Source organism: Lissotriton helveticus, chromosome 7 (assembly GCF_964261635.1).
Source record: "Lissotriton helveticus chromosome 7, aLisHel1.1, whole genome shotgun sequence".
Lineage (NCBI taxonomy): Eukaryota > Metazoa > Chordata > Amphibia > Caudata > Salamandridae > Lissotriton > Lissotriton helveticus.
In genome coordinates, this window is record NC_136068.1 from 491,837,056 (window position 1) to 491,909,144 (window position 72,089).

Here is a 72,089-nt window from a genome sequence, read left to right on the forward strand (position 1 = left end):
TGAGATACTGTCCCATTGCCCCTGGTATCCCACTCTGGTTCCGTCCTTGTCCTGTTACTCGGGGATACTATGGACCCGTCCCATTCCCTCAAATCAGCTCTTAATTCTGAATAGGGTCTTGGCCGTGGTCCCCTTAGATCCATTGGTCCTCTCGGACCTCCCAGTTCTGAATTGGGACCGACAGTTGTGTCTAATGGGGTATTCCATGTTACTGATCCTGGCAATTGTTTCCATGCATTTGTCACATTATTCCTCCTTTCCATCTCGATCCTTTCTCTATCCAATTGCCTTTGTTGTTCCCCCCTATCTCTCTCAGAATTATAGATCGAAACTATGGGTCCTATGGTAACAGGCACTTGAAGAGCGTCTGGCAATCCCACAGACTCAACCCTTTCTGTGGTTGGCGTTTTCTGCACCACAAACCTTCCCACTACACTCTGTACAGTGTCGTTTGGAGGTGTTTCTCCACTTTTGATAGGTGTCCATTCCGATATAGGGAGTGGTGTATATCCTTCTATGTCATTCCCATCTTCCCTTGCGAGCCCTCTATCTTCTATCATCCCCACTCTCGGAGGTGGTCTATCCATTAACAATCTGTTTATTAGATTGTCCTCCGACTCGCTTTCCTCGTCTTCTTCCATGAGATTTCCTCCTCCTGACACCTCCCTCATCGGATACATTTTCTCCACCTCAATAGTCTGTACCCTCCAACGCTTTTCCTCCTCATCCCATTTGGAATCTCGCACTGCCCTTACCGATCGCGTCAGTCTTTGTTGACGCCTGTTCAAATTTCGGTCGTGTGCAGCCTTAATCCATGCATTAAGAGCCTCAAACTGTGTTGGTCTGGGCGAGGGTTTCAATGAGGACATGGTTGCCTTTAGCCGATGTAACACCTCTAACTTAAACGTCCCGTACCTCGGGAACTGCATTTCCTCATTCCCTTCCGTAAGCTTATTCCAAGCCCCAATCCATAATATCGTATGCAGCCCCACATTCGTTGCCATATAATGAGCTGGCGTACCCTCCGGCGGAGCCTCCTCCCCGTAATAATGTTCACTTCGTTTACGTTTAAAAATCCCTTTCAAACACTTAAAACACTTCATGATTTCTCTTTTCTCTGCGTTTGTTTACTTCCTGATGACACTCCACCAATCTCGGCGCCGTTCTCACTAACTGGCCTATCCGTACACGACTTTTCTCCGACGTCACGCTAGCCGCCCAACCAGAGCGCGGCTTTAGCTAACGTCACACCAACCGCTTAATCACAGCGCGGCTCTAGCCGACGTCACCCGTCCCCCTTCGCAGCAGTTCCCCTCCTTTCTCAGCTCGTCTCCTCGGTCATGCACGCGTCCCATTCATACTCTGAAAAATGATTACTTCCGTCCAAGCGATCACCTTTCTTGACTGTACGCCCACAGTCTTTCTGTAGTTGTCACCTTAACCTGGCGAAATATCTTTCCGTTTACTTCCAGACAATCGCCTTCTCCGATAGGTTACTCACACACAGTAACTTTCGACCAGCGTCCGTTACTCATACACTCACTCTTACACTCCCCCTATCTTGGATCCACGGCGGTCAATGGTACCTCGTGACCTCCGTACTATGGTCGACAACTACCCTGGATGTTCGATACACCCAAAACCACTTAAGCTCTGGCCTGAACTTAAGATTTCACTAGTTCACCCGTTTACCAGGTTACCAGTTTACCAGGTTGCGCGCGCTCACAACCTTCTCTCATTCACACTACAGGCATTCAACTCCGCAAGACATTACAATACAAATACAACACAAAACACCGCAATCTGTTCACGGATGACCCTTTTTATACTCACTCTCCGATACTGCTGCTTTTCTCGCACCGTCTGCACCTTTCGGCACACGATTCTTCCGCTGCTCGTCTCTCGGCGTCTCGGGCCTTGGGGTAAACTAACCTCTCTAGATTACCTTCCTCAAGAAGATAACCATCCTCACTCTGCTACCAACTGCTAACGCGGGATTACTGGTTACTAATTATCTTACCAAATCCCAAACTATGTCGACTGAATCGTTGGTACCTGTCTTTGAGTAAAAGGTAATCTCGCAATAAGTCAATCAATTTAAGAACTTACACCACTCTAAATGACCACTGACCAAATTTAAGTTTTAAAGATTTAATATAAAGTCAAAGATAACTGAAGATACAAACTTCTCAAAATGAGAATCAAGAGGTAAATTGCTATCACTATAAACATGAACTTCTTGAATAATCTAAGTCTGAAGAACAAAATAATAAGTACAAGCTCAAAAACCATCAGGGTTGTCAAAATAGATATAAGTTGCAATCTCAAAGTCATTACAGAAAAGAAAATTTAGGTTAGTCTGTCCCTACACTATTTTAAATGACATCCCTACTTAGCAAGATCTTAACCCTCTAGGTGTCAGCCGTGGTGACTTCCTAAGAAGATCACGCACTTCTCTTTGTCTCTTCTCTTTAATGGGTCTCTCCTGATCAGCCTATCTGCCTACCCATCCGCTTCCTTAGGCTCCCAAAATCATCTGCTCTGCTCTCCTCCCGGGTCTCTTTCCCTAATACCAAATCACATTTCTGATAGGAACGCCCCTTGGGACGCCCCTCACGTGGTACATCTTTGCGCGGTAAACTCCATGATGGTACTCTTGAAGACCCTCGTTATAGTTGACCTTGGTTCCCAGGCTTCTTCTTCAGTGCGCTGATACCCCCTGAAATTCCTGGAAACTCCTACAGGCCTGCGCAAGGCGCCACTGAACAAAGTCCCTTTCATTCGAGCTGATTAGGACCCTCGCACCTGCATACAGCTCGTCCTGCAGTGGGCCTCAAATTCCAGACTCCACCATATCTTTAGTCATTAAACACTCTCAAAGCTCAGTGCTGGACACCTCGCGACCTCTTCTCTAACGAGCTCATGACGATTTACACGACATGACATTATCTCCTCTGGCCTACTTGATTTACATGCAGCAGGTCCCTGCACTCTTAAAACGTTAACTTGATTTAAACAGCACACATTCTTAACTAGCATACGTTTCTAAAATAACACATCTATAAAGCATATACTTTTAACCCTAAGTTCAATAGTACATTTGGAAGAACCATGTCAACCTTATCTCACATTAATTTAGCAGCACGTTCAGGTTTGCTGTGAATTGCCCTAAGGCCTACACATAATACTGGATTTTCAAAGTTACATTTAATTCGGACATGATTCTTTTAACATGAGAACATGAGGTTTTCACATATATTCCAACATTTCTACATTAATCTCACACCGTTATAATTATAGTTACTCTACTTAACATTCTATACATTTCACTACTGAATATAAACCACTCTGTATATTTCACTCCTGGATATAAAACACTCGTGTGCAAAACATGTTTAAACTAACTACGTGCTTGTAAATATGGCGTACTTATACATTTTTTTCAAACTTGTGCTCTCTCAGGTTCTATCAGCCGGTAATTACTCAAGTAAAACAACGCATCATAGGTAGTAATCTGTGCAAATAGGTGCGCCCTTTTTTCAATTTATTTGCGCCCATATGTAAATGTAGCTCAACTATAACCCAAGTAATAGAACAGCTGTTACTTGTACTCCAGTGTATGTGCTCTCACAATTTCTACATACATTTAAAGAGAGACGGCAGCTGAGGGTAGGGTGTAGCAGCAGATAACGAAATGTGAGTCCGATGGCCTTATCTTCTCGCTATTAATGTGTGGTTGATGTGTTGGGTTCTATACGAGGAAGTACTTTTAGGACGAAATGCACCCGACACGTGACACTTATTTTTCAGCCTTATGAGGAATGGTCATCTACAGCTGCTTAGTTCACTCACAGTACCTCACAAAGAGCAGACCACAGCTTGGCTTGAAGAACTGGAGAGTCCAGTACAAACGGAAAGAAGCACCAGCGAGAGAGACACAGGAACGGTAAGATTAATGGCGGTGGTTATTTAAGCTTCTATAAGGTAAAACAAAGGGGGTTTGAAGTTCATATCATTTCCTTTTGCATATTTATGAAAACAATCAGAAACGTTATGTGAAATTAATGTGAAATTAAGCAAAAATGAAAATCTGGCATTTTTCACTATCTTTTAGCGTGAATCACGTGATTGTGTCCATTTTGGATGTGAGGATGCATTTCTCACCAAAAAAAGCTCATAAAACACATTTGTTGTGAACAACAGCCACTCACATTCTGTTCATGTGTGTTGCTCCCATGACAGTTTTTACCCAAACATACTCAAAATTATTCAGTGTGGCATATTGAAGTCATTTTGGGAATCGTGCATTACGAGAGTAGAACGAAATGGTAGAAGTGAAACAAAAATAAGCCAGTGATGGAAAATTATGCCCAGAGGTAAAAGGTAAGGTTTCTAAACTGCAATGTTTGTGAAAACAATGTTTACAAAAATGTCTTGTCGGTAAACCACTGCAATGTTGGGCAACTAAGTATGTTCTCCCTTTAAAGGTGATGGCAGCATTCAGGGTCTGGCAGCATAGATTGGTAATATTACATTTTATTCCAATTCACTGTCCATCTTTCTAGTGGTGGTCAATGATGTCAAGTGTAAGCCTTGTCCTAACACTGGGTGCTGTTGAGACCTTCTTTTTCTCCTACTTCCCCAAAAGAGGTGCCAGAAACTGCACTTATAGAATCCAAGTATCAGTAAGAGGAGCTTATTCCACCTTTGTGTGGGCAACAGGGTGGAGGAAATACGGGTGAGTAGCAATCGCTTCTGATGATATTGGCAAAGATCAGACTAACAAGGATGTCCTATTCAAAATCTGCAATGCCTGTGGTACACTTGGTCTAATAGAGTGTTGAACATCAAGAAGGGATATTGTTATACTTTAATATTATAGACAAAACATAGAGGTAAAAAATGTCAACAGGTAAATATGTATAGATGTTTTATACCCAACTCCACCTTCATATACCTTAATAATATATGTGTAGCAAGGTACATGGATTTGGAGTTAAGAATTGTAAATATGCACTTCTCTATCTACACTCACTTTTCGATATATTGTCTTCAATATATATGTTGACTATGATATTAACCCATTGACTGTTGGGCTTCCCCACTTAGTGCTGAGCACTTTTTTGGCTATTTGGGTGTAGTTGAGTTTAGTCCTCCATATCGTTTTGTCCACATAAGGTATCCATGCCAAATGTGTGGCCTTTTTTCCTGCAACCTGGGATTCTAAAGGTACCCAGGGTATGTGGATTTCCTGGAGGAAACCGAGAAAATAGCCAAAATATCGGTACATTTTGAGCATTTGTGAGAAAAATTGTAAAAAAGTGCTCTGGATAAATGTATCTATTTCTTTCCTAATAATGGCATCAACAGTTTGCTGTGCTAAAGTCGCCAACTTTCCGGCTTTCAAGAAGTTGCAAAGCAGAATCAAAAAACTTTTTTCAAGCAATAGTCAATTGTCCTATTTTTGTGTGATTTCCACCATACTTCCAGTATGTGGTGGAAAAGAGTGTGACACCCATGCGTGAGCCATGGAAGCTACATATTCAGAAAAGTAGACCTATTCAGCAAGGGGTCATAAGTGTAGATTCCTCAAGCTTTCCCAAAGAAACTAACTATTGAAATAAAGAAAGATTGAAAAGAAGTACAGTAAAAAGTCATTTGTGACAATTTTTTCATTTGTAAAGTTTTGCCACAATAGCTGCTTTACAAAAGCAATGTACCATTACGTTTGCTGGACCCTCTTGGTTGCAGGGATATATAGGGTTTTTAGGTTCTCCAAGGACCTGAGGTGTCCAGAGCCAACAACCGAGCTGCACCATATAATGGTTTTTCATTGTATATGGAGTATAGACCAATTCATATGGTGAAATATGTTGAGTGAAAAATGGGTATCAAGGAAACCTATGTAGTTCTGAAATGGGTACAAGTAATGGAATTTGTACATCTCTAAATTTGTGGGTACCCGTACAAGCATATGATTTAGAGATACATTCTAATTCTCTATGCTTTCACATGTCTTCCGATAAAAATGGTGCCTCGTTTGTGTTGGTAGACCTAATGCCAGCATCAAGAAACGTCCAAAACTGTGCAACATGAATTAATCAAATTTTTCCTCTGAAATGTGACCTTTTCTTTTGCAAAGCGGGTAGCTGTGGATTTTGTGCCCTAGCCCAGCCAGCACCTAGGGAAACCTAGCAGAACTGTACACTGTTTTAAACTAGACACCTAAGGCAATTCAGGATAGGGTGTCTTTTGTGTCTCTTATGAAGTTAATTTACCCTGAATCTCTTGCAAACGTCAAACTTTGACTAAAAAAACACATTTTCCTCATATTTCTGTGACAGAAAGTTCTAGAATCTGTGGGAAGCCACACATTTTCTTCAACTCAGCATTTCCTTAACTCTTCTGATAAGAATGGTACCTCACTTGTATGGGTAGGCATAGTGCCTGGAACAGGAAACGGCCCAAAATGCAACATGGATACATCACATTTTACCACTCAAAACTGACCTGTTTTTTGGCAAAGTGGGTAAATGTGAATTTTGGGGTTACCTCAGGTGGCATATAGGGGAACCTAGAAAACATGAATATTTTTATAAACTAGAAACCTGGGGGAATCCAAGATGGGGTGACTTGTGTGGCTCTTATGAAATTGTTTTGATCAGAATCCCTTGCAAACCTCAAACATTGACTAAAAAACATTTATTCCTCATATTTCTGTGATGGAAGGTTCTGGAGTCTGCAGAGAGCCACAAACTTCTTTCCACCCAGAATTCCCCTATGTCTTCTGATAAAAGTGATACCGTACTTGTGTGGCAGGGCTAGTGCCCGCGGCAGGAAATGGCCCAAAACGCAATATGGATTTATCACATTTCTCCACTGAAAAAGGACCCTTTTCTTCCAGTGTTGGTGGCTGTGGATTTTGGGCCCTAGCTCAGCCCACACCTAGGGAAACATAGTAAGTCTGTACCTTTTTGAGAGTTAGACACGTGGGTGTATCCAGGAAAGGGTGACGTGTGTGGCTCTCACCAGGTTATTTTACCTAAAATGCCTTGAAAACCTAAAAACTTTGACTAAAAAAACACATTTTCCTAACATTACTGTGAGGAAAAGTTTGGAATCCACAGGGAGTTACACATTTCCTTCCACCCTGCATTCCACTAAGTCTCTTAATAAAGATGATACCTCATTTCTGTGCAAATGGCCCAAAACGAAACATGGATACATCCCTTTTTTCCACTGAAAACTGACCCCTTTCTTCCAAGATTGGTGGCTGTGGATTGTTGACCTTTGCTCAGTGGCACCTAGAGAAACCAAGCAAACCTGCCTATTTTTTAAAACTAAACAACTAGGGGAGTCCAGGGTGGTGTGCCTTGCGTGGATTCCATGAGATTCTCTTACCCAGAATACCCTGAAAATCTTAAACTTTGCCTGAAACCACACATTTTCCTTACATTTCTGTGATGAAAACTTCCACAAGCCGCAGAAATCCACAAAAATCCTACCATGCAGCATCTAATGCCCACAACAGGGACAGATCAAACCAAGGTCAATGTGAACCCTTTCACGGAGAGTCCCATTGACCTCAGTGTTATCCATTCATGTCCGTAAAAAATTTCCCTCTTGTCAAGTGTTTTTCTTGTAATTACCCCATCTGCTTCCTCTGGAGGTTAGAAAGACTTCTGTCCCATTTACTTGGGGTCGGGGCAACCCCCACATCTATATTGGTCTTACAAATATTTCCTTGGTGTCTCCTACATTTTCAGTCCCCTTGGGGACAGATTGAGGGTAAATACTCCCATACCCCTTCCCAGGGGGACAGAAAGATTGTTGCCCCATTTACGCGCGGTAGGAGCATGGCCATACCCATGCTGGGCAGCCCCCACTCCCATATTTTTATTTTAAAAAGTCCCTGGTGTCTAGTAGGCTTTCTGCTCCTCCCCAGGGGCAGATCTTGGGAAATTGCCACCATCTGCCCCCGCCTCAGGAGTAATTTCCCCTATCTGCCACCGCTGGGGATGAAGAAAGACTGAAATATAAAAATTGACATGGGGGAGCTCAAGCCTTTGCCTGAAGGGCCGCTCCCCAATTCTTGGTGACTTGTTAGCGGATCCCTGTCCGGAGATCGCCCTTCTGTGGCAGTCCCCAATCAGAGATCCACTTGGCAGAGGCGCCATTGGAAAGGGGAAATTCTCCTGTGCCCAACAATACCTCTCCCAGGAGAATTAGTGCTCTGGGCTAACATATACCTCTGAGCACTGATTCATTAAAAGCAAAAAGAGCCCATCCTCTTGTTTTACTTTCACTTTTACTGCAATGATGTCAGTGCACCGTCCGCCCCAATAATCATTGCATTACATTAAAAAGACAACCAGGCTGCTCGGGAAGCTCTTCCTGGGTAGCCTGATGTAAAAATAAATAAAGTGCACCCGGATATAGCGCGTCCATCTGCCATTGACTGACGGCCTCACTTAAGAGGTATAATAATATTTCCTACTCAATAGTACAGACTGCAACCATCTAGTAGTATTTCCTGACTTTTATTGGCATGCAAGCATAGGTGTTCGAAGATGCCATGCAGTTAGTGTGCATCTAACAGTGACAGCACATCATATTGTTTTTACATGTACATGTACATATTCATATACATGTACATGTACATATTCAAGCAGCAAGTACTGGGAATTTAGATCTAGTTTGGCGGACTGTTATTTAACATTTTGTATCCTTTATAAATGATTGCCGCAGATGTAGCAATATTGTTGTTGTTCTATTTTTTGTTTAAATCAAAGATTACATGAGAATGACAGCTGGTAGTCTGCAATGTACAATTGCATTCTAAGAGAATATGCAGCTCTACATGCCTCCTACACAGCGCCTGGCAACATTTACATCACGCAGGTATAATCTCTCAATATTTCATGTTGCTCTTGTTTCAAGAAATTCCTGGAAAACACTTTTGCACCACGTTGCATAATTATGCGTTGTTCGCCGTAAACATTTACCAAAAGCACACAGAAACAACATGAATGACAGAAAGTGAGTGGCTGTTGTTCTTTGAGCTTGGGATGTTTTATGCTTTTTGCCCTTGCATCCAAAAATGGTAATGAGTAGGCATAACCACTAAAATACAGAGCTAAATTCTGGTTTTGCGTAATTTTTCAGAAATTTCATGTAACTACACAAATGCAAATTACACAAATTCCATACACCCCCCTACTCCTATATTGCCTCCAGTCCCCATAAATACAAGAGCACTGGAATTTACCCCCTGGTCCTCCCTAACATATCACAGATTGGATCTCTGTCTGCAACTTTTAGGCCAGAAGTATGAGTTGCAACATGTTTCTAGAATTCATGTTGTAAGACAATAGTCTTGTGGACCAGGAAAGTAGCTTTCATTGGTGCAGCAGGTGCAGTAGCACTGGAGCTTACAGAACCCGGATTACCGCTGTATTTCAAAGTTCAGTTTTTGGAGGCATTTTCTTCCTTCAACTGGGGCTCATGAGACACGGAAAAACCTTTTATGGACAATGGAAATCTCATGACGGCGAAATTCATAATGGTCTTTTGTGTCCCTGGTGGTCTTTCTGCGCTATGTTTCTGAGTCCTATTGCCAATCAATGAATGGCCCTTACCCAAGTTATCTTGATAGCCCTGTGATCAATCAGGATGGTCCTACAAGTTCAGTTTTGGCAGCGGAGATTCTGCCAAATAGCAACATTGAAAAATGTAAACCTCTCACCCAGAAACCCATCATCTCATGGGTGCACTGAACACCCCCCCCCAAAAAAAAAAATATCTTTAATATCTCTTGCTAGCATGTCACTGTAAACATTCTGTTAAGGGACCTCAATGCCTCTTGGAGTAAGTAAGGGCACAGTATTCACATAAAAGAGACCAGTTCTAGCCCTAACTGCACTCCCATATTTACACTGCTGTACCTCTCAATGCAGTCACACTGACACACCCTATATGGGCTCTCCCGCCCCCAGTGTCTTGCTGTACCCACAGCCTTCTGACCCATCCTAAATAAAACCCAGATTCTGTGCACCCAGCAGCTATTTGCCTCAGGCACTCTCTCCCATTGCACCTCAAATGTTCCCCGTCTAAGTTTTGAATTATTCGGGATTCACCAGTGTGGTGCTAACTCTATATTCCATCTCCATTCAATCACAACAGAGCCCCCAAGAAATGCCCAACATCCATACCCATTCTATACACCTCTGTGCCCCATGCCTCTTCATCAATCCCTTTAGGTAACCCTAAAACTTATGCTCTCTCTTCCTTTCGCTCTCTCTCTCTGTCTTCACCACTACTCATCCTCTTATAAGACCCTATGTGCCACTGTTCTCTCACCATTGAATACCCCTATATTAAACGTCTGAGTGACCCCAGGGTGCCACTCTTCTTGTGTGGCCCCACCCTCAATTAACCCCACCTCCAATTGCCCTTTCAATTAGCTCTAGCATCCTCAATTTACACAAAACCTCTTTGTTCCCCTCTTGCATCTCTCAGTGCCCCTGAGTGCATGTGCACTTTTACCCCAATGCAAGGCAAAGTTTCCTAGGCTATTGTATTCTGTGCCACTGACACCCCACTTAGGTACTCCATACTAAAAATTCCCCTAACTACTCCTAAGTATTACTTCATTGAGTGCAACAGGTATACGCTCAGTCACATCTCCCTCTGTGTCACATACTCCTGCACCAAATTAATTGCCATTGCTGATTGACTCTTCTATTTCTGTACCTTAGGGTATATCTCTATAGCTCTACCATTCATTGCCTCCGGTGAACCCCTTCCCTGTGCACCACAGATGCCATCTCTCCATGGCTTTCTCTCTAGTAATACCCCCCCCAGCCAATATTCCATTGCAAGTTTTCCCGGTTACCCCATGTTCACTTTCCTCCCATATTGCACACTCTAATGGTATCCATGATCAATATTTTGCTACCCCATACAGCTACCACTGGGTACTGAGCCTTCAATTCCGATTTCCCCTCTTGGGACCCTAGGTTGTGCTTTGTATCAGGGTCCCGATGGTCCCTCTCAAATCCCCAATCTCCAACTGCTTCTAGGAGCTCCTTCCCTATGTGCCTCAGATGCTCCATATCACTAATAACCAGCTTTGCATGACGTACACCTTCTTTCCCATTACTACTGCTAAGTGCCTCCAGACTGACCCACGTCCTGCCTGTGACCTTCCAATGCACTACTCCCTTAGAATACTGTCTCCAATTGGCATCTCAAAGTGCCCCAGGAGTTGTACCAAGTACATTTACACACTGCAACCTTATAGTCTAGTGCTTAATTTGAGCCGGCGGTTGCCGGTGCGGGTTACCAGCATAAATTTGTGGGACCAGCGCTTGTTTTTTCTCTTCAGACATTTCCCAAAAGCAAGAAAGGAAAAAACCCACAAAGGGGAAAAATGGAGGAAGAGAAAAACTTTAAAACAACCACAAGGGAAGGAAGCAGGAACCGGTAAGATTGAGATTTAGGGGAAAGAGGTGTATAGACCAGATTAATGAAGCCTAGGGTGGATTCAAGGCTGTGAAGCCAAGGTATTCAGCATGCTAACATTTTATTGTGTCGGCCGCTGAGCATGGCATTGTGAACCAGCACTCATTCTTTTACATGTTCAGGACTGCCAACAACAATCTGATGTCACCCAGTGTCACCTCTCAGTGCCCACTAATCTTACCTTCCTTTGTTCCAAAAGGACCCTTAATACGCCAATATTTTTTGTTTTATTTTTATAGGCATCACCACAGGCAAAACAGGGTAAAAAAAACTTAACCCAAATCAATTGAAACACAAAAAGAAATTAATAACAAAAAGCCAACATCTGTAAACATGCACATCTCAAACTTACCAGCACTACCAGCCACAATTGCCTAAATTGACAAGAACCAGACCTGCAAATTTCTCACCACAAATGAACACTACTAAATGCCTTCCAATATGCCTCTCCTTTGAAACAACCAGTCCATTGCCCCTTCACGTGTCTCGAGGTGCTGTGATTTCATTGCCTTATCCAAATACCACAGGATGCTGAAAACATTATCAACTGTACACTCTAAGAGCTCCCAGACATCTGCACTAATTGCTCCTCTCCATGCCTCAACTCAACTGCTACCAGGATCCCCCCCCTCTCTGTACTTTCCAGTGAAAATCCATTGCTTTCCTCCAACCTCCAATACCAATATGCCTCAAAGTATCCCCAGGTATTACCCCCAAAAGCAATTACTAACTCTTAATGCACCTTGGAATCCCCCTCCTTCCATTGAGCCCTAATTGCTGCCTCTCCATAACCCTCATGTAGCACCTCAATGTGATAGACATCCCCTCCTTGTGTGGTGAAATACACAGTTTTTAATCACATGAAGCTGTTTACACCCATGTGCCTCCAGCCCGAACAGCCCTCTTTAAGGGGGTCATTAGGATGGCAGTCAGAAAATCACCAGACCCCCATGGTAGTGGGAAAAGACCGCCCGCCAGGACCACGGCATAACCGCCAGTCCAATTAGTATGCTCCGCATTCGAAATCTGACCGTGGAGGTACAATCGCGTCCTTTGACATTACGGCACCGCCACGATGTCAAAAGGAGCATGTCCTGCACATCCCTGCACTGCGTGGCAGGCACTGCACAGTGCCTGCCATCTGGTACAACGACATGTAGGGGGGTACCCTTCCAGTGCACCCATACCCCCCAACACATTGGGTGCCCGCAATGGGCCCCCAGAGACATTCTGCGCATTCCTTTCCATGGCTGTTCTACCGGAAAGGCTGGGTATCGCCGGCATCATAATCATGCCGACGGTGCCAAGCCCTGCACCGGCCCAATTTTGCCGGTCCAGCTCCAGCTGCCAGGCAAGCATGCGGACTGCTACAGGCGGAAAAGTGGCAGTGGAATTTCTCACCGCTGCGGTTATGCTAATGTGACCGGCTGTTTTCCGGGTTTTGATCGCGGATGGATGGCTGCCGCCGATCCGGCGGTTGCCACCACCAGCCCGCGGCGGCCATCCGGCGGCCATCCTAATAGACCCCTAAGTTCCTTTGGTGTGGAGCAGCTAGATCAAGTTGTTTCATTTGAGTGGCCCCAGAGGCCCACACCAGTAGAAATCTGCAACATGCCACTCTTTTTTCACCAGTAGCACCACACACCAATGTGACCTTCAATGCAACAGTCCCATTGAGCCCCATCCACAACCACAAACTGCAAGTACAATCCGACACCGTGCCTCTGTCCCAATTCACCCATAAAATACAAGAAAGTGGTATGGCCCATTAGGCCCTCCCCACAAGTGATCCCAGGCAACCCTACAGCTTTCTTCCCCGGAGCAACTTACCGTTGTTAGATTCTGTCGCCTCTCTTTATGGCAACATCAATGGCTCCCTTCATCTGTGTCCCGAAAAAGTCAGCTTTCGCTTGTTCAACCCCAGAAGCCCCAACCAGTTTCCCCTGGTTCCCCTCTTCATCTGTGCTTCATATGCCATCTATTCAATTCTTGCCACCAACTGCTCTTGCAGAATGCCCCAGGGTGCTTCTCACTTTCTCATCCTCATGCTTCAACACCAACTGCCTCTCTATGTGACCCTATTTCAAAGACCCAGACAAGGGTTCCCCATTCCTCTTTCATGCACCCCAGGCATCCTAACCCTCACTCTGTTCTCTAAACCCCTTTTCTCCATTCATCCTCCCAGATGTCCATTCTACGTGCTGTGGGCTCTCATGTCTCCTTTTTCCAAAATGCTAATTCTTCATGGCTCGATCTACAACTCTACTTTCCTAATTTCATCAAGTGCCATTCAATTTGTACCCCAGAGGCCCGTCACTGTGCCCACATTAACAACGACCTTGTCTACAGTCCCATATGCACCCGCTATTTGTGTCCCACATGTTTCTACACTATCCCTCACTGTGCTTCTCAATGGGCCCTTGAAGGCCCATGTCATCTCTAAATTCCCCAGAAGCACACTCACTTTGAACGCTTGAAGCCATCCACAAACAAAAGCCCTCTATAAGTGTCCTCTGATGACCCTATACCATGTCCCCGATGCAAAGATCCCCCACAACTTCCATCAGGGTGATCTGCCCCCATCACAAACTGGCTACTTTGGCTGCCCTCTGTGCCCTACATGCTCTCCATCACCAATTGGTCCCTTTGTGGCCTTCCTGGTTGACCTCCCTCTGTACCCCATTAAAACCATACCCTTAATATGTTCTTTACTAAATGCACATTTTAGTGCCTCATCCCAACTATCCTTATTTATTATTCCCACGTTGGCATTGCCTCTTTTATCAAGACATAAAATCATCACATTCCTTCCTTCAATTTCCCTGGAAAAGTGCCTGTTAGACGTGTCTGCCATACGGTGGTGTTCCCCCAAAACCTTTTCCCTTCCTCCTCCATTTTGCCGATCTTGCTTTTGCTGGCCTTAGGAGTCTGTGCACTTTACCACATTCTAACCCGTGATAAAGTGCATGGACTTGCTCCTTAAAATATGTTAACTAAGGTTTATCCCCAATTGACACATTGAATTTGCCTATCAGTCCCTAGTGAAGTGGTACTACATGTACCCACGGCCTGTACACTAAATGCTACAAGAGGGCCTTCAGCACTTATTGTGCTACCCATTTAAGTAGTCGTTTATACATGTCTCAGGCCTGACATTACACTGCCTTTTCGACCTGGCCAAATACACCTCTGGCCAGGCCCAAAACTTCTTTTTAAAACACATAAGTCACCCCTAAGGTAGACCCTAGACAGCCACCACTACTCCTTCTTTGCAAAACCAAACATTTTTGGGCATATTTTGAACTGTGGAATCTCACAGCTGTTCCATTGTTATCTTTGCAAACGAAAAGAAAGTGCTGGGGCATTATTTTCTGCAAAACCTTACTTCTTGTGTGGATGAATGCCCGTGGGGCAATTCTTTAGATACCGAAGGAATTCCACAGAGGTGGAAACCTTCGTCAATCAATCTACGACATTGTCCACATGCTTAAAACATGAGGTCACGTTAATGTGTGGGACTGCTGGAGAAACAAGAGTGGCAAGTTGGAGAATTCAACGGGCCTACCCAAACAAGGTTGTCAACCAGGCCCGCAAAAGAGATTTGAACAGTCCCTACTCAGCCCTCCTAGTGAAAACATAAAAAGCAACAATGTTTGCACATCAGTGGTTTCCACATTGGATCTACTGTCAACTTGCATTCACCAAATTCGAAAAAAATTGGCACCTACTATTTGTGGGTAATATGAAAATCCTGAAAACACGGTTTCCGTTCATTCGGGCACCCAAGTTAAAGGATAGACTTGTTCATTCCCGCCCCAAAGATCAAAAAGAAAATTCCTTGAATCTACCATCTGGGCACTTCCTATGTGGAGGATGCAACGTCCGTAAATTCACAGTATTGTGTTGAGCAATGGCCACACTTGACACCACAACAAGTTTAGTAACTGTAACTCCAGTTTTTTTTATATACAGATTGACCTGAAACTGGGCCGGTTTTAGGGCAGTGCGACTGGTGCAGCCGCACTGTGCGCTGACCTGTGGAGGGGGCTCTGATCTCAGCAGGGGGTAAGGGGGCGCTGTGTTTATCAATAACTTGGAGAAATTAGGGGCACTTATGCAGGTGGTAGTGAGAGAATCAGAGGAGGCAGTCACGGGGTCTTTGGGTGCCAAAAATGATTGTCGCACCACGTTCCACCAGCACTTTAGCCATCCCTGGCCTGCAGTATGTCGGTCTCACCACCTGGAAAGTTAAAGTTAGGATACAAGAGCACATCAGTATCCTTAGATGAGGAAAAATCACAACTTGCTTAGTGAAACATTTCAGGAACAGGAGTATGGTCCACTGGACTTTAAATGGAGAGTCCTTGAAAAAATTGATCAGAGAACAGACAGACAATACCGACCTGAAATGAGTTAGTTGAGTGGCACAAACTTCGGGGTTAACCCCAATTAAGGATTACAGGCCTACTCTTAAATGCATGATTTCTGTTGACCCACAATGTAATTGTGTGCGCTTTATTATTTTTCATGCCACCCTACTGTTGGGTAAAGGTGAGATAACTGATCACAGATTATTTTTTTAAAGCGGAACACCATCCCAGATATGCTCTTCCTATGGCCCACTGATAGATGTTCACCCATAGGCCAAGTGGTAATTATTTTAAATGTCAGAATTTCACAGCAGAATTGGTTTACATTTCCCTTTTCAGAATATTTGAGGGGCATAATCTGCATATAGCTCATGTTTCTGTTGTCTGTCCACTTCTTGTTATTACAGGACCGGTGCATAGATGGGTGGCTATTGGTCCTCATGCCCTGATGAATTTGCTCGTAAGTTAATGTGTGGCCGTTCCTACCCTAATGGTCAAAACATGTAACTTGGTTTTAATTATGAGTTTGGGCATGGAATAAAACAGGTAATCTCTTCCTCTATGAGAACCTAGGGAGGATAATGTGTGTAGTTGACTTGATAGGGGTGCACACAAATAGCGCTATTTGATTCACTCTTTGTGGTGGTTCCTCTGATTTGTATACGAAATTTGCCAATGATGAGAAAGCGAGCCAGCTGGTGAGTAACTGCCAACAGGCTCTTGATTGTTGCTTATGTGAGGCACTTCCTATATACTTTTATACATAACCTTTATAAACTGTACGGTTGTGGACGTCCTTTGTCCCTGGGCCTGGCAAAAGTATCACACACGGGCACTGGTTTTGTCTATAAATATATGCTAGAGTAGTGGGCCCTTCCCTATCACACAAATTAATGACAGTGGTTGCCTTTTGAGAAATATATATGTATAGACCAATCAATCAGGGAGTTTACATCGCGCACTACTCACCCGTGAGGGTTTTCAAGGCACTGGGGGGGGGGGGGGAGCGGCTCCAGATCAGTTGAAGAGCCAGGTCTTGAGGTCCTTCCTGAACGTGTAGAGGGTCGGGTAGCATCTGATGTTCACAGGGAGCTCGTTCCATGTTTTGGCTGCGATGTAGGAAAAAGCTCTTCCATTGGTTCTGTTTCTGTGGATGCGGGGGACCTCTGCCAGGGCGAGGTTGGTGGAGCGGCGGTTCCTCTTGGGTACGTGCAAGGAGCTATTTGGGTCCGATGTTGTTGAGGGATTTGTAGGCGTGAGTGAGGAGTTTGGAAGTGACCCTCTTCACCACAGGGAGCCAGTGGAGGTCTCATAGGTGTTGGGTCATGTGCTCATGATGCAGTGTCCCGAGGTCGAGTCTGGCTGTGGCGTTCTAAATGGTTTGGAGTTTGTGTAGAAACGTTTTGTTGATTCTGGCGTAGAGGGCGTTGCTGTAGTCCAGTCTGCTGGTTATGAGTACGTGGGTGACGGTCCTTCTGCGGTCGGGGAGGGGGTCCATTTGAAGTTCTCACGGAGGATACGAAGGCAGTTGAAACTAGTGGAGGCGACGGCATTGATCTGGTGGTTCATGGAGAGGGAGGAGCAAGGATGATGCTGAGGTTCTGAGCTTGGTCTGTCGGGGTGGGTGTGCTCCCGAGGGTGAAGGGCCACCATGTGTTGTCCCAGGCGGAGGTGCAGGGTCCGAGGATGAGGACCTCGGTCTTCTCTGAGTTTAGCTTCAGGCAGCTGTCTTTCATCCAGGCTGCCACATTCTTCATTCATTCCTGGAAGCAGAGTCTGGTGTCTTCGGGGTTCTTCGTGAGTAAGAGGATGAGCTGGGTGTCGTCGGTGTAGGATACGATGCTGAGCCCATGCGGTCTGACGATGGCAGCGAGGGGGGCCATGTAGATGTTGAAGAGCGTGGGGCTAAGTGATGATCCCTAAGGTACTACGCAGTTGATATCCGTGGGTTTGGAGAGGAAGGATTGGATCCAGTCGAGGGGGGTTCCTTGTATTCCTGCGTAGTGAAGTCTGTCTGCGAATGCGTGATGTGAAATGGTGTCAAAAGCTGCGGAGCGGTCTAGAAAGATGAGGGCCACAGTGTGTCCTTGATCCAGTAGCTTGTGGATGTCGCCAGTGGCGGCGAGGAGTTGCGGTCTCGGTGCTGTAATTGCTGCGGAATCCAGACTGGGAGGCGTCCAGGATGAAGTTCTCTTCGATGAAGGCTGTCAGCTGGGTGTTTGTGAGTCTCTCGGTGACCTTGGCTGCAAAGGGGAGGAGAGAGATAGAACGGTAGATTTTCAGGTCCGTTGGGTCGACCGAAGAATTCTTGAGGGGTTTTATCTCCGCCTGGTTGCAGTCATCTGGGCAGATGCCTGATCTGAGGGCGGCGTTGATGGTGCGCCCAAGTTGGGGTGCGATGATGGTGGCGGCCCTGAGGAATATGTGCAGTGGGCAGGGGTCCGTTGGGGCTCCTGAGTGAGTTTTCTTCATGGTTGCGTTGATGAGTTCGACGGTAGCGGCCATCCAGGACGTAATGGTCAGGGGCTGTTTAGTTTATGATGGAAGAGTTAGATCACCAAGGACCCCCCTCCTGGGCAAGATGATATGCATGAAATAACCCCATGAAAATTACTTGCAGTGGGGTGGGATCTGGAAATACCCCCACCCTTCTGCATGGTGCATGGCACAACATAGGGTGAAGGAGTAAACGTTTTTAACATAAAATGTTATAGTTTGCAATATATTGTACCAGAGCAGATTCTTTTTAAACTCTCCCAGTGTTTGAGAAATGCTGAGTGAGACTGAAAAAACTGTTTGAATGTTGGGAAGGGAGGCGGTTATGGGCTATTTGTTATCCTCTCCCTGCCTTTCCTAATGGCATGGAGCACTTATTGTCCTTCACCTGGAACATTCCCCAAGAGAAGGTTGTGTATTGGACCCTTTGTCTTGCCTAAAGGAGAGGAGAGGTTGCTTGCCCCCCCCTGCTTTGGCCCAGGGCTGGCAATAATTAAAAACGTTTTTTAAAAACACCATGGATTTTGACAGGTACCCTAACATCATATTTGCATTTGCAAAGATGGCACCAGGGCAGCTACACAGCTCTCCCCAAATGCCAAGATACCACTGGAAGTTACAATGGGCATTTGGCCTAAAAATGCTCTGGGTTATGGATAACTGGGGCGGCAACCTGTGCCCCATTCATAATTGCAAACAGCGCACACGGTCATCTGTCACCTGTACCAGGTGCCTTTGACATAAAGAAACAATAAGGTTGAAGGAGGCCTGGATCATCAGACAGCTGCTTCGGCACCCTGTTTCTAATAGCCTTGTTTCCATGGCTCACACCATTGTGTGACCATGGACTGAAGATGGAAGAGGGATGTGAAAGTTGTTAGAAAAACTGCCCTGCCACCCTGTTTGCAATAGCAAACTGGGTTCCAGGCTAAGTTTCAAATATCCTGGTTATCCCCCCACATTGCCCGGGGATGGTGGCATGTCATGTCCCATGCACTAACTCTTCAAGAAAATGGAATATCTTACTACTTCCTGGTGTTATGTGTATTTGTAAAGAGCACTTTCACCAACAAGGGTATCCTAGCACTGAGCAGGCCTATGTGCCTAACCTTGCCTATGGTAGGTTGCTTGATTGAAACTCCAGTTCTTCAGCTTCTTGCAGGATTCTAGAAGAAAATAGGAGGCTGGGATGTGGAGTGGGAGGCTTTTCCAGGCTTTAGGAGCGATGTAATAGATACCGTCCTCCTGATATGGTTCTGCTTATGATTGGGATGTGTGCGAGTAGGAGTCCTGCAGAATGGAGGTGTATGGGTGGTTGATTGAAGGAGATGTGATTGTACAGGTGGGTGGGGCCAATGTTTTTTCCCGCATTATTGTGTTTTTTGCATTACGTTGAGTAGTACCTTAAATGTGTTTGTGAGGAGTTTGAAATTAGCATGCTTGTAAATCGGGAGTCAATGGAGCGCTCTGAGGGTGTGATGGGATGTGAGTTCTGTGTGGGAGGTTCAGGATGAGCCTGGCTGACGAGTTCTGGATGGTTTGTAGACTTCTAGTGAGTTGCTTGGTTATCCCGGCATAGAGGGTGCTCCCATAGTCCTACTTGCTGGTGACTAGGGTGTGAGTGACACATTTTCTAGTGTTGCTTGGGAGCCATATCTAGACCTTCCTCAGCATTATCAGGGTCTGGAAGCAGGATAGAGTGATGGCATTGACTTGCGCGGTCATGTCCAGTTTGCTGTAGATAACTATTCGGTTCCTTGCATGGGTACTAGGTGTATGCCCGAGTTTGGCTGGTCTCCAGTTGTAGTATCATGCTGAGGTGTTCTTGCCAAAGATCACTACTTCTGTCCTGTCTGTGTACAGCATTGGACAGTTAGTTTTATGCAGTTAGCGACTTCGGTCATGCATTGATTGTTGTATCGGGGGTCTTGTCTGAGAGGGAGAGTGTCATCAACATAGGAAAGGATATTGATGTCATGTGCGTGGAAGGCATTGCCAGGAGGATCCTGTATGCATTGAAGACGATGGGGCTGAGGAGTGAATATTGAGACACTGTGTAGATTAGTTTGTGGGTTTCAATGGAAAAAGGGGCAAGGGTGACAGTTTGTGTTCTATCTGTTAAGAAGGAATAGATAAAGCAGAGAGCAGGTCTTTGGATGCCAAACTCCTGGAGGCACCTGATGAGGACGGAGTGTCAGACCATGTCAAATGTTGCAGAGAGGTCCATGAGAATGAGGGTTGCCTTGTCTCCTCTGTCAAGGAGCATGCAGATATTGTCTAAGGTGGTGATGAGTGCTGTTTCCATACTGCGGTTAGGCCTGAATCTGGACTGTTTGGCATTGAGGAGTTGGAGTTTGCTAAGTTGGTCGGTGAGGTGTTGGTTAATTAATTTCTCTAAGACTTTGCCAGGATAGCAGAAGGGAGATGGGTCTGTAGTTAGAAAGTGTGGCTGGGTCAGAGGATGGTTCCTTAAGCAGGGGTGTGACAGTGGCATCTCAATGGTCGTGGCCCGGCATTCTTAAGGCACAGAATCAGGCGGTCTCTGGCAACAAGGGATCTTAGATCCAACCATCTTTGCCTTATGTTTTTCCCACGCTTCCGTCTGACTCGCACAGGTGGTAGGGCTTTTGCCGTGGCCACTTCCAGATTGTGGAACTCACTTCCAGATGAACTTAGATTCCTTTCATCTGAGGCTGTGTTCCGCAGGAAACTTAAAAACCTGGTTCTTCTCTCGGATCTAGCCTGACGGAACTCTCTGATGGACCCTCTAAGACTTCACTCGCTGTCAGGGCCAGGACACCCCCGTTGGGGGTAGCTGTTCACGCTTTACAAGTGACTAAATAAAAAAATAAAAAAATGTTTCCAGGTGTCGGGGAATGTGGCTGAGACAATGGAGGCATTGAATATGGGTGTTAGTGCTTCGCTGATTGGTAGGAATCCTTTGGGGAAGGCATGGTAGAGGCAAGGGTCAGATAGATGAGCTTCATGATAGCTGTGATTTTGACGTGGTGACAGTGGCCCATGAGGCCTGGGGTTTGTTCTTCGGCCTTGATGGGAAGCTGAGTTGTGACAGCGACGGGGTCCGGGTGAGGGGCAAAGGTGACATATATGGAGGTAATTATGTTAGAGAAGAATTCCAAGAGCGTGTTTCAAAGGTCTTGTGAGAGGGAGATGTTGCTGGGGGTAGCAGAAGGCACAGTGAAATCTTTGATGATGACTAAAATGTCCTTGTTAGCACTGGCATAGATGCGATCTCTAAGCAACGTGAGCTTGGTATTCTGTATCTGCTGGTGGTAGCGTCTTAGGACTGATTTGAAGAAGTCTTTATCTGTGGTATCTTGACTTGTTCTCCATATGCACTACAGTTGCTTGCAGTAGTATTTCGTCAGCCTGAGTTCCTCTGTGTACCATCTGGCCTGTGATAGTGCACTTGCAGGTGAGTTGGCTTTGAGGGGAGTGAGGGTGTTGGAGCATACAGTGATCCAGCTGTTGAGGTTCTTTTTGGCTTTCAGCATGTTAATGGTACGGTTGGGCCGGTGCTCAGAGAGGGCAGAAGCCCACTGCTTTTCTGTGATGCTTATCCAGCTGCAACAGGCAGTTATGGTGGTGGTAGGTCTGTGGAGATGTATGCTAAAAATGATAAGGGCATTGTATGGTCTCCCCGTGGGGAAACATCCATTACAACGCAGGTATTACAATGCAATGCCTTTAGCAAACAGCCAATACAATGCAAGCTCCATTACAACGCATGCCATTACAACGCATGCCATTACAATGCTGATCAGCACCTTCCCTGAGGTAACCACCCGGCGGTGTTAGAATAGTAAATTACATTGTAATGGTGCATGCGTTGTGATGGTTTGTGTTGTAATAGCATGCGTTGTAATGGAACTTGCGTTTTAAAAACGACATTATAAAAGCATGCGTTGTGATAGTTTGCATTGTAATGTCATACATCCCTGCCCTTGTCATAGTTGCAGGCTTGTCGAATATTTTTTTGTAGACTGCGGAGAAAATCGTGTCCAAGGGGTTTCCAACAGTGTGGGTGGGGTCTGTAACATGCTAGGTGAAGACAAAGTTTGCGAGGTTTTCTGGAAGAGCAGTAGAGTTTAGATTGGTGTGGTCGTCTGGGTAAATGTTAAGTTCTCCGAGTAAATTAAGGTATTGGCATTTATGATGATGTGTGCAATGAAGTCTGTAATGTTGCGGGTGAAATTGGTGCTGGGCCCTGGTTGCCCATATGCAAGGGTTCTGCCCAGGAAGATGTTAGTTGTGATGCATATCTTGAAAGTGTAGTGTTCTATGTTAGCTAGAGAGGGTGCCCTTATAGGTGGTGGAGCTGATAGTATCTTTGAATATGAGGGAGACTCCACCTCTGTGCTTGTTCTGATGGTCTTGCCTGGCGATCTTGCAGGGTAGCGGCGGAAAGGCGTAGAACCTAGGTGCCGCTCACTGGCACGGTCTAAGCATGGATGGGTGCAGAAGGGTTGTCACTCAAGATTGGAATATATGATATGCTTTACCATCTCTTTTTGAAAGTGTGAGGTGGTATTTGGCAGCCCAAGAAATCTTGCTAACGTCTACTCCTATTTCGTGGTCTTTCCCTACCTCTGTCCAGGGGAGGGGGGTTCTCTGTGTCTTCATGCCCCTGCTTTGCATATGGGGTGTATTTTTCAGCTCTGCTACCTTGCTTAAGGTTCACGAATTTAATTCCACCATCTGCTTTACCGAAATGCAGTGAATTATAGTCCCCTTTCTTGTCCAAGGGTGTGGCGATGATTTGCCCTCCTGAAAAAAGAATTGCACTCATTGCCGTTCAGAGCTGCCCCAGTGCCCTCTTTGCAATTACAAATAGGGCAGCAGTACGGCCATTAAATATCCTGGGGCAGATTTACAAGCTCTGTGCAACACTTTTTGTGACGCAGTGGCAGAGTAAACAATGTACCACATTGCAGACCATTTACAACGTGACACATCTAGGGAAATGTGTCACCTTGTAAAGCCCTGTGCCACATTATACCTGTGTAAGGTATAATCTATGCAGAGTGGGCATTCCCATGCAGGAAAGCCTCATAGAAGTAATGCAGTGAAATCTACAAGATTTCACTGTGCCACTTCTAGGATGCCACTGTGTCAAAACCCTACGCCTGCTTGGAGCAGGCGTAAGGAGTGGCACAGTAAATTAGGTATAGGCCTCCCCATGCATTGCTGGAGTTGCATCATCAGGGGCGTAACACAGGCCGCCGCAGTCCCCGTGGTGCGGGGGGGGGGGGCTGAGCTCCAGGGGGCCCCGTCAGCACAGCACTTTCACTCGAGAGTTCCTGATGAAGTTCAGAGTGGGGGGCCCCCCCCATGCATCTTGCAGGGGGCCCTGTCAAATGTCGTTATGCCACTGTGAATCATGCTTACGAGACGACTACAGCAATGCATGACTTTTGCGCCGACAGATGCACCAGAATTTTAGACGCATCTGTTAATCCTTGCGCCATGGTGCAAGGGTTGCACATGCAGGCGCAGAAAAACGTATGCATCTCTACAGGTGCGTCAGCTTCTTGTAAATAAGCCCATCTGGGCCTCGTTCATTCTCAGTAAACATTAACATGTACTAAAACATTCCAATACTTTTGAGTGTCAAATTAAGGCCTTGTTTTGACCAGTGGTGTTGTTCCTCAGGCTACCAATGAGAAATTAAAAAAAAAACAAAAGCAAAACTGTGAATTTCTAAACTTGATATCCCAGAAAAAGTGGATAAAGAACTGGATTGCTTAGACAAGAAAACATCACTTTTCAAAACGTTTTGGTATTTTTCTTCACTTTATTTTACTTCCAGCCCCTTGAAAGCCGATTCTCGTATATATGTTACTTTGGAGACTCTGCATAGAAGAGATAGGGTGTAGAAACCAAATGTGCAACAGTTTCATCATCACAGGCCATGGACAGCAGAACATGACACTTCTCAGAAGTGAATACAGCAAAGCTCGAACTCATGTTCACAGAGATCAGAGAATCAGACATCTTAAGACCAATCTTATATGTCCAGAGCTTAAAAAGAAGTATTAATAATACCCAAAAAGTTTAAAAAATAATATATATATATATATATATATATATATATATATATATATATATATATATATATATATATATATATATATATATATATATATATATATATATATATATATATGAAATGCTCCCAAGTAAATCATGAAATAGTCACCAAAGTAGTAAATACCTATTGGCACCAAGAACCAAAATGAACCACACAGATACACCAGTCAACATGACTTTTGAACATTTTGCTTTGAAACGCAGGGTTTTCATTTTAGTTAAAGAAGGTCAATTCAAAAGCTTATCTATGCCGCGAGAAAAACTGTATTTTTGTCTGGAAGCCAGATTTTCCTTTCTACAAAATACATTTGTGATCCCCAAATATCAGTTTTAAATTTTTATCAAGCATTCAAGTACACCACAATAAAATATGGATAGATTCTGCCTTATATGCCAAATTACCAACATCATCAAATACCAAGGATGTCACATGGCAACACTATTTAACACCATTATGCCAGGGATAGCCAAAATGAAGTCACAAATGGCCATGATGTGCCAAAGATTAGGCACTGTTTGACAAAAGACTGCCAGAGTGTTGCCAAGAAGGGCTTTATTGCTTCATGGATAGGCCGATATTATTAAAGGATAGGCCGCTCACAGATGGGCCACCACAATGTCAAGGATAGCCAGAATGTCCCCAATAATGCCACAAACAGGTCACTGATGAGCCACTATTATGCTGGCATGAGACTAAGAATTCTCAGAATATACCACTGATGGATGATGGTTACATTGGGGAAATCAGCATTTCATAAATAACGTTCACAATGAGTAAAAGATGTGCCCCGTTGAGTACAGGTGAGTCATCGTAACCCAGCCCTTTTTTTAACAGAGTTTTATTGTCACTTAACATACATCAGTATTGGCGATTCCCCATCCTATACATAAGCAGCAACAATGGGATTGTCAATGCAGGCAAACTGCATAGTCATATTATGGACAAATACATAGCATAACAAATCCAATGCACACACTATAGCACTCTGCCCAGTAAGTGTACCAAGGTAGTGCACTACTCACAGGGGGATGGATATAGCACCAGCAGCCAAGGCCTCCCATGGACAACCCATTCATCCGAACAACTTACAACCTCCCATTTCCTCCCGGAGGTGCCTCCCCGCCCCGTCGTTCCCAAAATAAATCAGTAGATCGGAAATTGGGCAGGCCAAACCCTCTTATGCATTCCATGCCAGTCAATCTGCTCCAGGTGCTCATCAAGGCAGTGCGGACAGTGGGGGTGAAAAGCTGGGCCTATCCTCGGACACTAGTCCCACCTCCAAAGGCTCCATTTCCAGCAGGTGTTCTAGTTGGCGAGTATGCTATCCTCGCCCCCTGGAAATCAGCCAGCACCGTGTCCCAGGCTCGTTCAAACTCTATGGGTCTACTGCCCTGATGCACCTCTTGCAGCTGCGCTGCACCCTCCCAAGCAGCCTAGCACAGTACCTCTGCCCATCACCCTGCGCGATGTTTCGAAGGCATCACAATCCAGCGTTTATCAAGCCGCAGACCCAGGTAAATAAATCGATTAGTAACTTTATGCTTGGCTTGGCAGGGATATAGGCCCAACAGGCAGAGCCTAGGCGAGGGGGTCAAAGAACATACTGAAACCTCCATCAACAGGCCTTGTCCAATATTGAACCAGGTGAGGGCAGCCGCAAAGCATTTGGAGTATATCCCCATGATCAGTATGGCAGCACCAGCAGGGTCAGCAGGAAATAAATGCTGAATTTTAGGGGCGTTAGGTAGGCTTGATGCAGGACATAAAAGTGTATGATACGAATTCCGACATTTTGAGAGATCTTGGACGCAACCGCCCACATCTGAGCCCAGTTTCCGTCCATCAGGGGGGAGCCCAGGTCGGTTTCCCAGCGTTCAAGCAGCACTGAAAGGAAAGAGCATAGGTTCCGATGCAGAGCGCTGTCTAGAACTCAAACCAGTTGGCGCGTATTGGTGGCAGCGCAGATGAACTGACTGCTCCAGAGTAGATATGACTTTGTCCCTCTTCTCCCCTGCAGTCAGGGTACATAGAGTAGAAACGGCCCAGCCAGAAGGTCAAAGTCTGTAGGCAGACCTTCAAACAGCCACAACATTCCATCTGTATATTGTTAGAAGGGCCAACTTCCACGGGAGCGAAGAAGAATCCCTCCACCTCCAAGACACAGCAGCAGGAATGCGATAACAAAGTATACGACACTCCTGTCTACTGTCTCCTAAAAGTATGAGGGAATTTACCCAAGGAGTGTCCACCACTCTCCTCATACGAGGGGTAACAAATAATAGTAGAAGGCGTCTCCGGGGATGGTCCAGGCTAGGAAACAAAGAGCACGTTATGAACAGTCACAATCCCTATGCTTACTCGAAACACAGTAAAACATTGACAAGTGTGATCAATTATGGATCTTACCCCAAGTGTAGATCGGGCAAGCGTCATCGATGAGTCCAGGCACCAGGGAGGGGTCCAAATAAGGACTCACGAAGGACTCAACACACCTCTGACGCAAGCCAAATGGTAAAGGAAGGTGAGGTGAACCGGCCGGCTGACTTAAGGGGGCCAGTACAGCGGAGCAGTAACACCAATCACCAAACACAAGCAAACCAACAACAAAAGAAAAGGAGTGAGGGGCACCGACCGGCTGCACAGGGGGCGAGTACAGCGGAGCAACACCCACTCAGGAGGTGAGACACCCGGCCCCTAGGAAGTTAGGGCGGAGCGCTCACTCTCAATAGGAAGCCCAAAGGAAAGGAATAAACAAAGGAGGTATTGCAGGCTGGGAAACTAGAATATAGAAGAAAGTGAACCGACGACGCCCGCAAAATGCGTGAGGAATAGCAGGGCGTCGCGTTCACCTGTAAAAGGAGCGGCGAAGATTACCGCTTTACCGTACAGACTCACACGCACACTCAGGGAGTAGAAATCATGTGGCAAGGGGCAGCATTCAGGTAGAACAGCGTCAGGAAGACAGAACTCCAACAGAGCCCTCAGACGCCAGCAACAACTCGAACAGGAACCAGGAAGTGGGAACGGGGCGTGGTCACCGGAAAGTAAGCCAAGCAAAGACGGGAGGGCTCTGCTCCTCCTTATTCCACTTAGGGAGTGTCAAGAAAGTACGGGCTTTGACACTAAGGGGCCACAAAAAAGTGTAGGAACCACATGAAGCACACAAGTCAATGTTAAATCCTAACATATATAGGGCACCTACAGTGTTCAGTCCCACTGTCTCCCAGTCTTGAAGGCAGCCTACGTCCACTCCCACTGACTGAGCAACAAGGGCCCGAAGCAGGATATCCAGAAAATACAGAGCCCATATTCGTGCCCATCTGAGTACCCTCTGCCAGCAAATTTTGGGAAACAAGAGGTCATGTTGCCCCTCATGGGGGCTCTCTGTGGCCGAAGTAGAAGGGACCACAACTGTGCCTCATCTGGGGGATCCGGGAACCTCAACATGCCGGGCGTCTCCTGCCCTGGAAACCAGCCCATACACTGTTGTAGCTGCGCTGCTAGGTAATGGGGATTGAAGTCAGGAACATTCAGCCCACTACCGAGGGCGCTCGTTGCAATTTGGCCTATTCCACCCATCGCCCACACTTGTTCAAAATTAAATCAGTTAGGATTGAGCCCAGTTGCCGAAATGTAGCTTGTGGTATCACTAGGGGAAGAACCACAAAATAGAGGAAATGAGGCAACGCCGCCATTTTAGCCCCCTGCTATGTGGCCGGCCACCAATAGGGGCAGGGTCTTCCAGAATCCGACACTCGATCAGAAGGCCATCACTGCCATCCCTATTTTACCCTTCACAAGTTCAGGGAGCTTGCGATAAACTCGGATCTCCAGATATCACACTACTAGCAGTTCCTATCTAATCTCCCCCACAATGGGAGGTTCAAACTTATCTCTGTGGACTGGAAACAGACTGTCTTGAGCCAATTCATGCGAAGGCCTGAGGCCAAACCTGCCCTCTTCTTACCTTAAACGCACACACACAAAGGCATTCGCCTTTTGACCCCCTGCTCTATACCCACTGATTACCACCTGGGCAGCGACAGTGATTTCACCTTGGTAGCTCTATTAACATTTCCTCCCAATGGCATCATCCTCTCAAGCAGCAGCTGGTGGCAGGATGAGGGGCAGCTGCTTGCTTCAGCACTTAGCCACATGGTTTTAGCCCTCCACAGGGCCCTGGAGATAGAGAACTGTTCACTCAGAGTTCCATATAGAGACATCCAGTGCATCGCTAAACTCCACCTCTTCAGCCATGATCAGGCCCAGTAGCGGTTGCTTACATTATAAAATGGTAAGACAAACTTTTTTGACTCACTTAGAGGCACTGTGAGAAACCCGTACATCTCTTATATATATATATATATATATATATATATATATGTATATATATATATATATATATATATATATATATATATATATATATATATATATATATATATATATATATATCTCTTATATATTATATAGTGCTCTGTTATAAACAGTGTTTACAATGGATTATGATTGAGAGCTATGGTGTTGAGTATGAATCAAGGCAGTTTGAGTTTCTCACACTACCTGCAAGTGGAAATGATAGCACTTTTAATAAAAAAAATAGAGGACTGACCCACTACCTTGTCCTGTTGTTCCTCTTCGGTCCTGCTTCAGTCCAAAGCTCCAAGGCAGCAAGGAGTCTCTGAGCCTCTCTCCTAACAAATCCTGGTGCTGCTGTCATGCTGCTGATAATGTTAGGCATCATGATGGAAGCACCAGCATTGGCTTGGAGCTGGATGCCTCGACGCTCTGGCAGCCTGTGCCTGCTCTCCACAGAGCAGTCTAATACAGCTGAGTGGAGAGGTTTAAAATGGGCATCTCAGGCAGGCTGTCACAAGATAGCCGGCCAAAGTGACATGCACAGTTCAAACTGAAGCAGCAACACTTCTCCTTGTTGCCAATCAACAAATATGGCCCGCCCAGCACTGCCACTCTGCTTGGCTGAATTGAAAAATAAAATATCTTCATTATCATTTTATATTTCGTGCTTTCTACCCTTTCAGTGGGAAGGGAGGCGATGCCCCTCCACCCTAAAGGAGTAATCACCGCTGATCAGGTCTAGGTCTGAGCGCAAACAGATTGGAGGCTGCAGGGGAAGGCTGAGTGGATACTCAAATGGAGATGGAAGGCAGCATTGAGGTTTGAAAACACATAGCATCTCTTCCCCTGGAGGGCTTTCTGCTTTCGTTGGCTAACTCACTGAGTGGTCAAAGAGAGAAGGGGGCAGGATGCTGGGGCTTTTGAGCTCATAGAGAATCAATATATCTCCCTCAGCCTTGGAACAACTGCTATGTTCGGCAGTGCCAGTCTGTCCTGTTTGCACACACTCCGCTGAGTGTAGCAAAACAGTCAGACAGTCCTCTCCTCTTTGACTATTGAAGAATTGTCCAAACTCCACATGGTGAGTAGCTTCTAGTTTCTTACAACACCTCATGCTTTACTGTTTATGACAAATTTAATTGATTTGTGTTGCAGAAACTGCCATGCTACCTCAAGGGTTATGCAGACTGCATAACCCTACTGGAAATTCCAGTTGACTTCTTGCAAAACCGTATTTTTCATTCCATTTGGGTCAAGTGGGAATGGGGCTACACAAGATGTTAATGGGAAGTCTTCTGCGTAACTGGTACTTTGACTGGTTGTCGCAGTTAGTGTGTGGGAAGAGGGGTTACAACGTGGTAATGCCGGATTTATCTCAGTGGAACTCTTAGCCAGGTATTCTCTCTTCATGTAGCCAGTCTCAGGGTAGCACTGGGGCACAAAATTGGCCCGGGCACTAAAATAAAAGTGGCTCCATTAGCAAATCAAATAGCTCAAAAAGTGGTGCACATTTACAAATCAGGATACTTGTGAATTTGTAAAGACACCGTATAAGTGTTTTGCAAGGTGTGGGAGGCTGCATTAATTTGTGCTTGCTACAGGCAATGTTTGTGGTAATATCAGGGAAATCAATTGGACAAATCAGTTCACCAGACCATAAAACAGTCCCACAAACAATCAAAATAAGCAGTCCACACTGACCTATCAGACCAGCCTTTTCGTCACAGCCAGATTGCCCTGTAAATGATCCTGACCTTGGTCTACCTAGTTTTCAGTTGTCCATTATTCATCTTTGTGAAGGCTAGATTTGACTAAACAAAGAGATCATTCAAAACCAATTTGTTTCTAGGTCTGCTTTCACAGCACAACTGCCTGCAGAACCTATGATTACTGACTCTTTAAAATATACATAGTGTTGGCTTTTTCTGCTCCCAGTGCTTAATTTGAGACATTGGTTGCAGGTGGGGGCCTCTGGAACTCATTACTAGGGAATGCCACATATCGTTCCACATCAGACTTTAACCGAGAGCAAGAGAGAGAAAAACACAAAGGGTGAAAAGAACAAAGAAAATGGAAAAAAAAACATTTAAAAAGGGAGCCAGCAGGGATGCCAAAGAACCTGCAAGAGTCAAATAAAGCGTGAGTCAGTGTCTGGTGGTGGATGAAAGAGGTATGAGGTGGAACCTGTACTACGCAGCCTTGGTATTTGTTACCCCTCACAATCTGTACTGCCAACAACAGGCTTCAGTGCAAAACCTGGTGCCCCAGCACTTATTCTTTTACAAATTAAGCATTGTTTCCTCCCAGAGGAATTTGTCCATCGTATTTTACTGTATTGACTGTTTGCTGTAATATTCCATCTCAAGGAGTTCTGCCAATAAAATACACAACAGATAACTGTACATCTCAAATGTATGGTAAAATGTTTATCTTAAAGATGCAAAAACAACAGACGGGAACCCCTTTTGTGCTTAGCCTATCTCTCTGTGTCAGCCCAAGGGTCTTACCCTGTGGTGTTAAAAGGACCGTCACCCACTGAGATTCCAAGTGGCATGCTTCAACATAGAGTCCTTTCCAGATACTTAGGGGGTCATTAGGATGGTGGGCCGACTTTGTCTGACTGCCATCCTATCGTGAAATGGGACCGCCCCCCATAAGGGTGGGGGTCCGGTAGGGGCCATTAGGATGTGCCCACCACAGTGGCGGGCGCATTCTGCATTCTGCATTCTGCATTCTGCATTATGTTGGGTGTTGCACTCAGCACCGCCCGCCACAATGGCACAATGCGCGGTGCCTGCCATGTTGTGCATGGAACTGCAGGGGGGTACCATAGGTACAACCCATGTGCACCCCCACCCCCAGAGTCCCTGGGGGCCCGCATCGGGCCCCCACAAGCAATTCCCACATGCCTTTCCGTAGCTGCCACGGAAAGGCATGTTTCCGCCCCCATAGTAATATGGCTGGCGGTGTCCAACAGACACTGCCACCATATTAAACTCTTTTCAACTTGTTGACCGGGCGGAAAAGCGGCAGATGGTCTTTCCGTTTGCCGCGGACACCGCCTTTAGTAATATGGCAGGGGGAAATGGGTGGCGGGCGGGGACGGATCTCGGACAGATCACCACCGCCATGCGGGCGTTGGCGATCCGCCCAAGATCCTAATGGGCCCCTTAGTGTATCTGGATAGGCTCAACCGTGTGTGCCAAGGGAGCTCAATGGTCATCGGGAGGGATCCTAGATTAAAAATGGTCTAGGGTGTCCTCAGGGTTAATTTTATTTTCAAGGGGCACCCTTACGGAATTACAAACAGGTGGGGATGCATTAAGGTAATCAGTATCCTCTGTATCCCTGTGTCAAAATGTTTCAGCCATCAGACCAGTGCCTCACTCGGTTAGTTGGCTTTCACCAAGACCTCACAAGGATTCCATTAGTATCCTATTGTTGTGAACGTATCTAGGACCCTATTTAAATATTCCTGATGTATCCCTTATGTGGTTATAACAAATCATATCCTTATAAAGGCATAAGAATCATATCCATATTTAGTCAGAGCCAATGCAGTCCAAATAAGGCAAGGCTACTCCCATAGACTCCTAGAAAGTACAACGCGTTCTTTAAACAAACCAAGCCTCCAGCAGCCCAGGAATTCCCCCCTGCTTCTGTTTTGATTTTTCCAACAACTCCTGGAGTCCTGAAAGAACTGTAAGTTCTTAGTGACGTCTTATGTCCAACCTTACGTCAAACTCGGCACCTTCCAGGTATAAATATACCAGCAGCTGCCCTAGCAAACACACGGTGGTTTGGAGCAGATCAGCTATCTACTTGCCCGACCCTGCTATGGCAAGTGCAGAAGGAAGCCGACCCTCCCATTGACGCACTGAGAGAGACGCTGTCTTTTCTCCTGCCGAGAAATCCAGCTCCAGTGTTTCCAGTCACCCTTGTGGGTTGCTGGGAGATCGAGTCCTGAGAACGAGATACAAGACCTCCTTCATTCTATAACCAAGGTACGGAGCTGATTAGATCCTTAGAGAATTCTTGATTCAGATTCTTGGCAAAACTATCTTACCTTAAACTGCAGCTCATATACTCCTTCCCCCGTACTAGGCTTAGGTTAGGTACACCGGGGTAGGCGTATCTTAGAAGCACCAGTTGAGTACGTTTAGTCATGGTTTTATATATGTATATATTTTATCTATTTTAAACACGGTATGGCTTAGAAACTGTACCATGCTTTTACAGTATTATTTCATAATACTCCTTTTACTGTACGCACTTTACTTTATAACAAGTATTGCAATTGTGGCAACTCACTTCTCTTGCATGAGAAAGAAGACTGTTCAATAAATACCCACTTTTATTGAAAACGCCCGTCTCTCTATTTCTCTGCGCTTCTGGTGAAACTAAGTATGCACGATTGACTGAGCGAAATAGTTATCTATTGTTTCCGCGACTCTGGAGATATACTCCTTATTCTGGAGGGAGCAAAGTTGTCATGTTTATGCGGTTGTCAGAAACTAATCCCTTCTTGTCTATTCAGGAAAGTTAACTCGTTCCTGTTCATTCGAGAACGTTTCTAGTGACCTCTGAGCTAGCTGGCATTTATAATTAAGTCCAACATATTCAGTAGAGACCTAGTCGACCTCAGTCCTACGTCTAAACTATTGTTTATGTTATTCCAATGCGCAGAGCCTATTGGGAATATAGGAACTACACTACACTATTTGTGTGCATTAATTTGTAAAACTTACATTCACCATACTCATACATGCCTTACATGCCGATCTATTTGGTCTCTATGTGCGGACTTCTCTTTCGGTATGAGAGAGACAGAGATAATTAATGATAAAATTAACCCTCAGGACCCCATTGACTATTGCAAATCTAGGATCCCATCCAATAACCAAAGAACTCCCTTGGCTACCAAAGTTGAACCTGTCCAGATACACTAAGGGGCACATTAGGATGGCGAGTGGACTCTGTTCGCCCGCCATCCCAAAGCAAAAGGGGACCGCCCGCCATAAGGGCGGTGGTCCCGTTTGGGCCATTAGGATGCGCCCGCCACAGTGGTGGGCGCATCCCGTATTTTTAACATCGCGGCGGGCGGTGCTTAAAGCACCGCCCGCCCCAATGCTAAAAATGTACGTCAAGTAGTTCAATGTACAACGTGACAGGCACCATGCGGTGCCTGCCACTTTATAAATTGAAATGCAGGGGGGTACCATTGGTACCCCCCCATGTGCACCCCCTCACCCCCCAGAATCCCTATGGGCCTGCAACTGGCCCCCGCAAGTGATTCCCGCATGTGTCCGCCCCCCATCATAATATGGTTGGTGGTGTCTAACAGACACCACCACCATATTAAACTCTTTTCCGCCCGGTCAACTTGTTGACTGGGCGGAAAAGCGGCAGAAGGTCTTTCCGTCCGCCGTGGTCCCTCCCACCATAGTAATATGGCGGGAGGGAAATGGGTGGAGGTGGGGGCGGATGTCAGGCGGATGGCAGTGGCGATCCGCCCGACTTCCTAATGGGGCCCTAAGTATCTGGATGAGGACTCTATGATGAAGTATGTCACTTGGAATCCCAGTGGGTGAGATTACTTTACTCACCACAGGGTCATGCTCATGGGCATGCTCTTAGAGATAGGCTAAGCCAGAAAGGAGTTTCCTGCTGTTATTTTTTGAGTGGATAGATGTTTGTGAAGGTGAGTGAATCATACACAGAAAGCAATACATTTTGCTTCATTTTCCATTGCAGCAATATTTGTTTCTAATTGTAGTCAGGACTCAAAATGCGAGCAAGTCCTACTCACTTGGCCGGTTCTTGTGGAGAAGTGTGGCTCAGGGGTTAGAGGCGGCAGACCCAGAAGCTGAGATCGGTCCTGGACCAGGGTTCAATTCCCCGCCTCGCCGGGTCTTGGGCTCAAAAATTTCATGGACTCGATAATTCTCGTTCCGGTGCCTACTCGACTCATGGGTTCACACTCTGCGACTCTGGGCAATAGCTTGCTTAATCTCCACTACGGCCCCTCGCGGCGGGATGCCTGGCTTTCACCTTGTGGATACCCTGCTTGGGCTATCTCACAGGGGAATACCAGGACGGGTTCCCAAGGCAAAGCGCCTTGATGCCTACGGGTGATACGTGCGCTATATAAATCGCAATACATTTACATTTACATTTGTAATACTTGTAGTGAATATTATACGTCTTTGGCTGCCTATGAATATATAGATGTCTTTTTTAATGTAGCCATGATTTCTAATGGTACATTTCTATGTGCACCAACAGGAGACATACAGAGCACTCTGCTGAAGCTCGAAGCGCCTCCCAGAGAGGCAGCGCTCTGCACTGTTTTCATCATGAAAAGCCATTTTGGATTGCTCCTGTGTTGCTGGATGCTCGGCCTGACATCTCCTAAGTTGTCTAGAGTGGAGGCTGGCTGCCGTCATGGCAATACTAAGGAATGTGAAGCAGCTCACTTTGTGCCTGGGCACAACCTAGGTGGAGAAGGGTTTGACGTCACCAAACTGGAAAGGACGGGAGCCTATGTTATCAAAATGGATACAGGAAACAGAAGCGCAGGCTGTAAACTGTGCAAGAACCCACTGCAAGGCAACAGATACCAGAAGATACCCAAGCAAGTTGTTGACTGGCGCATCGTCACGAGGCACAGCATGAAAGCGACATCCAAACTTCATGATTCCAGCACCTCCCTAAAACTATCGCAAACTGAAACCATTAACAATAATTGGAAAATTGGCCTCTCAGTGAGCTACACTGCAATGGCAGGTTCCGTTTCCCGCTTGTCAAAATTTGCAGGGAGGAAATCAAACTCAGCCAGGTACAACTTTATCAGCCAGGAAGTGTCCTGCACACATTACAGGTGAGATGGGAGTTCATCCATATTGTGGAGTGCAATTGTTATGGCTGAGGGAAGGAAGTAAAGGTGGGCATGCTGTGTTTCTGAAAGATGAATCACTAGCACAATATCAAAATCAACAATGGTGTGTAATACAAATATTGTGTCACAAATATCATTTATAAAAGTATTGTGTCCCTATCCTTATAATGGTAAGTACAAAAATATAGGGAACACATATTGCTTCATGCTAATATTGTTAAAAAGCATGCAAATATTGTTTCTTAATTTAAAGTAGTAAATCTGAAATATTTAAATATACACCATTAATAGAGGGTTAATTCAATAAATATCACTAATATTTAATGTCATATATATCTATATAAACTTATATGAACGCATATGCATATATACATACATACATATATCAACCGAAGAAATGCTGAAGCCAATTTCAAAGTCCCTACTGTCTTTTTTTCAAGAATAAAAATGGCAGCATGCAAATTGTTCGTAATCCTGATGCGTTTCACCGTGAAAATGGTATGACCTTCAGTATTGAACAAGTGCATGCTGGTTGATGTAGTATTTCAGGACTACAGGTATACCACAGCCTGCATTTAAAAGCATATGGGTACCTAATTCAGAGACCTGCTACACCTGTGACCAAGGCTCGTGTTAGAGCTGAAATGCATCAGGATTATGAATGATTTTCACGCTGCCACTTTTATTCTTGAAAATAAAACATTAGGAACTTTGAAATTGGCTTCAGCATTTCTTTGCTTGTTGGATGGATTTACGGATGTTCCATGCCCATTAAGCTGAAGCCACCCTGCATGGGACCATGGCTCCCTCGATAGACACCAGGGCAGGAGGCGGGCCCCTGGGGATTCGGGTCCCTGGGTCCAAAATCAGCCTGGGAGGTGGGCTGCATGGCCCCCCTCCCCTACTGTAAACAAATAGATAAATAAAAAGCCAAGCCACGGGAGATGGGGTCCCCAGGGCTAAAATCGGCTGAGGGGGCAGAGCCGCCCCCTCCCTTACTGTAAGAAAGAAAAAAGAAAAAGGTCAGGCAATGGGGTCTCCAGAGTTGAAATCGGCCTTGGGAGGGGGGTCGTGCGGGCCCTCTCCTCATTCCAAAAAGGCCTGGACTCAGACTAGGGAAGGGGGTCACATGGCCCCCTACCCTGATATAAAAATAATAAATAATGTTTAAAGCCGGCCCAGCAATTTGCAGAAGGCCCGCCCCTTAAACCCAAATGTGCCTACCGGCGCACTACTGGTTGGGGGTGAAGTTCCCTTGATTTCTGATGATCCTTGGAGGCCAACTACCCCTTCTGTTACCTCCAGGAAGTCCCACACAGTGGGATTGCTGAGAATTCATCGGAGGCCTTGCCCCTATTCTCCACTACTCGGAAAAGATCCTCTAGGTGCACTACTAAGTGGGGGATGAAGCCTCCTTGGATACTGAACGTCCTTGGGGGCCAAGAAACCCTCCTGTTACCTCCAGTAAGCCCCACCCACTGGAATTGTCGAGATGTCATTGAAAGCCTGCCCCCCTTTCTCCAATAGATAGGAAATAGAATTTAAAAAAACATAGAATGAACTGAAAACAACAAAGGTTACAGGGACGTTAGAGTTATGAAACAGAATTTAAAAAACCTTAGAAATTCACTGATAAAAAACAAAGGCCACAGGAATGGTATAGTTGGCTCACGTTTCAGCAGTTAGAGTCAGCTGAGCTAACTATAACTCATCCCCTGCAATGCACTGCTTATAACCTCACATATTTCATCACTCATGACATCACTGATGACATCTGAAATGACATCATTGATGACATCTCAAATTACATTACTGATGACATCATCCACAGAACCTGCCACACACCCAGTTACACCCCATACAACATCTCATACACCCACTCCCACCCAACCTCTGACGTTCCCATTCGCAGACCCATATAAACAGTTATACACGTACTCCTTGAGCCATAGAGCCACTAGCACATCAACTCACCTATACAGCCACAAATACAACCACTAACTCACATATATAGCCACTCATGCAGCTACTCACTGACCAACACAGCTATTCACACATCCACACATACAGACATGCAGACTCTTACACACCCATTCATACACCCATACAGCCATTCTCATACTGAATCAGTCACCTATACAGATACTCACAAACCTACTCATTCACCCATACAGTCACTCACACACTTACTCACACATCCACTTGCTTACTAATAGAAATATTAACATATGTACTCACTCGTTTATACAGTTACTGAGACAAGCACATACTGTAAGTGCTTGTCTCAGTAACTGTATACGTGATGCCATTTGAGATGACATCAATGATGTCATAAGCAGTGCATTGCAGGGGTGTAAGTTATAGTTAGCGCAGCTAGCTCTAACTGCTAAATGTCTCTGGCATTGTACAAGTGATAACTATAAACAAATATTAATAATAAATACATTTAACCAATATTAGGAAAAGTATTGTAGTCTAGGAATAATAGATTTATTATTCCCACTCCACTTTATGCAACAGTAGAGAAAGTGTAGGACTTTGAAGGGGTTAAATATATTGGGACTGATTAACAAAGGTATACTTACTCTTTTGTGGGAGCTTACGATTGTTTGCTATTCACAAAGGGATTTACAAGCAGTATCCTTACGAGTGCAGAGTCTCTGCACATAAAAAGGCCTATTGTTTGATGTACGATGACTTCGCACTAGCAAAGATATTATTCAGAAATCTCTTTGCGAATAGCAAACAATCATACACTTACACAAATGTGTACGTTTACCTTTGAAAATCAGGCCCATTATTCCCACTCCAAACTACGCATCAGTGGGGAAAGTGTTGGGTTTCGGAGGGACTGGATTTACTATTCCCACTGCAACCGGGGCAACATTAGTCAAAGTGTTGCACATCAAGGGATTCAATTTACTATTCCCACTCCAAACAGGCAAACAGTAGGGGAAGGGGTGAACTTTGGAGGTTTTAGATTTACTATTCCCACTGCAAACAGCGCAAGGGTAGGAAACGTGTTGGATTTGGAGAGGTAATATTTACTATTTCCATTCCAGTATTTTCAAAACTCCACTCCAGTCTGTGCAACATAGGGTAAGCACTGGACTTCGGAGGGATAGGATTTACTATTCCCACTCCAGTCTATGCAATAGTAAGGAAAAGTTTGGACTTCTGAGGGGTTAAATGTATTATTCCCACTCAAATCCAAGCAACAGTAAGGAAAGCATTAGATTTTGGAGCACTTCCATTTACTATTACCACTCCAGTTAGTAGAATTGTAGGCAAAGAATTAGATTTCAGAGGGGTTTGATTTACTATTCCCACTCCAAACTGCACAACAGGAGGGAAAGCGTTGAACTACCCAGTGGTTAGATTTACTATTCCCACTCGAAACAACATAATATTTGGAAAAGTGTTGAACTTCGGTGGGGTAAGATTTACTATTCCCACTCCAGTCTGTGCAACAGTAGGAAAAACGTTTGACTTTTGGAAGTTTAGTATTCCCACTCTAGTCTAAGCGCCAATAGGTAAACTACTTCCCTTCAAATACATTACATATATGAATAACCCTATTAATTTAGAAAAAATCTAAAACTCCTAATATAAACATTATTACTTAACATAAAATATATATATTTATAAATGAAAAATAAAAAACAATTAACCAATTTACAGATTTCACAAACAATGTATTAATTCATTTTTAATTTGTAAATAATGGTTATTTAATTATTACCTAGTTAACTTGCTACCCTATATCCCTATAAACCTAGTAACCTACACTTAAAATAAAACTAAAATAGACAGGCACAACACAAATTACATAATCAATCATAAATTACCTAATTAGTTAAAAATTCATATTTTATTGTGAATGAATTATTAATTAATAAACTTCCCCCTCTATAACCGTACAAACCTAGCAGCCCAAACCTAAAATATATTAACAATTTAATTTTAAAACATTAAATAAATTAATAAATTACTAAGCAAATTACATAAACAAAAAAGACATTAACAAAAAATATTGTAATTTTATTTGAACAAATAAAAAGATAAATTGTAAAGAAATATTAATAATAAATATATCTGACCAATATTAGGAAAAGTATTGGAGTCCGGGAATAATAGGTATACTAAATCTAAGTTCGTAGAACTCGCCAGAATACCAAACTCGATCCCTTGCGCAGCCGAGTGGGGGCTTGCGCGGAGGGACAGGGACAGGGGCTTACAGCCCTTCATAGCCGCCATCTTAAGAGGGCTAAGGGGTTTGCAGTCTAGCTGCAGGACGTCTGCCGCCCTCCCGAGGTATTTAAATCACCGCATCTTCGCAGCACGTTGATTGCTATCGTGCTGTTTTCACCCCTGAGGCGGAAGCCGGGGTCTCTACCTACTTTCTTATCTATTTTTAACAAATTGTGAAATGTGATTTTAAGTTGCGCCGTGTCTTTTTGCAAGTAGTTTACTTACCTGTGGGGGGTCAAATCTAAGTAACTCGCCAGACTACCAAACTCGATCCCTTGCGCAGCCGAGTGGGGGCTTGCGCGGAGGGACAGGGGCTTACAGCCCTTCATAGCCGCCATCTTAAGAGGGCTAAGGGGTTTGCAGTCTAGCTGCAGGACGCCTCCCACCCTCCTCTGCACTACACTACATAAAAGTCACATGTCTCTACGTCCGAAGCGAGCCGTCCGCACCCGACCGGGACCAGGGGCCACCCCCCCCTCTTCATTCACAACGACAAAGGTTGATATACAGTAAGGAGTCCCTGTATCAACTGCGTCCCACAGCGCCTGCATGTTGCCATCACCACTTACATCCCTTAGAGACCTCTCATTGCTGCCCTCATTGTAAGGCTGAGATAATTAACCCATCGAGCCTCCCGGTTTTAAAGGACTATCATATGTACCTTCTTAACTGTAGATCTCTTCCAAAACACAGTCTAGAGATATCTTTGTTGCTGGAGGAGCATACGCCGGATGTAGTTTTTTTTAACTGAGACTTGGCTGACCCAAGATTCTCAGCATGATCTAGTGCAAGCTCTTATCCCTGGCTATCAGATAGCCCGATTAGATCGCCCGCAGGGCAAAGGCGGAGGGCTTGCGATTATCTATAAGGATAGTTATATGTGTCGCTGCCTGACGGAGTCCATTGCCGACTGTGAAAGTCTCCCCTTTGTAATTGAATTTTCACCCAATAACAGCTTTTCTGGCATTCTTATTTACCGCCCCCCTGGCTCTATAAAACAATTTCAAACAGATCTTCCATCAGTTGTGGCAGAATTGGTTACATCTCCCTCAAATTTCACTCTACTTGGAGATTTCAATATCCACTTTGATAATACTTCAGATACCATAGCCACAGAAATGATAGCCAGTTTAGCCGCTATTCAATTAGAGCAACTTGTCTTGGGTTCAACACACATTAAAGGTCATCTATTAGACCCTGTATTCAGCAATAGTGAACATTTAAAAATGGGCAGTATCAGCCATCTTCCTTGGACTGATCACTTTTTAATCTCTCTAATTTGGACTGCTTCTAAAATTCCATCTTGTATTCCCCTTCTACGAACAACTCGTAATTGGTCGAAGCTCAGTATCGATAAATGGACCAACACTCTTATTGCTACCAGTCCTCTACTTTCTTGTGACCCTTGCATTAACAATAGGCTGTTTGACAACTGGATCACAAGCTCCCTCGACTCTGTACTTCCTCTTCGCACTTCGGGCGCAAAAAGGAAGCAAAAAACAGCGCCTTGGTATTCAGAAGAGCTCAGGGAGAAAAAACGTTTATGCAAAAGAGTAGAAAGAAAGTGGCGCATGTCCTACGACCCTATGGACAAAGCAATCTATAGGGAAGCTATTAGGACATATAAAAATGAAATAAGAATCACACAGTCTGCCTACTATACTGAAAAGATCAGATTGGCTAAGTCCAAGCCTAAAGAGATCTATCAGATAGTGAAGACGCTGACTAGGGTGCCGTCTCCATCGACAGGCAATGATAATTCATCCTCTCGATGTGATGAACTGGCCAATTCTTTCTTTTTTAAAGTAAATACAATCTATACTTCCTTTTCAGTTCCAGACTTAGAAATGTCCACCCAAAAGTTGGATCTTCCTATAGAGCTAGAGACCCCCCTTCGGAAAAATTACCTGACCCATTTTCCTTTGCTGCACCTTGACACTCTTGAGCCCTTAATAAACCAAATAAAATCTGGTTCTCCATGTGATCCTGCTCCCCCTGGCGCGCTGTTCCTAGCCATTAAAGTCATTCTCCCCATACTTATGGAGTTGTTGAATTCTTCCATAGTAAGCGGGATGGTGCCACAGGCGTGGAAGCATGCCATGGTTCGAGCACTGTTGAAAAAACCCACTCTTGATCCGACGATTTTCAACAACTATCGTCCAATATCACTTCTTCCCTGGGTAACTAAGGTCCTAGAGAAACATATTAACATCACTGTAACTCAGTACCTCGAGCATAACCATCTGCTCGATGTTTCCCAGACAGGCTTTTGTCCTAAACATGGGACAGAGACTGCTCTGTTGGCTGTGACAGAGGAGACAAGGCGGATCTTGGATGAGGGAGGGTCAGTGGCAGTGATCCTCCTTGATCTGAGCGCCGCCTTTGATACGGTAAACCATAAGATTCTTTTACACTGTCTCCTCGACTTGGGGATATCGGGAGAAGCCCTGGCCTGGTTCAGGTCCTTTTTAAGTGATCGTACGTTCCAGGTCTTTGAAGGCACTTCGGTCTCCTCTAGCAAGCCACTGGGTTGTGAGGTGCCGCAGGGCTCTTCATTGAGCCCTACGCTTTTTAATGCATACATGAGCCCGCTGGCTGGGATTGTGCGTCCGCATGGCATTAACATCATTACCTATGCGGACGACACGCAGCTAGTGGTCTCCCTTGTGTAGGAAAGCAGCCCACCCCCACAATCCAATTTAATAACTTGCCTGGAACAGGTCAAGAGTTGGATGACGAAGTCGTGCTTGAAGCTCAATGATGACAAAACAGAGCTCATGCTCCTAGGCCCTTCAGCCCCTTCTACCTTGGAGCTGTTATGGCCTCTGAGTATGGGCACAGCCTCCACCCCCAGAGACAATATCAAAAGCCTGGGGGTGTGGATGGACAAATCGTTGACCTTCGACATGCAGGCAACTAAAGTTTCACCGACCTGTTTTGGCCTCTTGAGGATGATTAAAAGAATTCTTCCACTTCTTCCCTTCGAGGCCAGACAGATAGTAATACAGGGCTTAATTCAATCTCGCCTTGATTTCAACAATGCTCTGTACCTGGGGGCACCGGAGTACACTTTACAAAAACTGCAGTGTACCCAAAATTGTGCAGCTCGCACTTTGCTGGGAATTCCCCGCAGAACATCAAAAAAATCTGGCTTAAGAGCGTTGCACTGGTTGCCCATTAGAGAGAGAGTCAAGTTCAAGGCTATGTGTATTGCTCATCAGGCTTACTGGAAATCTGGACCAGAAATTAACCACCCTCTGATACTACCCTACCAACCCACTAAAGCCCTTCTCTCTTCACATGCCTTCCTAGCCCAAGTTCCCAGGATCCGTAGAGCGAGGGCTGGAGGTCGATCCTTTGCTTATAAAGCCCCTAAATTATGGAACACTCTACCTCTCCATCTTAGAGCTGACTCCAGTCTGTTGAGCTTCCGCAAACAGCTCAAGACTTTTTTGTTCAATTAGTGGGACTCTTTTTCCATGCTCTTTTTTTTGAACGCACGGTGGTAGTTTTAGCGTCTGGACGACTCAGGGCAGCTGTTAGCGCTTAATAAAACTGCTTTTCATTTCATTTCATTTCATTTCATGTAATTTCATTCACCCAGACTCCAATTTCTGCAACAGTACAGAAAATGTAGGACTTCGAATGAGTTAAATATAGTATTCCCACTCCAAATTGTACAACAGTTGGGAAAGTGTTGGATTTCATAGTGGTAATATTTACTCTTACCATTGCAGTATGTTCAACAGTATGGAAAACATTGGATTTCAGAGGGGTAAGATTTACTATTCCCCCTCCAATCTATGAAACAGGGGAGAAAAGGTTGGACTTCTGTGGGGTTTACTATTCCCACTCAAATCTAAGCAACAGTAGAGAAAGCATTAGATTTTGAAGCGGTCACATTTACTATTCCCACGTCAGTTAGTGAAACAGTAGGGAAAGCATTGGACTTCGAAGGGGTTAGATTTACTATACCCACTCCAAGCAATGCAATATTAGTAAAAGTGTAGAACTTGGGGGGCGGGGGAAGATTTACTATTCCCACTCCGGTCCGTGCAGCAGTAGGGAAAGCGTTGGATTTCAGAGGGGTTAAATTTACTATTCCTACTCCAGTCTGTGCAACAGGGGGGAAAGCGTTAGACTTTGGATGGGTTGCATGTACAATTCCCACTACAGTATAAGCAGCAGAAGGTAAACTACTTCTCTTCAAACACATTACATATATCAATAACCTTTTAATGTAGAAAAAATATAATATTTTTAATAAAAACATTATTACTTAACATAAAATATATTTCTAATTAAAATAATAAAAAACAATTAACCAATTTACAAAATTCATAAACAATGCAATAATATTACTTGATTAGCTTGCCAATAAATATCCCTACAAACCTAGTAACCCACACCTAAAATATAACTAAAATAAATAAGTACAACTGAATTTACATAAATGATAATCAATTACCCAATTACAAAAAAGGAATTATTACTTAATTAACTCCCCACCCTATAACCCTACAAACTCAAACTCAGAAGCCCACAACTAAAATATATTAACTATTTAATTTCAAAACATTAAGTAAATTCATAAATTACCAAGCACATAGAGTATACAAAAGTTAATAGCCAAAAACAAGAGATTTACAAAAAAAATTAAAATTTTTATAAAGACAAATAAAAATATAAAATTTCAATTATAAAGAAATATTAATATTATATATATTAATCCAATATTGGGAAAAGAATTGGAGTCTGGGAGTAATAGATATACTATTTCTACTTAAGTTTATACAGCAGTAGATAAAGTGTAGGACTTCAGAGGGTTTAAATATATGATTCCCACTCCAAAGAGTGCAACAGTAGGGAAAGTGTTGAGTTTCACAGGGATTAGATTTACTATTCCCACTGTAACCAGGGCCACAGTAATACAGTATTTCACTTTGAAGGGATTCAATTTACTATTCTCAATCCAAACAGCACAATAGTAAGGAAAAGGTTTTTGCAGGGGTTAGATTTACTATTCCCACCCCAAACAGTGCAATAGTTGGGAAAATGTTGGATTTTGGAGAGGTAATATTTACTATTCTCATTCCAGTATGTTGAACAGTAGGGTAAACATTGGACTTTGGAGGGGTAAGATTTGCTATTCCCACTCCAGCCTAAGCAACAGTAAGGAAAGGATTAGATGTCTGAGGTGTTACATTTATTATTCCCACTCCAGTCTAAGCAACAGTAGGGAAAGCATTAGATTTGGGAGCGGTTACATTTACTATTCGCACTCCAGTCTGTGCAATAGTAGGGAAAGTGTTGGACTTCGGAGGGGCTAAGTTTACTATTCCCACTCCAATTAAAGCGGCAGTAGGCAAACTACTTCACTTCAAACACATTACATATTTGAATAACCCATTCATTTAGATACAAATATAAAACTCGTAATATAAACATTATTAGTTAACATAATATATATTATTACTTATCTTAATATAATATGTATATATAAATACATAAAAGAGATACAAAACAATTAATTTACAAAATTACAAACAATGCAATAATTAATTTTCAATTAGTGTAAATGGTTCTTTAAGTATTGCTTAATTACCTTGGCAACCTATAGCCCTAACAACCTAGTAATTCACACCTACCATATAAGTAAAATAAATAAGTACAAAACAATTTACATAATTGATAATGACCTAATTATTGAACAATTAATATGTATTTTTTAATGAATTATTACTCAATTTCCTTCCCACCTATAACCCTACAAACCCAGCAGCCTACACCTAAAATATAACTAAAATATATAACACAATTTACATAATTAATATATATATATATATTGAATTAAACATGAATAAATATTTGTATTTAATTATTACTTAATTAACTTTTCACCTCATAGCCCTACAAACCTAGCAATACACAACTATAATATAGCTCAAATAAATCAGTATTACATAGGGCATCATTTCGATGTCGGGCGGAGTTTCCTCCACCTGACATCGTCTCGGTCAAGAGACCGACCGACACCTGGTCAGAGGTCCTGACCAACTAATTAGGATGCGACCGAACACTGTTCGGTCGCACTCGTATACTTGACAATGGGAGCATGCACTCCAAGCCCGTCAGAAGCCAGTCAGAATGACCATTCGCATTCCTTTCCAACCGACCCGTTGTAATGGAGTCGGTTGGAAAGGAATCTGACCACTCCTACTGTATCGTAATTAGACCCTAAATGTACATAATTAATACTCAACTCAATAATTAATAATAAGGTAATAATTAATTATTACTTAACCTCTCACCCTATACCCCTACAAAGCCTGCAGCCCGTACCAAAAATATGACTGCATTATATGATTATTCCACAACTTTTATTATTAATAATCAGTTAAATAATTAATAATTGATTTTAATACATTACTACCTAATTAACTTCCCACTCTATACCCCTACAAACATAGTAACCCACATCTAAAATATAAGTAAAATAAATCAGTTTTACATATACCATACATCATTATTATCAATCACATACTTGTTGGAAAATTATTAATTAATTAATAAATAATTTTTACCTAATTATCTTCCCACCCTTTTCCCCTACATACCCAACAACCTGCTGCGACACAATAACTATTAGTAATTAAATAAAAAATTTAGAAATCACTTAAAATTACAAAATATAGTTACAAAAAATAATAATTATACAGACAACAGTAACACATAAAATTAATATACAAACTAAAACGCAGTAAAATCATTTAGGCGCTTCCTGGGATTCTTACCTGCCATCCGTGAGGAGCCAGACTCGTGCTGTGTGCTTCCCTGCATTTCCTGCATTCCCTGCAACTGTTCGCGACACCCGCTCCGCGGGTGCCGCTCACCGCCTTCCTGCCCCGTCCTCCCTGGTGTGAGCGGCTCCACAGTCGGTGGAGAGCAACGCGCTCCCAGGTTGAGGCTAAATTCAGCAGATTGTGCGTGGAGCCTACCGGGGGACTGCGAGGTCCAGCAGCCTCAGCTGCACACAGCTGCTGCCTCTTCCCCCGGCGGCCACGCCCCCAGCCTCCGCATTTAACACCGCCTGGGTTTTCTGGCTGACTGGCGCTTCCTGGGATTCTTACCTGCCATCCGTGAGGAGCCAGACTCGTGCTGTGTGCTTCCCTGCATTTCCTGCATTCCCTGCAACTGTTCGCGACACCCGCTCCGCGGGTGCCGCTCACCGCCTTCCTGCCCCGTCCTCCCTGGTGTGAGCGGCTCCACAGTCGGTGGAGAGCAACGCGCTCCCAGGTTGAGGCTAAATTCAGCAGATTGTGCGTGGAGCCTACCGGGGGACTGCGAGGTCCAGCAGCCTCAGCTGCACACAGCTGCTGCCTCTTCCCCGGCGGCCACGCCCCTAGCCTCCTCCTTCTTTGCTGGCCTCAGCTCTACCGCGACGCGGGACGCGCGCGGGGCGGTGCACGGGGCGGTGCACGGGGCGAAGACCGGGCAAAGAGCGGGCCGTTTAAGGCCGTTCAAGGACGGCAGAGGACGGCCCAGGCCCTGAATCCCTGTCTCATCGCCCTGAAACTTCCATCCAGGTAGGCCGGCTGCCATCCAATCTTCTTCGAGGCTACTGCCATTCAATATCTAGTATAGCACTTTTTCATCTTCAAGTCAATCATGCGGCATAAAACAAGAAGCTGCACCAAAAAAGCTACGGAGGTCGCGCTAGTGACTGGTCCCATTGATCTTTTTATCTCTCGGGTAAATGAGACAATTGACAAGAGCATTGTACTCCTAGAGAAAAGAGTCTCCCTTGACCTAATGAATGCCAAGCGTTCTTCCCTGGGTTCTCTTGCTAACGCAAATTCACCTCTTCAGCAAGCTTCCAACAATTGCTCCTTGCCCTTGACCACTATAGGCACTATCACAGTACCGAGTGCTGTCGACCTGTCAGTTTCCTGCTCGGAGTCGGACCCGTCCTTTGTGGATTTGGAGGCAACCCCAGATCTAGAAGCCTGTCAGTCTTCTGGAGAGGTGGAGCCGAGCATGGACGATCTAGCTGCCAAGTCGACCCCTCATGTGCCTAGCGATCCCAGGGGAAAGGCTGATCTTATTCCAATAAAAGTGGTAAACAAATCTGTAAATAAGGAGTCCAAACCTAAGGAGAAGGATAAAGCCAAAATTAGTAATCACAATTTGGTAACACCTATCCCACATACAGCGCCAGGCATCCCATGCTGGGTTGATAATATGGTCACGGACCTTAAGCATGATCTTGAAGCTACAATAGCGGCCCATATTAAACCCTTGATTTCTAAACTTGATAGGTTAACATCGCTCATTAATACCAAATGGCCCAATAAAATTAATGAGCTTGGGCCTGTTCAGCAACAGGGGTATAGAGAACAGCCATCTAATTCCCAACAGTCAGCCAGGGTCACTAAGCCCATAACTGATAAAGCGAAAATCCTTCCACCTCCTAAGGACCAAGCTGTATCATACTCTCCCCACCTAGGGATTAACCCTGCGCAACCGCCACTTATTTCCAATGCAAAAGCGGTGAGCAACTCTTCATCTGTGCAGCAATTAGCAGTTGGTACTAAATCTAACACCTCCCAAACTACGGTTCCCAATAGTAAACCTACGAATACTCTAGCCTCTGACCCCACAAATAACTCTGAAGCCCCTAAACCAAGGCAGCCTCGCTTCAAGTCTATTAACCTGCCACCAGAAGTTTCTCCTTTTGTGGTTGTGTTAACTGCTGTCCCCCCTCTGAAGGAAGGAGCTAAAGAGACTTATGTGGAGTTAAGAAATAAATGTGCTCAGTGGCTCCAAATTCATAAACCCTTGCCTAGTAGTATGAGTGGGGAGATTCTAACTGTACGGAGAGGTGATTGGGTGGGTAGGAGTAAGAAAACAATACCAGGGGATGTAATTACTGTTAATTTTAGGGATGTGGGGGCTGCGACCTTTATTTGTAAATCACCTAATAGTGGTCCTGCCACCCAGATCAAACCACTCCCCTTATCTCACTTCCTTCCCCACTTGACAAAACCCAATTTCCATCGGCCAGCTAATCCAATTAATCAAGGGCTTGCACGTCCCCCTCAATATGTTCCTAACCACGGGCGACAGCCGTTTAACTTTCCACCCTTTGTCCCGTACCATGCTGGTCCCCAGTGGCAGCAACCTCTCCCCTCTGTACCGCCCTTTTTCCATTCTACTGAGCAGTGGCAGCAACTTCCCCAGCAACCATCCATTGCCAATCATTATTGGCAACAGCCATGGCAGGACCCGTCTCCATCCCCGTCCTTTAACCCCTCCTATACACAGTTTGCCCATCCCAATAGGTACTGTGTATTGGATGAGGTTGATTGACTTTCTTTTGAGGGAGGTTTAGTTACTAACCTCCCTCATGTAAATGAGGGAAAAAAGGATGCACCGTTGGGTACATTTCTCCCTACAAACTTAGAGGTGTTATCACCTATATCAGTTAGGGACAGTGCAGATTTATCTAACCCTCGATGTATTGCGGTTCCTGCGGGAAACCCAGCGCATGGCGAGTTAAAAATTCTTAGCTGGAACCTTGCTGGGATTTCAAGGAAGCTGGGCCTCCCGGAGTGGAATGCCCTGATTGATGCCCACAATATCTGCATATTTCAAGAGACATGGGCTATCGAGCCACTGCATAGGGTGGGGTTTGTCACTCTCTTTGTACCAGCAGTAAAAACCAAGGCGGGGAAGGGACGGCCATCGGGGGGGCTTATTATCTGGATAAGTATCCTGCTTAATTGCAGAATAACTACTAAGAAGGCAGGAACTCCGGATATTCTTGGTGTCTCCCTATTGGGTCTACGGGGAAGTATAACCGTTGACCTTTACAATGTTTATATTAGGGGAACAAAAAATGGGTGTATTTCACCCACAATGAAGGAGCTTGAGGTTCAGCTGGGAGAGCAGAGTGGTTGTGGACATATCCTAATAGCAGGGGATTTTAATTGTACATATGAACCACTCCCCTTAGAAGGAATTCCAGATTTAGGAGAAGAGGACAGCAGATGGGGTATCCCTATTCTCTCTATCCCACCCATTAAGCGCTGGACTCGCAGTGCAATCCATCTCAATGCATTTACATTGGAGTTTGGATTAAGAGCTGCTAATGGTCGCACTCGATCTGATCTCCAGGGTGCGCCCACATTCAACAGGGTTGGCCAATGCACTCGGATTGACTATATCCTGCTGGATAGGGCCCTCTGGAGTTATGTTAACGATATGGTTATTACCAATACCGTAGAGAGCGACCATAACCCACTCTCCTTATCCTTAAAAAATCCTTGGAACATTGAAGCACTGCCAGTCTCTCTTGGCCGCCCACAGGGGATTACTGTCGCTACTTGTGGCAGGCGTCTAAAGTGGAGTAAGTTTATGTGCAATACCGACAAACTATCCACAATAGACGAAGTGGTTAAGGGCATGCAAGCTGAAATTGGCTCTATTAATCTGACCATAGCAGCAGACAAGGTCACCGCTGTTTTTGAAGCTGCTATAAAAACTATTGGGGACCTCTTTTGGGTACAATTGCCAGTAGGGAAACAGAAACCTAAACCAAAAGGCACACATGATTGGTATTCGGCAAATTGCAGGAAGGCCAAATCACGCCTAATAGAGGCAGTTAAAGGGAAGTCTCTCCCTCTAATCCAAATTGCCAGAAGAGACCATAAAAAGGCTTTACTGGTAGCAAAAAGGGAGTGGGAGGATAACTATTGGCTAACCCTTAAGGAAGCCAGCACGAAAAAAGACTCTAAATCCTTCTGGGACACCATAAGGGCGCGAAACAGACCGGATATTGACCTCGTAACCTGCAATATTCCGGGTCAGGTATGGGAGGTTCATTTTTCCAAACTGTATTCCTGCCATGACGATATGAATGGAAGAGGGTCTGTCCATTTCTCTCCTCATGTTGACTACTCCCTTTTCCCTGGCGATCCCGATTTTACACTGAAGGAAGTAGAATATGCTATTAACTCCATCATTCCGCAAAAAGCTGCAGGACCAGATGGCATCCCTGGGGATCTGCTAAAAGCTGATGGTGCTAATTGGGGTAAATTAATCCACTCCCTCCTCCTTGCCATCTGTAGGGGTGCCCCCATTCCTGTCTCTTGGAAGGGGGCAGAGGTGGTTCCCATCCACAAGAAAGGCCCTAGGGATGATCCGTCCAATTATAGGCCGATTAGCTTACTGGATGTAAGCCAAAAAGTTGTCGGTAAAGTCATTCTACTCAGGATACTCAACTGGGTGGATGAAAACAAAATACTTACCGATTTTCAGGCCGGCTTTAGAGTAGGCACTGGAACGATAGAGCAGGCCTTTAGGCTTATGATGATCCACTGGAAGGTGGTAGTGATAGGCAAGGGCAGTCTTTATCTCGCATTTATCGATTTAAAGACTGCCTTTGACCTCGTCCCCAGGGACTCGCTATGGAGGGTTCTGGCCAACATGGGGCTCCCACAGTACTTATTGTCCCTATTAGTTAGGCTCCATCAAGACAGCTTTGCCCAAATCAGGTGGGGTTCCGGAGGGGAGAAAACAGGCTGTATTCCGGTCGAGAGAGGGGTCCGCCAGGGATGTGTTCTGGCTCCCACCCTTTTCTCTCTGTACATTAATGGGGTGGTGGAGCACTTACTTAAATCTCCATCTGACGAACCATCCCTGGGGGGGGTACGTATACCGACCCTCCTCTTCGCGGACGACACGCTCCTAATCTCCAAAACCCCTATGGGACTACAGAAACTCTTGGATAACTTCCAATCCTTTTGTACCGACCGAGGCTTGGTCATAAACACCAATAAAACAAAATACCTCGTCCTTAATCCCCCTAAACAGAAAGTGCGCCCCCCTACTTTAAACACCGAATCCCTGGAAAGGGTGAAAGAATTTGATTATTTAGGGATACGCACTTCTGACAAAATGGATTGGACTCCCCATCTAGATAAGATGCTGCTGAACCATAAAAGGATCACAGGTGCCCTATTAAGGGAGCAACGTTCCAGTTCGTTCAAACCAATAAGAACAGTCCTAGAGATCTATGCCGCCAAAGGTGTCAGCTCTGCGCTTTATGGAGCTGAACTTTGGGGCTTCGCATCTTCTCAAGCACTGCAAAAATCTGAGAATAAATTCTGTAGGCAAATAATGTCCCTCCCTCAAAGTACCCCCCTTTTGCCCTTATTTATGGACCTTGGCTGTACCCAGATCGGCGAAATTGCGAAATTTCGCCCTCTCCTATTATGGGCCCGCATTTGGCGGGTAGAGGAACTTAGTGCCTACGCCAGAAGTTTGGAAGAAATAATGGAGTCACCACACTGGGCCAGAGTCAAATGGTTAACTGATATGAAAAATCTATTGTCAAATTTGGGCCTATCAGACTCTTGGTCCAGCAGAACCTCTCCTCCAAAACAAGTTCTTAAAAACCTCTTTCGGGATTGGGCTTGCTCCCAAAGGCATTCTAGTCCATCCATTGGCAGACTCACAGAGGATTTTTTGATGTTTAAAGACTGTCCCAGGCGAGAACCCTATCTAGACACAATCGGGAAACCTTTTGCCCGGTCTTTGTATTTTAAATTCAGAACGGGTACTCTTCCACTGAACACTTTTACCAAAACATGGAAATCCTGTACAGACAAAACTGACCTGTGTCCATCATGTTCAGCCCACCCAGAGACATTAGCTCATTTTTTATTTGTCTGCAAGGAATATGCCAATCCAAGAAGGGTGTGGCTGAAGAACTTGTGTCGGCAACTTGGAACTAGGAGCCATGTTGAGGCAACCAGGATACTTGTTTCGGATAGTTATGTACCCTATGCTTGTGCCCTAGCAAAATTTCTATTTTGGGCTTGGGCTATTCGAGCCAGAAAGCTTAAATACTCTGTTTAATTTTTTCTTAAACAATATTTATTCTAGTAAATGCTGTACTTCTTGTTATCAACTGGACATGTATCATTAATTTTATTATTACTTTTAAACTGCTTTTATGATAATGACATTTTATCGAAATAAAGCTTTTTGACTTTGACTTTGACTTTGACATTTTAAAAGTCTATATTTTGTACAACTTTATTTTTGAAAATGTTCTTAACAACGATATTACCTGAAAAAAATGATATTCCTGACAACAATATTTCTGCATCATGATATTTTTATAATGCAATATTTTTTCTGATATTTCTGTCTCTAGATATTCACAACTCAATATTTTGTCCAACTACCTGAACGACCGAACAAAAAGCAGAGTCCAGGTTAACTGTATTAATGGCAGTTGAGACGTGCATTACGACTTTTGAAATAATAATTACCTTTTCAGCCCTTCACCCCATGCTATTGTTATGGACATTACTAATTTTGGAGTGATATCGCCCCAGTGCTTAATTTATATGAATGAAAAAATTAATGAATAAATAAATAAACAAATAAGTAAGCGCCGAAGTCTACCTTTCTTCTTAGGAGCCCACCAGCGGATGCCAATGTTACTGAAAAAGAGCGATGCCCAGTCTTGCTTCCTCCTCAAGAATCTTTTTTTTAATACCTCACTATACCTTGCTTTCTCTCTTAGTCATTGTTTTCCTATCTTTCTCTTCTTCCTCACTGTTCTACCTTTCGTTCTCTTGCGCATATGATGACATCAAATATGCCCCAGTCTCCAAAAATGAGCGCTGATGTGCACCACCTGCAACCACCAGCACACATAAAGCACTATTTACACACTAGCCCAGTTGCTAATATTCCAGTTGCAGTGCACTTGGCATTGTGAAACTATAGCATTTTATGGCTGCATTTTATTAAGAGAAACAAAAAAATGTCCCAAGGTTTCACGTACAGTTATGTAAGTACAATTTGGCAAAAAACATGTAAATGCAAACACAATATTCTATAACAACAAGAAAAACTACACTTTCATTGTGTCAGCCAACACTTGAATAATACACGAGCATCCAAAGGTTTGATATATCAAAAAATACATATAATTTATTTGTACATACCATTTAAAAACAATGTATTTTTAAAAAACATAAAAATCATGAACAATTAAGATACATTTCATTACATTTTATTAACAAAAAATTCTTCCCATGTCTTGGAATATGAGTTTACATATTTTATTGCTGGCCCCAACTCATGTTTTGTTTCGAAAGAACTTCCATAGTTTTGCAAACCAAAAAAATCTACATATATTAAAACCATTCTCTTTTTGTTCTAGGTACAGGATAAAAAGTTGCCCTGCGGTCACAGATACATTTAACAAAACGCTGAAAGCTCTGCCGAGCAGGTACAACTCTTACACAAAGACAGCCTTCCGTCAGTTCATAAACGTCTACGGGACTCATTACATCAAGCAGGTGACCTTGGGAGGAAGAATCAAGGATGTGACTGCAATCAAGACGTGTGAGGCGGCCTTAAGTGGAGTCACGAAAAGTGACATTAAAGACTGCCTGAATACTGAGGCCAGTGGGGGCACGGCTGGCAAGATTTCATTTGGTACAAGCAGCAGTGTGTCAAGCTGCCAGTCTAGGGCCAGGAGTCGGTTTCACAGGAACACATTTTCAGAGAAGTTCAACGAGAGGTATGCTGAAGTGATTGGTGGCAGTGGGGATAAGAGCGCGGACCTCTTGTTTCCAAATCAAAATGGCGGCAACCGGAAGCAAAGTATACAGAGGTGGATCACAAGTTTGAAAGGGAGCCCAGATGTGGTAGAATACACCCTGGAGCCCCTACACCTGGTTATGTGCTCCCCAGGTCCAGTCAGGGAAAACCTCAAAGCAGCCATCTCAGAGTACATTCTAGAACAGCAAACTAGGGATAAATGCCCCAGTTGTCCTCGAGGAAGTCGTGTCACACGACGAGGCAGCCAGTGCACCTGCAGCTGTCCAAGCAGCAGCTTCATGAACAGCGAGTGCTGTCCATTGAAAAAAGGCCTGGGGGAGCTAACCGTGTATGTTAGAGAGGGGAATGAGCTCCGTGGAGACAGTAATTGGCTTTGGAATGGTCATTCTGATGCCTATGTTGTCGTATCGGTAACGGGCAAATCTGACCAACGTACCCCAACAATTGACAACAATAACAACCCCCGATGGTATTTCAGAATGCACTTTGGTATGGTTAGCCTCTTTAGTTATCTGGAGATGAAACTGACCATATATGACCAGGACTGGTTCTGGTCCCGCAACACTGGAGAATGTAAAATAAAACTAGACCGTGCGTCTACTGGATTTATCTCACAAAGATGCAACGTCGCAAAAGGTGGGCACATTCGCTATGAATACAAGATAGAGTGTTATCCAGGCTTAGGGGGTTCCAAGTGCAGCGAGTTGTCGCCCCCATAAGGGACAGTGTGAGGCAGAAGAGACCAGTACTTAGTGTAAAGAAAAGGAAGACCTAAGGCCTTCTTTAGAATGAACCAGAACCCGGTTTCCATACAATGGGCCTAATTACGATGTAGGTGGGACTGCCACTGACAGGGGGAAAATACCGGCACCTCCGGCACGATCCAAGATCGCGTCGGGCGGCAGTCAGAATTCGATCCCTTCAATGGAGGCAGTCCCTGTGCAGGAATTGCTGTAGGGATTAGAATGTCCCTTTCTGACTTCCTTTTCATGGTGGTCCGACCGGCATGAAAAAGCAGTGGGAAACAGACTTAGGGGACCTCTAGCAGGACCACTGTCCCCCATCGGCCACTGCTAAGTGGCCCTGGGGGCACATGTAGTGCCCCCCACACATCCATGCACCATGTCACAGGCACCACATGGTGCCTGGTACACAGTGCATGGATGTACACAAAGTGCTTTTTTCTACAGCTGCATGTGCTGTGGCCCTTTTCCTGGGCTGCAACACAAGTCACAGTAGAAAAAAGCACTTTATGACCACCAGCACAGCGGTCTCAGCCTAATTGGGTGGATGGGACCACTGACTCACTGTCAGGTACTGCGATGGCAGTCGGCGGTCGGACCTCCTACCATAGTAATAAGGGCCAATGTTAAAGTTTTACTGCAGTCATTACATGCCAAAATTACTTCAAAACTTCTCTGTCATTTGCACAAAGCTTTACTGGCAACAAACACCTGTCGGGGAACAGAACAATAAATATGTAGAATTTAAGGCCCTCATTATGATGCTGGGTGGACCGCCATTGACAAGCCATTGGTGGAGGTCCACCCGGCATCCAGGTCACCGGTCCAACTGCCAGATTACAATACCTTTGGTCGGAGCGATTATGTCGGGGGGACAGGCTTCTGGCAGTGGTCAGACTCTAATCCCTACAATGGAGTCTTACAAATGCACCGCTGTAGGGATTAGGATATCTCTTTCCGACTGCCTGTAGGCAGACGGAAAGAGTCTTTGTGGGCCCGAAGCAGGGCCGTCCCCCCTGGGTCACTGCTTAGTGGCCTGAGTGGCACATGTAGTGCCCTCTACACATATGACACACAGTGCATTGATGTGCCCACATTCTTCTCCTGTGCCGCAACACAAGCCGTACTATAAAAAAGCCTTTTGTGGCTGCCTCCCCAGCAGTTGTATCATAATAAGGTGGACGGGACCCCCAATTAATTGTCGGACAGTTCCTACCCACGGTGATCAGACCGTGGGAAGGAATGGTGATCAGACCGCCATCGTAACGAGGCCCTATGTTTGGTAAATATGTTACAACGGGGGCTGGAATGCTTTAAAATGCAGTTCAAGTGCCATATGTGAAAAGCATCACTATGTGTGCCTGAATGGTTTTTGTTTTCTTTGATTATCAATTTCATTTATTTTATTTTTATTTCATTTGTATGAACTTTTTGTTTAATGATTGAAAAGGGGCTTGTAAAACATATAACATGCACATTTTGGTAAAAAAAAGCACAAAAATGTTCTTCTTATAATCCATTTTGAACGGCAGAACTCCGAAGTGTAATAATTAACATACCCAATAAATAGTGAACCCTGGGGTATCAGATTTAATCAGGGGCAATAATCATTGCCAATCCCTTCATGTTACTTACAAGTAGGGGTCACATGTTCTTAGTGGCCAAAATGCCCCACTGCATAGAAAGGCCCAGTAAAATGTAAATGTGCAAAGACAAATATTGCATACATTTCCCTAAATGTCATTAAGTCACAAATTCGCAAATAACGTGACTTGCACTCCCAGGGCCTTTTTGGGCTGAGATGCCTTCAGTTATTGTGCAAGTATCTTGTTGTACTGAGGAAACTTTTTAAAGATGGTGAGGGAAAACTGGGAACCTTTGCAACCTTTGTGAAAGGCAAATATTACGAACTTTTCTTATGCACCACTTAATCATTCATCTTTTAAAAATTGCCTTTTCTTTTTCCTGTTGTTTATATGTTATCAATTACTGTTTATTCACATGCTGCAATTTCAAGTTCCCAATAAAGATTAAGAAAGACACAGTTGCTTCCATTTTCTTCCATGCAGCCTTTTCTTTCCTTTTTAAAATGAATTTAAATTCCGCCCACTTTTTCTTAGGAGTCTGCCGCCTGTACAGCTGTATGCCTAAGTACCAAAACTGCCTAATTTTAATTCCATGTCATAACTCTTTCCTTCACCACACTCACATTATTTTTCTCTTTATTACATTCCTGGGGGTTATTTTTATTCCCAGTGTTCTCCCATTTTTCCTATCTTTCTCTTCATCCTTCTTTCTCCCCTTTCTGTCCTCTTCTCTCTTGCTTTAGGTTCAAGTGATACTGAACAGTAAGTGCCTGGCCTAAAAATGAGTGCCGCCTGAAACAATTTGCATGTTTTCAGTGATGGAGGGCTCCACCCAGCGGCAGAGAACTGAGTTGCTTGTCATCAAGGAAGACATGGAGATGCCTATATGAGTTCTGTGCAGAGTTTTAGTAATAGTGTTTTAATTATTACTTCACCAAGCACCTAAAGGCATTGAGACTTTTGGGGGAAACACATGAATTCTTTGAGGAAACTTGGAGATATAGTGATCAGAGGGAAGAAATGCTTGTTTTTAGGGATACATGTGTTGAAATATTTCACGACTGAGCAAGGAAAGATGAGACAACTCTTCTGGCTGCCAAATTCAACACATTTTGAGGGTGAATTTTATAGATGCCTGGCCAGCGCCCTGAAGCTGAAGAGGATACTATGTTATACTGAACTCTGTACTCTGATATGTCCCTGCCTTGCACCACCAAGCCACCAATATTCCAAGGACAGTCGTTCTTACTCCAGTTGTTGAAATTACCCCCCTCTGCCAATCATTAAGTATTCTGAAAGGAATGTGTGTTGTTGTCCCGCAGTCGTTTTCCCCTCCAGTCTGTGCGGACAGTAGGAAAGGTGTTGGATTTTAAATCCAACACCTTCCCCCCCTCCGCAAGCCGTTGTTCCGACTTGCGGAGTAATGGTATGCGGAATTAAAACACGGTCGTTGTAACAACCTCATTGTGATTCCATGCGGGGAAAAAGTTTATTGGTAAACGTTGCTTACCTTCTGAAAGGTCCTTGAGTATGTGCCTGCTCTTGCACTCACCCTGTGTAGAACACCCCCTCCCTTTACATCTCCCAGTCTAAGTAATAACCTCACTTACTGGTACCTTCTTCAAGGCATCCTAAATACATGCTGATTTGAAGCATTAAAAAACACATAAAAGCACATGTTAAAAAAAAATACAGTATAAAAATAACAGCCCTCATGAGGGCAAACAGAATTAGACAATGATTGAACTATTAAAAATACAATAATACAAAGACCCCAATAACACAAAACAATACCAAATAAGATAATCGCACAGAATTAGCACAATCACAACTCAAACAGACTATAATAGTCAAACACATTTGCAGGGCCGTATATAAAGTGCAATGTACCATAAAAGCATAATCACAACTGGACCTAAGCCTAATGGCATATTTTTAAAAAGTTCAGCACGGAAAAAACAGTGCTACCCGTAAGCATTTGCTGCATTCACAAATAGAAGAATCAGCAACTCTCTTGGCAGCCATCTTTGTTGAGCGAAATGAGACGACACGTTTATGAGTCTGCAGCCCTAAATGCTGTGCTTGAGAATGGATTCCACACACTATATCCAAAAGAATGTTTCTAATGGTCTTGCAAGAATTGAAATTAAACAAAAAACTAAACCCACACACGTAGAGAGGTGTTTCTATGGAGACTATTTTTGTACGGTTGTGATAGTCACCGCATATTGCACTTAGAAATTCTACTATGAGTGATTCAGGACTTCAGAAGCATTAAACAATTGCATCCCTCAAAGGGAACGGCACAGTCATATTACTTGGACAAGGGAAGGCACGTGGATTATTTGATTTGTTTTCAGAATTTCCTCACATCCATTCTCCAAGCTGGCCTAGCTACATTCCTTAATTGAAGCTGAAGTGTGTGGCCACTCACTAAACATTTGTGAATTAAGAAGTGCTGACTACCAAAAGCAAGGTCCCCAGAATAAGCGGCACCTTTGCACAACACAGAGAAAACAAAGGTGGCACCTGCCATAGCAACAGTGTTCAAGGCTCAGCCTCATTATTAAACACTGCGGGCAGATTTTCAAGGAAAGTGACTCAGTGCGTGCCAGAAGCCATTTGGCTGCGCCGCACTGAGGAGCTTATTCCGATGGTGGACGGAGACACATCCGCGGTGCTGGCGGTGGAGAAAAATGTTCTTTTCCACACTCCATTGGTGGTCTTCGTGTCCGCCATATTATGATGGACAAACAAAGCCCATTTTCCGTCCGCTGCGGAGTTATGTGAACCACCAGAAATGTCCGTCCGCAACAGCCACAGAGGGAGCCAATATAGAAACACCACCATGGGGAATGATGTCCCATCAACCATACATATCACGATGTCCCAAACAGTCCATCACACTGCAGCGGAGAATCCAGCCATCCGGAGACGGCGGAAGCACTACTGTGGAGAGCGAAAGTCAAATCCCGGTCACCTCCACACGGTCCTGACCGCCATGGATCCACCTCTTTAAGCCCTTCCACTGCTGTACCTCATCCACTACCATTAAATAGACATTGCCGTGGACAACACCATAGATACGCAAAAACAGAACTCTGCATACAACCACAACACACAACTGCTGTGCTGAAATACAGTTCCTGTCCACATCAGACACTCTGATGGGGACAGGAACATATCACCCAGTGTACTCACACATGTCCTACCTGATAGAAACCCACACCTTGGCATCCGGGTCACCCATCAATCGCAAAATCACTGTAATGTCCCGGGAAAGTCACAGCAGTGGTGAAGACTTGGGAAAACCTACACACAATGTAATTGGTAGGGCCGCACCAGGCATGGGCAGCCTGTCCAGATTCACAGGGCTCCACCCTCACCCTTCCCATAGTACACATCACACACCCATTTGGGCACATGCTGTGTGCCCCCCCTGCTCAATTGATCAGCCAGGTGTAGCCAGACCTCACACCTCACATATCAAAGGACAAGGTAGATTGACTGGGAAGATGGGGGTGAAGAGGAACATCAAGAAAAGGAAACAGGAATAGGGAAAACCCTAAGCATTCCACAAAACAAAAGAATTCTTTGTTTTGAGAATACTGCCCTCACTCACACACCGAAGTGTGTGACATGCTTCATCATCGGGTCTGCTTACAATACGCCGAGATGTAGCCACACTCTGGACGGAGCATAGGGAGGGGGGGTTTAACATAAAAAGACCACAAAACAAATGTACGAGACTAAACAACATATAAACATATAAGTCAAATAATGATCAGTGGATATCACCCTGTGACTGGAAAAGGTCCACGACACGTTCAGTTAAAGGGAAAGTGTTTAAAACTAGTTTGTGGATACCAAACGAAAACTTTATTAACAGGCTCCACAACCAGGATTAAAAGAAATAAGAGGGGACACATCAACTAACACACACATACACACCACACCAGTCATTAAGTGAACATGGTGTCATAGTGTACCACAAGCATGCACATGCACAAACCTGACAAGTGACAGGCCCAGAATAGGAGGACAAACAACTATTGTGCACTCAAACCAAATTCATGAACATGAATCCACACTGCTGCATGTGACATACACACAAGAAATGCACACTACACTTGCAACACACATCTGAATGTAACACAATGCACAAACTACTCACACACAATGTCAAGCAAATAGAACATCCCACATATTGCACCTGTCAGCAGAAAGAGCCAACATAGGCCAAACACTGCATACATCCACAAGACAACCCATCCTACAACACAACAGAGGCACATACCAATCCATCACATAGCAAACTCAGCTGGACATCGGGGGGATGCACCCCAAGCAAGGACAAGGCAAAATACTCTGACAGCGCTGCATGCACACCAAGCAGTGTGTGCACAAATATGAAACCAGTAGCACACATATCTGAGTGCCACACCATGAACTCCCACAACACAAATCATCACAGCACACAGATAACATCACTCTCAGGAAGGGTAGCAGTACCTCAGCAAACTCACATGCACCTTAGCCTTCACCCACAGATGCACATCTCAGGGAAACCCAGATGAAAAAAACATGACTAGAGGACTGTGATGCTCAACCATATGCACTGCACATGAGCAACCATGACTGCAAACCAGCAGAAGAAAATAACATGAAACTAATTTTGAAACTGTCCTGAGTGGCACATTGGTCCTGTACACAGATCATCCTCACACAGCATAGTGTCACACTATGAAGTTGTGGGGAGGCTAACACACTTTCAAGGCATGGGGTAGAATACATGAGATTTGAGTGGTGTGTACATCAGTAGTGGACAAGTGAGGAGTGTACAGTCACATAGAGGAGTAACTCACAATGTGTAGGCATCAGAAGCACCTTTAGGGGATGGTATGACTCCACATACCACATATCATACTAGAGCCAAAAAAGGGTCAAGTGACAGCTATGCATGAGAAACTCACAAATAATGTCAGTGTGGCTGAGCAGGTCTGCACAGAAACAAACAGAAACACGACACATGGCTGACCAAACACTACACAGACTTGGAAGTCACACACTCTGCATACTCACAACTGGCAGCAACAACAAGTAGGTGTCCCCCAGGAGTGCAAGGACACACCAACACACTGCACAGTGCTCAACCTACAACTCCCACATGTGCCCACAATCTGAAGCACATGGCTGACAATTTAAACAAACAGGCACTGATTATCTGGATCATACATTTGTGTAGTTGGCATTGCAGGGGCATACACACATCAACACTTCTGACAATGGCAGCCCATTCACACTGTATGACTACTCAAATTCACATATTCAAATGTACCCATGCGACTAAGAAGACAGGCCTAAGCAAGATGACTACACATCAATGCTGCTGTTCACACATGAAGAAAGATCACACAGATATGATGGACCCTGACCACCCCGCAAGTAATCCTGTGGATAGGATTCACCTCTGTTGTGGTATTGCATCCTAACATGACGTGTGTACAATTTAGCAAAGCTGAGCATAGAATGATTAAGATAAGAGTAGATCATCACAAACAACCATCATTGCACCCTCAAGCCTCAGAGTCAACAAGAATAAAAGTGCCGGTCACCAAATTCAGAGAAAGTATAACAAGCAATTGGCAATGTGAAAGTGGCATACAGAGAATGTGTCACATTAAACCATACCCATACATAAAACATTTTATTTGGCAAGGACATTGACAAAGCAGACAACAGGAGTAACTGTCTTTATTACATAATACCCACATAGTCATCAAAAGTACGAAACAGCAAGGCCATTGGCCAGTACAAATTCAAAGTATGCACATGTGTGCATGAGACACTGCACAGGGAACAGGCATCCAAAGTGACAAACAGCAAGGCCATTGGCCAGTACAAATTCACAGGGAATGGGCATCCAAAGTGACAAACAGCAAGGCCATTGGCCAGTACAAATTCAAAGTATGTGCATGTGTGCATGAGAAACTGCACAGGGAACAGGCATCCAAAGTGACAAACAGCAAGGCCATTGGCCAGTACAAATTCAAAGTATGTACATGTGTGCATGAGAAACTGCACAGGGAATGGGCATCCAAAGTGACAAACATCAAGAGCATTGGCCAGTCCATTGTTCCGGTGTGCACATGTGTGCATGAGAAACTGCACAGGGAATGGGCATCCAAAGTGACAAACAGCACGGCCATTGGCCAGTCCAGAGGTACGGTGTCCACATGTGTGCATGAGAAACTGCACAGGGAATGCGTAACACCGGCCACTGCCATGGGAATCACCACAGCTCTGTAGATACAGATGGGCCGTCCAGGCACCGCTGTGGGAGAGATGGTGTTGGGAGGGGGTTTTGCCTCAGATTTGGCTGTCAGTTGAACTGGGAGATGGCTGATTGTCGGGGCCAGTTGAAGGACTCGATCTGGGAGAGAGAGGACCAGCTAGGTAGAGGCATCAGTGGCTGTTGGAGCCTGAGGGCTGCTTGGAACGAGTGGTGTGGTGGCATGGGGAGGCAGAGAAATGCTGCCTTGAGACACAGTGTGTGAGGGTGAATGCTGAGGGCTGGATGTCAATTTCTTGGGGATTCGATAGCCAACAATTGTATTGGCAGGAGTGGGAAGTGAGGTGGGGACAACAGCCTCACTCTCCACCAAAGGTGTATCAGATGCATGTGGCTCTCCCAGTGGGGATTTGCTGGATCTGGTGGTATGCTTGGGGTCGCCTTGCCTTTTTCTCTCCAACTCCTTGTTGTCCAGGTGAACCAGCCACTTTGCTCTCCTGTCCCAGCTTCACAGGGGTGTGGGTGGGAGTTGAGGTTGTGGGTGAATGTGCCTTAGAGAATTGTTTGTGCTGAGTCTTTGCAGGCACAGGTTCACAGCAGACAGGGCAACTGTTTGTTTGTCTGTGGGAGCAGGTGTGGGGATGTGAGTGCCCTTGGATGGGGGGATTTGGATGAATGTGATGTTGAGGCCTGCTTTTTGGCCTGATGCCCCTGAGTGTCACATGATTTGCTTTTGCCTTTGCGCTTTTGTGTGCCTGTTTGTGTTTTGGGGATGGTGTCTGTGCTCTAGGCCATTTGGAGTGCTGCTGTTGTGTGCTGCATGTGGAGGACTTGGCGCCTGAGGGCTGTGGCGTATGGGCACTCTCATCAGGTGGTACCACTGGCAAGGTGGTTGCTGAAGGGCCTGAAGCTGGACTGGGAGCCTGTGACAACTGAATGGCGGCCGTCACTGTGGAGGACAAAGACTGAACAGTTATGTGTAGCCCACCTATATCAGAATTAATGCCCTCCATGAAGGCAACTACCTGTGCCAACTTCTTGTCATGATCCTGGAAGGCATTCAGGAGAGCAACCTGACCCACACACAGCTGGTGTAAAAGGCCCACCATCTCTACACTGAGGGCCGCAGGGGAGACAGGGTACCTGGGGGGAAGGACACTCTACCCTTCCTAGGGCTGTGGGCGCAGACAGCACTAGTGGTAGCAGCAGGGAGGGTGGGCACTGGATGATATGTGGTGGAATATGAAGCAAATTTTAAACTCCCTGTGCCCGCCAACATCGAGGATTCACCGCTGCAGTCAAATGATGTTGAGGTCAGTGTTTCCAGGCGTGATTCATCCAGGGCACTCCTGTCCCCCTCTGAGGTGCTGGTCAAATCAGTGTCAGTGAGCTCCTGTGTAGCAGTCATGCCAGAAGCTCCACCACTGGTGCCCGTACCCTGTCCTTCTATGCTCTTGGTAGATGCTACAATAGACAGAGACTTAGGTTCAGTATAGTGCTAAACTTGCAAACATCATATACAAGCAAAGCACAAAACTAGAAAATTATACCCCCATGTTGCCCACCACTATGTGCAGTCTGCATTTGCAAAATGTATGCAATCCTCATAAGACGCAGGGAAACATGCATAGTTTCATGAATGGCCCATGTGACGTTGACACAGCCAAATAGCTGGCCCGTGCCTCCTTGTAACCTAACATACTAATCTCTGTAAGCATGCCGACATGCCTGTAGGTGAGATAGATATACATTTCAACATGTTGTCTCTGTCACACGTGGAGTCACTTTAAGGGAACAACACAGCTACTGACTTCAAATGTCCTTTTGCAGTGGCCTTAAGCTACTGATATCCACCATATTGTGCTTTGAAGCACAATAACAGTTACACATTGGTGTCAGATGTGTAGTTCTCACAATTTTCAAGTTGTGCACAGCAAACATCTACAAAAGCACAATAATATGATGCTCACTGCTGTTCACTGCCAGGTGATGTCTATGACACCCATAATGCAGCAGATGTCAGAAGGCCACATCTCATCTTGCAATGTCAAGGGTCATTGTATTAAACACATGAGAAACTACATGTAGCGAAAATGCATGACAGCTGCACTCAACACAGAGGCCCCTTACATTTATACATTTCTATGTGGACGGACACAGTACATGGGTATCTCATACACATGCAGAGTGCCAGCACAGACACCAATGTGAAGAATACCCTCATCCATGATGCAGTATGTGAATGAGCAAGACATACAATACATATATAATGATGTTTTGGGGCCGACTCATTTTGTCCAACACTACACACCCCTCAATACCCTTGGCCAGTTAATGGCTACCTGTGTAATGGAGGTCACTTTTAGGGCCATTGTACTCTTGCGCATAATGCACACATATGCATGGGGCAATATGAAACCTGTACACCTATTCTACATTACCCTCTGGAAGACATACCTTTGCAATGTCACAAATCAGCATGTGACAACCTCGTGGATTATGTCATCACATAGCCCAGGCGATGTTTTTTCAGACTTCGGTCCCAGTTTCCTCTCACATTTGTCCACCAGTTGCCCTCCCACCTTCCCTGCTGTCCCGGACCTGTGGCGTTGGCACTCGATGCACCCGCAGACTCTCCCTGCCCTCCGCTGATTGTGTGGTGGTGTTGGTAACCACTGAGGCAGGGAAAGTGTTGCAGGCAGCACTGGTGGAGGTCGTTGAGGCCACACAGGTTGTTGCAGCAGGGGCCAGCACTGTTGTTGTTGCTGAGGTGGTTGAAACAATGGGGGCCTGGGACGTGGTGTGCCCTGTCAATCCGGATAGGCCAGGTTCTTGCTCCTCATCAAAGAAACGTAGGGAGTCTGCATCCAAAAGTCCATGTTCCAGGGGCAGGGGGAGACCGGCTCTGCAGGTCTTTGTTGTGTTCTGCAGCAGTTGATTGTGGATCTCCTGTTGAACAGAGGTGAAGTGGTCATTGAAGTGCACTCCACAAGCTTGGTGTTAGACTTTTGGATGTTACATGTTATACACCAAACCGTTTACATTGATATCACTTTGTATGTCTGCAAGGTACTGAGCATCATGACATGATGTGGAGGTACATACATTACTTGTCCATGGTGTGACATATAAATAGATACCATGTTCCACAAACAGATTGTGTGATTACAAGGACATGTCGTCATCTTTTTGGTTTGCTCTGCATGGAAGACGTTTCATCTGAGCAAGAACTAGGCATTGTAACCTTATGCATACCTTTTTCATTTCATGTGCTTTACTTTGTTTTTCCAACTGACCATGCATGTTTTGTGTTCATATGGGCCTTCATTCTCTGACACCATGGCACTTACACATAGCATTCAGTGCTGTGCATGTTTGGGCCCTGGATTTCTTCAACATGTGACCTGGTGAGTCAAAGTTTGTTTTCAATGACTGTTACGTACACTTAGTGGTCTGCACACTGTATGTGGATTTTGGATCTAAGCCAAGTTGGGTGACATGTGAGGGCTGGGGTGGTCATATTGCTCCATGATTCTTTAGAGGAATGGTAGGGTGCATGCACTGTCTACCTACCAGTTCTGTGAAACAGTTGAGGGAAATTGCTGCCACATAGTTATGAGTAGGAGGGATGTACCTTCCTGCTGGGCTGTGGGAGAAGGGTGCCTGGTGGGAGTTGTAGTGCTGGCTTCCCACCCACAAACACCCCTTCCTTTAAGGATGGCTACCTTCCTGTGAAGTGGAGCAGAGGAAGGGAATAGGTTACACATGGCTGTTGGATGGGGGAGTGTTCCATTCTGCTGAGGGGTGGGACAAGGGGCCTGGTGGGAGTTGTAGTGCTGGTATCCCACCCACAAACACACCACCCTGTTAGGATGGCTACCTCCCAGTGAAGTGGAGCAGAAGAAGGGAATAGGTTACACATGGCTCTTCGATGGGGGAGTGTTCCATCCTGCTCAGGGGTGGGACAAGAGAGCATAAGATGGCTACCTACCTGTAAGTTTGAAGAGAGCAATGCAATGTCTGCCACATGGTTTTGGCTGGGTGGGAGTGCTCCATCCTGCTCATCTGTGGGACAAGGGGGCCTGGTGGGACTTGTAGTGCTAGCTTCCCACCCACAAACACCCCTCGCTATCAAGTTGGCTTCCTACCTTTGAGTTTAAAGAGAGCAATGCAGTGTCTGCCACATGGTTCAGGCTGAGGGGGATTGTTCCATCCTGCTCAGGGGTGGGACAAGGGTGCCTGGTGGGAGATGGAGTGCTGCCTTCCCAACCACAACCCCCTCCCTGTTAAGATGGCTACCTACCTGTAAGTTTAAAGAGAGCAATGTAATGTCTTGCCACATGGTTCTGAGTGGGGGATGTGCGTCATCGTGCTCAGCTATGGGACAAGGGTGCTTGGTGGGAGATGTAGGCAGGCTTTCTATCCACAAACACCCTTTCTGTTAGGATGGCTACCTACCTGTGAGTTTGTAGAGAGCAATGCAATGTCTGCCACATAGTTCTGGCTGGGAGGGCATTCTATCCTGCTCAGGGGTGAGACAAGTATACCTGCTGGGAGTTGGAGTTCTGCCTTCCCAACCACATACCCCCCTCCCTATTAAGTTGGCTACCTACCTGTAAGTTTGAAGAGAGCAATGCAATGTCTGCTGCATGGTTCTGGGTAGGGGGAGTGCTCCATCTTGCTCAGCTGTGGGACAAGGGTGCCTGGAGGGAGTTGTAGTGATTGATTCCTATCCACAAACTCCCCTCCTGTTAAGATGGCTACCTACCTGTAAGTTTGATAAGATCAATGAAAAGTCTGCCACATGGGTCTGGCAGGGGGTGGAGCTCCATCCTGCTCAGCTGTGGGACAAGGGTGCTTGGTGGGAGTTGTAGGCTGGCTTCCTATCCACACACACTCCTCCCTGTTAGGGTGGTTACCTACCTGTGAGTTTGAAGAGACCAATGCAATGTCAGCCACATGGTTCTGGCTGGGGGGGAGTGCTTTATCTTGCTCAGATGTAGGCCAAGGGTGCCTGGTGGGAGTTATAGTAATAAATTCCCACCCACAAACACCCCTCCCTGTTAGGATGGCTACCTCACTGTGAAGTGGAACAGAGGAAGGAAATAGGTTACACATGGCTCTTGGATGGGGGAGTGTTCCATCCTGCTCAGGGGTGGGACAAGAGAGCATAGGATGGCTACCTACCTGTGAGTTTGAAGAGAGCAATGCCATGGCTGATACATGGTTGTGGGTGGGAAGAGTGTTCCATCCTGCTCTGCTGTGGGACAAGAGGGCCTATTGGGAGTTGTAGTGCTAGCTTCCCACCCACAAACACCCCTCGCTATCAAGTTGGCTTCTTACCTTTGAGTTTAAAGAGAGCAATGCAGTGTCTGCCACATGGTTCAGGCTGAGGGGGATTGTTCCATCCTGCTCAGGGGTGGGACAAGGGTGCCTGGTGGGAGATGGAGTGCTGCCTTCCCAACCACAACCCCCTCCCTGTTAAGATAGCTACCTACCTGTAAGTTTAAAGAGAGCAATGTAATGTCTTGCCACATGGTTCTGAGTGGGGGAGTGCGTCATCGTGCTCAGCTATGGGACAAGGGTGCTTGGTGGGAGATGTAGGCAGGCTTCCTATCCACAAACACCCTTTCTGTTAGGATGGCTACCTACCTGTGAGTTTGTAGAGAGCAATGCAATGTCTGCCACATAGTTCTGGCTGGGAGTGCATTCTATCCTGCTCAGGGGTGAGACAAGTATACCTGCTGGGAGTTGGAGTTCTGCCTTCCCAACCACATACCCCCCCTCCCTATTAAGTTGGCTACCTACCTGTAAGTTTGAAGAGAGCAATGCAATGTCTGCTGCATGGTTCTGGGTAGGGGGAGTGCTCCATCTTGCTCAGCTGTGGGACAAGGGTGCCTGGAGGGAGTTGTAGTGATTGATTCCTATCCACAAACTCCCCTCCTGTTAAGATGGCTACCTACCTGTAAGTTTGATAAGATCAATGAAAAGTCTGCCACATGGGTCTGGCTGGGGGTGGAGCTCCATCCTGCTCAGCTGTGGGACAAGGGTGCTTGGTGGGAGTTGTAGGCTGGCTTCCTATCCACACACACCCCTCCCTGTTAGGGTGTTTACCTACCTGTGAGTTTGAAGAGACCAATGCAATGTCAGCCACATGGTTCTGGCTGGGGGGAGTGCTCCATCTTGCTCAGATGTAGGCCAAGGGTGCCTGGTGGGAGTTATAGTAATAGATTCCCCCCCACAAACACCCCTCCCTGTTAGGATGTCTACCTCACTGTGAAGTGGAACAGAGGAAGGAAATAGGTTACACATGGCTCTTGGATGGGGGAGTGTTCCATCCTGCTCAGGGGTGGGACAAGAGAGTATAGGATGGCTACCTACCTGTGAGTTTGAAGAGAGCAATGCCATGGCTGTCACATGATTGTGGGTGGGAAGAGTGTTCCATCCTGCTCTGCTGTGGGACAAGAGGGCCTATTGGGAGTTGTAGTGCTGTGCTGGCTGCCTGTACACATGCCACCTGGGAATTTTGCTAGCTACCTTTGGGTGATTCAGAGGGAGTAAATGTTAGAACTGTGAGACATGTGTTGGGAAGAGTGTGGTACGCATAAGTGCATTTGGGCCTAGGAAGTGTAGCTTTGTAGTTGTGCAAGACAGTACATAGCAGTGTAATGGGAGACATTTGTTGGTACTTACCAGCCTCCACTCCCCCTGGGTATTCCTGTGAGACTCTCTGGCTGCAGTATGGCAAGCACCTTCTCCTCCCATTCGGTGAATGTTCGTGGTGGAATGGGAGGGCCACCGCCAGTCCTCTGAACCAGCTCGTGGTTCTTGTTGGCACGCTCTTTCACCGTGGTCTTGAGGTCATTTCACCTCTTCCTGATGTCCTTCTTGGTGCGCGGGGTGGTCCCTACTGCATTGACTTTGTTGACTATCCTTGCCCACATTTTTTTTTGTGGCTAGTGGTGTCTGTTGGACCATGCTTCCAAACAATTTTGGTTCTACTCTGGTTACCTCATCTTCCATCACTGACAACTCATTGTCAGTGAATTTGGGCATCTTCTTATGTGACTTGGTGTGTGATGTGCAAATGTGTAAAAAGAGCAGTTGTGAAGGTGGTGGTGGTGATGTGTGTGTGGTTGTGAGGGTGTGATGTGTGCAGATTTTGTCCGGACTGGTACTCCTCAGGGTCTGGATGATGCAAAAAGGGGTCCACCACCCGACATCCCCAAACTCCAACTAAAAATGTACAGAGTTTAAGGGCGATCAGGCAAGGGATAGGAAAGGGTAGGAACAGCGGGGAGGAGAACCTGAAACAAGAATGCAAAAAGATTAGAGACATAGGCTATAGTACAGTCTACTCTCATATGTGTCTCACTAGTGTAATTCGCATACCTTATTTACCAACGCCACTGTTTACTCTTGTTAGAGCTTCAATCATAACAGAGCGCTCCAGTAGGCAAAATCCTAATTCACACAAAAGACAGGCATTAGCAACTATACACATGCAAACCTCTATAAACTATATCCCTTGACTGATACCCCTTTTCTCACCAGTTCTCTGGGAAAAAATCTAAACAAAAATATATGTTTGCTTTCACATCTCTTTCTGTCCATGTCAATGATCATTTGCCAAATGTACATAGGGAACTTTCTTATCTTCCCTTAGGATAATGAAAGACCTAAACAATGTTATTAAGAACTGTAGTACTCCCTGTGTAATCCTGTACTCCAGTCAGAGACAGAAGTTTCTGCCCACAAGGAATTGCATCAGAGATCGGGCTTCCATGGTGTCTATACCGCCGCCCTACGCCTCTGCTCAAAAGAAAGGTAACAGAACGATCGGGCCGACGTGGTTACGTCACTGCCGCCCGAAATGTATTGCAGCGTAGAGAAATTACCAAAGGTAATTAAATAAAAAGGCCTCTGCAGTTTCCCCACCACAGCCTTTTTTTAATATCACCGAATCAGGAAAACAAAGTCCAGAAAGGCGTCCGCGGTATTCTCAAGCCGCCGCCTACACGAGTTCACCGGAAATACTAAGAATGTCACCAAAGGCTTCCACGGTGTATATACCGCCGCTTTGAATGCTAGCAGAGGTACTCACCCCCTCTCCACTCTCTGAAACCATTTTCCATGCTTCCCAGCAGCCGCCGGCAAAGCAAACAGCCCTTCAGGTAGAATTACGCACACTCGTGTGTGCACCCGGCGTCCCTTTGTAACAGCGTGCTCATCTCCCATGGCCTGCTGTGAGTTGTAGTTCTTGGCAGGCGCGAGTCCAGGGACGATTTCTGACAGCTTTGCCTCTCCTTTGTGCTGTAGGGTTGGGCCCTTCAACTGTGTAGTTGTGCAAAGGATTCTGGTCAGGGAAGGGGCTGATTTTATACTCAGCTATGTGAGTGGGTCAAAATGGAGTATTCATGTCAGGTGTGTTGTGTGGGTTGACCTGGGAGTTGTATATTTTAGTTGCCATGAGGATGTGTCATTGGGGTGTGTTAGGTGTTTTTTAAGGCCAAGCCAGATTAATGGCAACACTTGGTAGCCTTGTTGTGTGGATGCCTTCGACCACCATTACTCTTCAGGAGCGACCGCGGCGGTTGGAATACAACAGCCCTTCCGCCAGCTCTCCCATTGATCAATTGTTGCGATTGCATCAGTCGGAAACAACTGATCGTTCCGCTGTTACCGCAAACATATCCTAATTTCACGTGTGGTCAATCCGATGGTTGAGCAGCGGTGTGGGTCTTTCCGCAGCAAATCCGACCACCGCAGATGGATTTTCACCTAGTCTGGACGGTCCCAGCAGAATTTCGTAG

The 72,089-nt window shown here is 45.2% G+C and overlaps 1 protein-coding gene across 1 annotated transcript; it reads left to right on the top strand.

Annotated features, from left to right (window-relative positions):
* The first annotated feature begins 3,857 nt into the window (after positions 1-3,857).
* LOC144768662 (perforin-1-like) lies at positions 3,858-57,427 on the top strand. Its single transcript, XM_078652482.1, has 3 exons — positions 3,858-3,946; positions 35,146-35,740; positions 54,252-57,427. Exons 2-3 carry the CDS (start codon positions 35,217-35,219, stop codon positions 55,372-55,374), a joined length of 1,647 nt encoding a protein of 548 aa, XP_078508608.1. The 5' UTR covers positions 3,858-3,946; positions 35,146-35,216; the 3' UTR covers positions 55,375-57,427.
* The last annotated feature ends 14,662 nt before the right edge of the window (positions 57,428-72,089 follow it).

Excerpts from the sequence above, each read along its gene's own strand:
- LOC144768662 (XM_078652482.1), top strand. The coding sequence starts at position 35,217 with ATGAAAAGCCATTTTGGATTGCTCCTGTGTTGCTGGATGCTCGGCCTG. Across the intron at positions 35,741-54,251 it reads GTGTCCTGCACACATTACAG|GTACAGGATAAAAAGTTGCC; the intron begins GTGAGATGGGAG and ends TTTTTGTTCTAG.